The 55,777-nt window shown below is 58.7% G+C and overlaps 6 protein-coding genes across 8 annotated transcripts; 5 read left to right on the forward strand and 1 right to left on the reverse strand.

Annotated features, from left to right (window-relative positions):
- The first annotated feature begins 10,253 nt into the window (after positions 1-10,253).
- On the forward strand, positions 10,254-14,577 carry THY1 (Thy-1 cell surface antigen). Its single transcript, XM_042892200.1, has 4 exons — positions 10,254-10,316; positions 12,254-12,338; positions 12,422-12,757; positions 13,087-14,577. Exons 2-4 carry the CDS (start codon positions 12,302-12,304, stop codon positions 13,197-13,199), a joined length of 486 nt encoding a protein of 161 aa, XP_042748134.1. The 5' UTR covers positions 10,254-10,316; positions 12,254-12,301; the 3' UTR covers positions 13,200-14,577.
- A 959-nt stretch (positions 14,578-15,536) lies between these two features.
- On the forward strand, positions 15,537-25,772 carry USP2 (ubiquitin specific peptidase 2). 3 transcript variants are annotated; one of them, XM_042892203.1, is made up of 14 exons: positions 15,537-15,767; positions 16,870-16,944; positions 18,396-19,045; positions 23,533-23,583; positions 23,799-23,922; positions 24,012-24,123; positions 24,217-24,327; positions 24,413-24,477; positions 24,557-24,660; positions 24,747-24,827; positions 24,906-24,984; positions 25,089-25,196; positions 25,272-25,392; positions 25,476-25,772. In XM_042892203.1, the coding sequence occupies exons 3-14, from the start codon at positions 18,437-18,439 to the stop codon at positions 25,561-25,563; spliced, it is 1,653 nt and encodes a 550-aa protein (XP_042748137.1). In that variant the 5' UTR covers positions 15,537-15,767; positions 16,870-16,944; positions 18,396-18,436; the 3' UTR covers positions 25,564-25,772. The 3 variants fall into 3 exon arrangements, with proteins under 3 accessions (XP_042748137.1, XP_042748139.1, XP_042748140.1); XM_042892205.1 differs by lacking the exon at positions 16,870-16,944; XM_042892206.1 differs by lacking the exons at positions 15,537-15,767; positions 16,870-16,944; positions 18,396-19,045 and adding an exon at positions 21,830-22,028.
- Positions 25,773-27,070: 1,298 nt separating this feature from the next.
- On the forward strand, positions 27,071-30,756 carry LOC122191803 (membrane frizzled-related protein). Its single transcript, XM_042892199.1, has 12 exons — positions 27,071-27,540; positions 27,657-27,849; positions 27,947-28,105; positions 28,184-28,403; positions 28,485-28,615; positions 28,869-28,994; positions 29,109-29,185; positions 29,303-29,451; positions 29,573-29,703; positions 29,890-30,024; positions 30,141-30,268; positions 30,333-30,756. The coding sequence occupies exons 1-12, from the start codon at positions 27,277-27,279 to the stop codon at positions 30,555-30,557; spliced, it is 1,938 nt and encodes a 645-aa protein (XP_042748133.1). The 5' UTR covers positions 27,071-27,276; the 3' UTR covers positions 30,558-30,756.
- A 1,065-nt stretch (positions 30,757-31,821) lies between these two features.
- C1QTNF5 (C1q and TNF related 5) lies at positions 31,822-34,211 on the forward strand. Its single transcript, XM_042892201.1, has 3 exons — positions 31,822-31,921; positions 32,582-32,814; positions 33,256-34,211. The coding sequence occupies exons 2-3, from the start codon at positions 32,601-32,603 to the stop codon at positions 33,771-33,773; spliced, it is 732 nt and encodes a 243-aa protein (XP_042748135.1). The 5' UTR covers positions 31,822-31,921; positions 32,582-32,600; the 3' UTR covers positions 33,774-34,211.
- Positions 34,212-37,997: 3,786 nt separating this feature from the next.
- On the reverse strand, positions 37,998-41,204 carry RNF26 (ring finger protein 26). Its single transcript, XM_042892202.1, has one exon. The coding sequence runs from the start codon at positions 41,177-41,179 to the stop codon at positions 39,770-39,772; it is 1,410 nt and encodes a 469-aa protein (XP_042748136.1). The 5' UTR covers positions 41,180-41,204; the 3' UTR covers positions 37,998-39,769.
- A 6,128-nt stretch (positions 41,205-47,332) lies between these two features.
- MCAM (melanoma cell adhesion molecule) lies at positions 47,333-55,648 on the forward strand. Its single transcript, XM_042892207.1, has 15 exons — positions 47,333-47,426; positions 50,669-50,796; positions 50,866-51,085; positions 51,159-51,229; positions 51,313-51,400; positions 51,490-51,669; positions 51,758-51,885; positions 51,972-52,134; positions 52,223-52,344; positions 52,452-52,590; positions 52,681-52,802; positions 52,891-53,026; positions 53,711-53,852; positions 54,182-54,299; positions 54,941-55,648. Exons 1-15 carry the CDS (start codon positions 47,333-47,335, stop codon positions 54,968-54,970), a joined length of 1,881 nt encoding a protein of 626 aa, XP_042748141.1. The 3' UTR covers positions 54,971-55,648.
- Positions 55,649-55,777: the final 129 nt, after the last annotated feature.

Below are 55,777 nucleotides of genomic sequence, written 5' to 3' on the forward strand. Positions count from 1 at the left end.
AGAATTAAAATATAAATAAAATAAAAATAAGAAGTAAAAAAAAAGTAAAAAAATTAAAAAGCAAAAAAAGAAAATAAAAAATAAAATAGAAAAATGAAAGTAACAAATAAGATGATAAAAAATAAGTAAAAAGGTAAAATAAAATAAAATAAAAAATAAGGTAAAATAATAAAAAGTAAAAAATTAAAAATAATAAAAAATAAAAATAAAAAATGAAAGTAAAAAACAAAAATAATAAAAATAAGTGAAAAATATAAAAATATAAAATAATATAAAAATATAAAATGAAAAATAATATAAAATGAAAAATAATAAAAAATAAAATAAAAATGAAAAGTAAAAAAGTAAAAGAATAAAAAATAAAAAGTGAAAAAGTAAAAAGTAAAAAAGTAGAAAGAAATAAAACGAAGTGAAAAATGAAATAATAATGGATAAAAATGAAAGAGTAGAAAACAAAAAATTAAAAGTAAAAAATAATAAAAAATTCAAAGTAAAAAGGGTAAAATAAAAAATAAAAATGAGAAGTGAAACATAAAAAAAAATGAAAAGTAAAAGAATAAAAGAATAAAGAAAAGCAAAAATAAAATAAAAATAAAAAGTGAAAAAATGAAATAAAAAATGAAAAGCAATAAAATAAAATTTAAAAAAATAAAAAATGAAAAGTAAAAAAATAAAATAAAATAAATAAAACAAAAAAAAATTAAAAATAACATAAAAAAAATAATAAAAAAAAATACAAATAAAAATACAGTCTGCCCCAGGCTGAGCCGTGCAGTAGCTGCTCCACACACAGCTGTGCAGATGCAGGTTTTCTCCCCCCCGCTCCCACAGAGCCCTCAGTTCTGCTGTAAATCCATCCATGTCCTCAGTTCCAAACGATCACAGAACCATGGAATCACTGCGGCACAGAGGCAGTGGAGGCAGCTCCCCCCAGAGCTGCCATGCAGGGAAAGGACGGCTGGGAGCTCAGCCTCCATTTCATCCCCATTGACCCAACTTCACCTGAACGGGATTTTCTGTTACGATTTCCAATGGATCTCCAGGAAATTACCCACAGCCTTGCAGCCGAGGATTGCTGCATTAAGAGGAGGTGGTTCAGTTCCCAGCCTTCACTCGCTGTAGAGAACAGCAGCTTACGTTGTGATGCTCAATAAATGCCCTTTTTGTTAAGTGCAGGTTTACATGTAAGTGGAGCTTTCCCCTGCGTGTGCACAATTAGAGCTGCACTGCTTTCTGCTGACAGCACGTTTTCCATCCAACTCTTCGAAGCCAACACATAGAATCACATCATAGCATCATAGAATGGCCTGGGTTGAAAAGGAGCACAACTCTCACCCAGCTCCAACCCCTGCTGTGTGCAGGTCACCAACCAGCAGCCCAGGCTGCCCAGAGCCACATCCAGCCTGGCCTTGAATGCCTGCAGGGATGGGGCATCCACAGCCTCCTTGGGCAACCTGTGCCAGTGCATCACCACCTTCTGAATGAAAAACTTCCTCCTGATATCCAACCTCCACCTCCCCTGGCTCGCAGCAATTTCTTTCATTTTGCTATGGACTCACGGCCTACAGGAGCATCCCAGGATTTGGGGTGTTTCACAAGGCTCCATCTTAGCAACGTAAGAGAATATCACAGCAAAATCAGATTTGTGTGCCCAGGAATTTCAAAGCACAAATTTCAAAGAACAAATCCCACTGCAGGAAGAGGAAGGAGATGTGAGAAGTAGAGGTAGAAGATAGCAGTCATCTTTTTTCTTTTCCTCCCATATTTCTTCCTAGCACTGCATAGGAAAGATAGAGAAGCCTTCCTTACTCAGTTGCTTTGCAGACCACTGCAAAACAGCACTGACTTTGTGCTTATGGGTTGGTGGTTGGAATGGCTGATCCCAGTGGCCTTTCCCAGCCTGGATGATTCTCCAATACAACTGCAACACTTTTCCATGCAACAGGTGTAAAATATTTCACTCAGAATGCACTCCCAGGATGGCATGAATGCAAAAGTTAATGGATTCACTCCATAAATCAGGCTGGGCTGCACCTGTGCCCTGTTAATTGCTCCCTGGTGCTACCTGTGAGGTCTCCCACCCCCAATGCCAGCAGATGGGGCACCTGCCAACAGCTTCCCAGCACCTGGGTGACTCCTGCTCATGCTGTAGGCTGGTTTGGGAGAGATGAGAGGTGCTTAAATCACCCCCTGAGCGTTCAGGATTAAAGCTTTAGATAGAGCTCAGTGTTTGGCTGCGTGTTGGCATTTTAAGAAGTAGTGAAGAGTCTTGAAATATCTCCCAGTCTTACAGAATTCATAAACGAGGCTTTGTTTTCCTTCTGTAACTCCTTGGGGTGGGGAAAGTGTCACTAAGGCTTTCCAGCCCTGAGCAGGGAGGTGAGCTGCAGGGCTTTGATCACAGGAAAATGTCCTTTTGCCATAAACACAGACAGCTTCTGTCCAGGTGGAAATAGAAGACCTATAAAAGGCTTAAAATGCATAGGGAATGTTCTTATTTTCTCAGCTTTATAGCTCTGTGTGACCTCATTCCAGTGCAAAACAGCACACTCCCTTTGGAGCCCTCGCTGGCAAAGCAGCAGCACGAATGTGGAAAAGATTAAGCAGGATGCTTTCATGTTAAAAGAAAGAAAATGTCCATCTGAAGTGAGTGCTGTGTGATCGAAAAGTTGGGGAAATCACATTGGAGTGCTGAATTTTCCATTGGAAATGGGGTGGAGGCACAGGGCAGAGCCTAGGGAGCTGCTGCAGAGGGTGTTGTGGAGTTTTAGTGCAGTATGTATGTACATATGTTTATATGTAAGCACCTCATTGGCAATAAGCCATGATGGCGTGCCTTGTGTTGCATTCTGATATCGTTTAGAGAGAGAAAGAGAGAAGAGAGATGGGGAGAGGGACAGAGAGGTTGGATAGGCAGGGGAGGAAGTTCTGGATTCCCATTACAGGAGCTGGTCTGGTCATATTCAGGTGGTGGATGCACAGCTGGCTGTTGAGTTGTGGTCATTTTTGTTCATTGCAAGAAGGGAATGCGTCACATATGTTGGCATGTGAGATGGAAGTAGGTTGGATTTGGCATTTGCACATGCATGAAGGGGGAAGGATAGCATCAGCCCTTTCCTCCAGTAGAGATAGGGGTTGCAGAGACACTGTCCCTTATCACATTGGTCACAGAGCATCTCTTATGACAGAGGGGTTTGGCCATGCCTGCGCAGTGGGATGGCCATTCCTCTGCCCATTCCTCTGTCCATTATGAGGATTGCAATATTTGTAATCCTTACAATTATGCCTTCTGACACCATCTGCAGCTGAGAATGTTCTGTTTTTGTCCCAGGTGCTCTTCAGTGGAATCTCAGGGGTCTTGAGGTGGTTTCCAGACAGGAGTTTGATGCAGTACTATGAGGGAGATCTTACTATAGGAGACTGGGACAGCTTGTGGGTGTCTTGGGATGGCTTACAAGAATGGATAGTGATAGGACAAGGGGGAATGGTTTTAAAGTAAGACAGGGGGGTTTAGTTTAGATGTTAGGAGGAAGTTTTTCACACAAAGGTGGTGATGCACTGGCACAGGTTGCCCAAGGAGGCTGTGGATGCCCCATCCCTGCAGGCATTCAAGGCCAGGCTGGATGTGGCTCTGGGCAGCCTGGGCTGCTGGTTGGTGACCTGCACACAGCAGGGGTTGGAGCTGGGTGAGAGTTGTGCTCCTTTTCAACCCAGGCCATTCAATGATTGTATGGTTGGGTCCCTTCCTGCCATAGAAGCCCCCTGCATTTGGGGCTGTCTGGCCTGGAAGTGGAGCTCCCCAAGGGGCAGTTCGTGCACCAGCTGTCGCAGGCAATTTGTACAGACTGTGGGATGGAGCCATTGCTTCCATTCCCAATTAATAATTAAATAACAAAAATAAGGCTCCTGGATGCGTGCACAGTGAATATCACAGCCCATTTCTGAGTGCATCGGTTACAGAAAAAATACGAAGCTATGCATAAAACATAGAGAGTATTGTTAAGCCATTAGAAGCAATACACAGATTAATAAACCAATTAAATTATCTTAAAAGAATAGGAGAGGTAGTTAATTGTAATCAAGTGCTGGCTGGCAGGATCCCAAGTTCCATTAGGAATCAATGCTCAGCCAAGTGTGGTGGAGCTTCTGATGCTGAACAGGAGCAGCTGAGTACCTGAAGAGTCACGGAGAGATTTCTTCTGGTAAACACAGACATTTGGGAGCATTTATCTTTTCCAGTCAAGGGTTTTTTAAAAATTACAGGGATTTAATCTTCATTCGTTGCATCACTTGTTTTAGTGATGGCACAGAAGTGCATAGCATGTGGCTGCACCGTTTGTCAGCTGTCAGTAGCAGGGAAAACAGGCTCTGAAAAGAGCAGCAAAGCTTGCCCCAGTATCCACGTCCCTGCTTAGCCCATTAAAATATGAAGGGTTTGGAATAAACCCACTGTTTCATGAGTGACAGCTTTGATGGGAAACTCCTGGTGAGGGGATTTGCTGTCATTTAAGCAAGTAGATTGATGTCTCTTGCAATGCTTAAGTGGGATCTTGCAAACAGCACTGCCTGGCTGTGGTACCTACAGTTCCTTTCTTCGTGGGGCCTTGCCCATCACTTTCTTGTTTTGAGGTGTTCTGTTTTGGTGCTGGTGGTTATAGGGCAGGAAGTGATTATGAGCCGTGCTAGATGAAGTTTTCCAAGTGAGAAGAGTGCCTGAGGTTCCTTTTTATGATAGCTCAGTGGTCACTGCTGGCTGTGCTGTCTCCATCAGCGATGTCTCCTAGACCCATTTTTCAAATCAGAGGGTTGGCCTGGACAAAAAAAAAAATAAAAGAAGCAATTTCTTCAGGATGTGTTTCTCTGCAGTGACCCACTTAACTTCTCTGGAGAGAACTGGAAGAGATGGGGACAGGAGACTCCAGCTTGCTAGCTGTGCCTGGAGCACAGGAACACAAAGCTTTCCAGCCTGGTAGCAAGCAGAAGCAGACAACAATGGGTAAACAGCTGCCTGGGAAGTGCTTGAAAATTGCCCTCTTCTCCAAACAATTTGTCATTATGGACTGGGGAGAATTGCTAAGTGCAACTGCAGTCTGGCTGCCTGGATAGCTGTGGTTCCATAGGGGTGATGGTGATGGGAGAGGGGGTAACCTGTGCCTTGGAGGAAAATCCATAGTGCTGTAGGTAGGCAATGCTGTGCCCACAACGTGGGTGTCCCTGGGGCCTGGGGGGGGGGGGGGGGGCCCAGGCAGGGCAGACCCACTGTCTGCCATCAGCTGGAAGGAGGGCAGGGGGATCTCCTTGCCCAGCCCTGATACACACTGCCATTGTCCCTGCTAACAATGGGGGAGATGTGCGAGCGCTGGAGCTGATGACACAAACCCAAGTGCAGGGAGCAGCTGGTTGGCTGCTAAACAGGAGCACTGTGTGTACTGTAGCAACAGCCCCTGTCCATCTACTGCTGCCAGGGTGAGATCCAGGGCCGAGCATCCTTCTCCCACCAGTCCCCAGCCCCAGGGTAAAACTGAGTTCTGTTCTGTGCTAGACCTTCCTGCCCATCTTTAACCCACCTCTTAGAGCCAGGAGCTTTGCAGCTGGCCCGGATCACGGGGGTACCCTGCAGCCCTGCAGGCATCTGCTTCCAGTTGGCTGCTCTTCTCTGGGAGCCTGCATGCTAGGAGTTAACCATCCTGTCCTGATGGTTTCTTCATAAATAAGCAGTGCTCATAAACATTTTCCATTCCTGAAGGCCCAGCAGGTAGGAGGAGAAAATGCAGGGAAGCTATTTCCATTTTCTGTAGCTTGCATTATTCATCTCTTCTGAGACATAGAGCAGAAAGCCTGGCTGAGAATGGAAGGCAGAAGCAGTGCTGTGCTCTGAGAGCCTTTATCTGTTCAGCAGCTTCCTCTTTTCCGGCTAAATTCCCCCATAACAGAGCAGTGTAAAGTAGCTCTGAGCATCAGCTGACTGCCCAGGTCCTGTAATGTCACATAACCTGGCACCATCCTGTGTGTGCTCCCCTCAAATCCCATCTTAATGAGGGATAGTAACTGGGTTCAGCAGGTGTAGCAGGGAAGCTCCCCCCTCCGAAACAGCACTTTTTCCCAGTTCAAGCTCTCTGTCCACATCAAATCAGTGATGAAGAGATGTGGCAGCCTTGCAGTGAGTTTGAAGACAAGCCCTCCAGCCTCACCCTGCAGGCACCAGCCCCAGATCTGCAAAGTGAGCTAGCAGCTATCTGCCACGCCAGCCAGGTCCATTTGACAGAGACATCCCTCCTTCCCCGAGGATGAATCTCCCTGTAAGCTCAGCACAGAGCAGGTTTGCTCAGTACAGAGAGCAGCTCTGGAAGCCAGCAGCTGTGCGGGAAAAACCCAACCCCTGCCAAGCACCAGCAGGATGCATCACACGCTGCAATGGGAGGCAGCGAGGAGGAGGCGGCTGACGCAGGCAGTGCAGCTCCGCTCCTGCTGAGGCTGGGGAGCAGATGGAGTGAGCATAGAGCTCCATGCCTTCACCAGCCCCCTCTTCCAGGCTCCTGTTATCCTGGCTGGCTTCCACAAGGATTTCTGAGCCTCCTGCAGGAAGATTTTCATAGCTGTAGGCAGGAAAGCTTGAGGTGGTCTGCAAGGAGGGCTGCTGTGCTCTGGCAGGGCAGGAGCACTGCATGTAGGACAGGGATTGTGCCTTGTAGGTTCCCAGATCCCAGGGGGGTGGGATGGCAGCAGTGCCAGATGAAGCAAGCATCCGCTGTGTGCGATCTGATGCTGCCATCAACGCTCGTTGGTAGAGGCCTTCCTTCGAGGAGGTATCACCCAATATGTGGGGACAGAGGGGTTCTTTTAGGGATCCTTGGTAGTGAGGACAGTCCATAGAGCTGTGGTTATAATTAGAGTTTTACTATTGCATACAAATGTTGGCATTCTGAGTAGATTACTGTTATCTACAGTCAGTATAGCTTACAGTCACACAGAATTTTTAGTAATCAACATGTTGTTAGCTAGAATTGTTATGGATCGGATCAAATTGTTAATTATCAGCTCTCCATACAGTAATCATCATCTCGGGCTCAGAGTTCAGCTAAAAGCCACTGACTCCTCAGGGATGGATGGTGGCATTGGCCCTCACCACTGGGGATTGCAGCTTTTGCTGCCCAGCAGCAGTTCCCATCCAAGTCCCACCAAGGACTTGCAGCTGCTTCATTTCAGAGACAATATCTCACATGCTGCTCCACAGTGCATGTCACCACATCCCAGCCAGCCAGTGCCACAGGCAAATCTTCCTATAGCAAACCTCCCTGCTAAAGCTGGGGCTTTGCATGAGGCATCCCTCCCCTTCCCTGGGCTCACAGGGCTGCTCAGAGTGCAGCATCCCCAGCAGTGCTGCAGCAGGAGCCCTGCCCACCCTGTTTCTGTGGCTGTGCTGCACGCAGTGCTGTCCCCTCCACCCCTGCTCTGTACAGGGGTGTCACAAAGCCCAAGGGCTTCTTATCTGGGCCGTGCTCCACATAGCATCCGTGGGGCTCCCAAGGGCTGCTCTGTCTCTCCAATCAAGGGCAAAGCTTTTCTGCAGCCTCCCTTCCTCATCTACTGAAAGCGGCAATGGAAGGGCCTGGGTCGTGCAGTAAGCACAAATCCTTCACAGCCCTGTGCTGCCTGGCAGGTGGGCATTTCCATCCTTGAAGCCACAGCTAAATGGATCACAGTCGTTCTCAGATGCCCTCTCTTGCTCTTCCTTCCTGTATCTCTGGCTCTAAAAGCCTTGTGGAGGAGGCCAAGGACCTCTCCTTGGGAGATGATGGCCAGGCCCTCCTGCCTCCCATTCCCAGCAATAACAGTGGGCAGTTACTGGTAGGGAGAGGCTGCGGTGTGGGCAGGCTTTCAGTCAGACACACAGCATTCAGCTGTGCAGTGATTCACGAGCAGGAGGGAGAGATGCTCTCTCTCCATGCCTTGGAAAAGGATGAGAGCAGGGGAGAGGTGTTCTTCCTGAGAAGGATGTGCATCCAGCCTTCTCCTGGAAGGGCAATGTGCTGCAGCAGACGTGCTTTGGGGCAAGGCCAGGTTTTAATTGCTGCAGCAGCACCAGACACCCGAGGCATGGTCCTCCTCTGTGCCTCTGCTCCCAGCCTTGTGCCGCAGCTGCTGGGCATATCCTGGTGCTGCAGGAGCAGTACTGCCCCTGATGTACCTCAGCACAGCAGGAGGACTCCCCACTTTCCCCACCAGTTGGATTTCACTGCAGAACTGGGGGCAGTTTGGCTGATCTGAGCTCGCAGGAGGGCTGGCTGTGCCTTGTCCCACCGCATCGATCCGTGCCTGCTGGTATCTGCCTGCACTGCTGCTCTCTATTCAGCCGCCTACCTGCCTTGCTTGTGCTTGTCTGTCTGTCTGTCACTGCCTGACATTTGCCACTGCACACACTGCCTTTCCCCCTCTCTGTCTGCCTGTCATTAGATTTTCTCATCCCCACCCTCATTTTTCCTTTTGCCCCTGCGTTATGTATGACTTGGGGTCTGATTTTTGGGTCTGATTTTCTCTGGTTTATGGATGGCATCCAGACTGCAGTCTGCAGTGAAAGGAGCATCCAGCTGGAGAACCTCTGCAAGGAGCCTTCTGCAAATCACTTATGCAGGATGCTTGCTGCCAGCACTGCCCAAAAACTGCAAAATCATGCTTGTCTCCACAGCACTAGCAACCAGAAATTTAAAGGGAGCTGACATCACTTGCAATGGTACTTGGGCATCAGCTTGTCTCCAAAACTGCCCTTTGAGTGTGAATTCTCTGCTTGCCTATGTTTGCATGACTAGGGGGGAAGTGGAAGAGACAGCCTGTGAAAATGTGGGACTAAATGGAAAAGAACCCACTAGCATGCATGCTGTTACATGCGCTGCCCCACATCACAGCCCTGTCTGGATGCAAGCCCTGGGCTTCTGGGTTTTTTTTGCACCATGACATCGTAGCAACATGCAGGCAGTGTTTCTGTGAATTTGCATGGCATCAATCTGTTTTCAGTCTTGCTAATGTTGGCTTTCTGTGCCAGTCTGCCATGCCTTTGCTCCCTTGCTCAGCACTGTCAGTCTGTACCACCTCAGCTTGCTCTTACCGTGTTGATGCAATGCACACAGCTGGGTGCAGTCCTTGGCCAGCCTGGGTGTCAGACCCCATTTTGGGCAGCATGCCCTGCAGCCCACTCAGCGAGCCAGCAGCCCCAGTCTAGATTTTGTGCAATTAGCAAAACTCCCATGCACAGCCAGTTTGCAAAACCTCAGCACTTGAATGTCACCTGGGATCAGGTTTTGCTGGAGCACAATATGGCTTTCCATATCGTCTTTCACCAAGCCAGCCCTTTTTGCAGAGCCCAGCCAGGGATGGGAGGAGGTGAGGACCAAGCAGGACCCCTGCATGCCTGTGCTCCTTCCTGGGATGCCTTAGGATCCAAACCTGAGGGTGAGCAGCTCCCCGATGCTTCCATCTCTTTGTCCAAGAGCAGGGAAGATGTCTTTTGTCTGGCTGCCTTCAGACTTCAAAGACATTTTGCCTGTGCAGAAGCAGCTCTGCTTAGACCCTTCCCATCGTAGCGATGGGAGGCAGAAGGGAACTCTTGGCTTTTGGTTGTGTCCTTTCTACCACCAACCCTGGGGCTAAACCAGAAGGCTTGTGGCCTGTGGCATCACAGTGCCAGTGTCCCCACTGGTCCTACTACCACCTCCTAAACAAAGGCAAGCATTGGGTTCTCGAGTGAATTGGTGCAAGCAGCACTGGTGAGGACTCTGACTTCTATGCATTTGGGGAAGGGGAATCTCTTCCCCAGCAGAGCCAAGCCCAAGCTCTACTTCCCACCTCCATACCACCCTCATTTCCCAGCAAAACAACCCCACATTGCCAGGGAAGGCTGCGGGCTGGCATGCAAAATGCCACGTTCCCATGGCAATGGGGATCCACCACCCCTTCCAGCCTGCACAAAGATGGAGAAGGGTGGCGGGGGTCTGCGGGGGGGGGGATGCCAAACAAGACCCCCCACCCATACCCAACCGTGCTGAGGGGCTGCTTCGGGGCTCCAGCACCGCGCAACACTCGGGGCCCTGGGGTCGGGGGGGTGCAGAAGCAAAGCTGCAGGAACAGCCCCCCTCCAAGCACCGCAGGGCTGGGGGCTGAGCCTGCGTGACGCCTCCCGGTCCTGATTTGCTGGGACCGCCCGATCGGCCCTTCCCAAACTGCGGGAGCTCCGCGCCTCCCACACCCCGCCGGGAGCCGCGGGCAGCAGCGGGCGGCAGCGCCGGGAGCATCGAGCAGAGGCGGGCGGCACCGCGCCGCAGGTAGGCAGAGCATCGGGACACCGCGGGGGATGCAGAGCGGAGAGCCGGGGGGAGCCGTCCCCCACCCCGGCCTGGGGGTCCTCGGGTTTGCCGCGGCGAGGCTTTGCACCGCGCACCGAGCGGGGAGGGGGTTCTGGAGCTGAGAGGTGGGGAGGTGGCGGTGATGGAGGAAGATGCTCTCGATTTTTCGCATTGCTGCTCCCTCTCCTTCGTCTCCTCTATTTCCCGATGGTCGGGATTGCGGCGCTGCTCCACGGGCGCGCCCGCGCGCACACGCATCCACCTGCATCCCTGCAAGGGCAGATGCCCGAGCTCTGCTCCTTGCACGGACGCACGCAGACCCCCGCGCAGCCCCTTTTGCTGCCCCTCCTGCACTGGGTCTCGGTGTCTCACACCCCTGATGTCCTCATATGTGCCGTACCCCCGCCGGCGATCCCCTGCTTGGCACGTTGCTGGGCACAGAGGTGCACTGTGGCGTGGCACAGAGCATGGTGCAAAGCTTTGCTCCGCAGGGCTGGATGGAGTCCTTCGGATGCCCGCGTCCTTGTGAGTCCCGTCCCCTCGCACACCCCCTGGGGTCACACAGGAGAGGGTGACACCTGGCTCTGCTCCTGCCGCAGAGTAAAGGGACCAAAGGGCTGGGGGACAAGAAGCTGAGAAAATCAGAGTGCTTTTGTGCATCAATGGGAGGAGATCACCCTCTTCAAGAGCACATCTTGAACTGATGTGGCTGTGACCTAGGCAGTGTCCCAGGGTGTTCAAGGAGGAGCGGGTCAGAGCTGGGGGACAACAAAGCAAAGGGCGAGAGCCAGCTTGGAGGAATGTGAAGGAGACTCAGTCTCCTCTGTTGTGCCTCTGTATCCTTTTGTAACTTCTTGATTATCAATACCAAAGAGAAGGGAATTTTTTGTGCTTCATCAGGGTTTGAGGTTGTGAAATAGAGACCTTTCACAGCTTCAGAGTGAGTGAATGGTTTTGGTATTTCCTCTTTGAATGTTATATGAAAGACCCAAAAAATGCTGGAAAGAAAAATCCAGCTGGCTGAGGTACAGGCAGTTCCCAGTTCTTCCCTGGATGCTTTGTCAGGTCCAGGCTGGGCTCTGCTCTCCCCTCTGCCAGACTGGGATCCAATGGGTGTTAATTCAGTACCCTTCTTGGATGTCCCCCAGTCCCCTCTAGGAGGACTGACTGCAGAGCATCCTTCAGCCCTGTTCCTGCTCTGCTGCTCCCCCACTCCTTCCCTGTGCTCTGCATGTCTGTGGCTGGATTCCCCATGCAATTGCTTGGCTGGGCTGCAAACTTATAATTGATTCCTCTCGGTTGGATCGGATCATCAGCAGGGCTGGGGTTTGGATGGCACTTCCCAAGCTCCAAGCCCACGCAAACCACAAGCAACCCGCAGAGGGCTGAGTTGCAGGGATAAGGATCCAACAGGACGCCAAAACCCTTCCACCCAGCAGCCAGACTCAGCCTGTGGAGTCTGGATGCCATCCTTCAGCATCTCAGTTCTGTGTCCAGCTGCCGTGTCCCTCCTTCCTGCTGCTCTTGGCCCCTTTCCCTCACTGCATCGCAATGAGTCATCTCTGCTGAGCTCACCCGCTGGGGAGGGGGGGGGAGGCAGTCTGGATCCCTCACCTGGCACCACGCTGCGCAGGCACCAGGAGCATCCATTCTCCTGCCCGGTCCTTGGGAGGCACCCAGGCCGACACAGGCACAGGGTGAGCACTGCATGAGGGTCTGTGCTATGCTTCATGCCTGCTATGGGGGACGCATGCGGGGAAAAGAGCATGGCTGGCATCCCTAAGGATACCAGGATGTAAAGCATCATTGGTACAAGATGCAGCAGCCTCCAGCCCACAATGTGCCTGCCCACGTCAGTGCAGCACAGCTGTGTGCCACAGCACTGCCTGGCTCACCGCATCTCTCCCCCCACCCAGGATCATCTCTCGCTGGCAGCCACCTCTGGGCAACTCGTCTTCGGAAAGATGAACCCCACCGTCAGCTTTGCTGTCATCCTGACAGGTAAGGCTCTGCAGGGTCTGACTTGGGGGGCTGCTCAGGTGTCCCCAGTGCTCACATTTCCCCTTTCTGCTTGCCTGTCCCAGTGCTGCAGGCTGCGCACTGCCAGATGATCCGGGACCTGAGCGCCTGCCTGCTGGGCCAGAGCCTGCGTGTGGACTGCCGCTATGAGAACAAGACCAGCAACCCCCTGACCTATGAATTCAGCCTCACCAAGGACAACAGGAAGCACATCATCCAAAGCACCATCAACGTTGCCGAGAACGTCTACAGGAACCGAGCTAACGTCACCGTGCACAAGAACCTGGTGTGCCTCTACCTGCACAGCTTCACCACCAGCGATGAGGGGGTCTACGTGTGCGAGCTGAGGGCCACTAACGACTACACTGGCAATCAGATAAAGAACATCACTGTCATCAAAGGTGAGGGGGCAGCAAGGCCTGGCCTCCAGTTCCTCCTTCCTACCTGCCATGGGCTCTGCAGGGCCAACAAAACAAAACACATCCCACTGTGGGTGTTCCCAAAGCAGGCACAGGCAGGGTTTGGTGTTCCCCAGGGTCTTTGCCCCTAGAATCTCTCCTGTTCCTTGAAGTGAAAGGGGAAATGGGCAGCGGGGCAGGGTGGGGCTGGCTGCATTTGTATGGCAAAGATGAGGTGAGCAGCAGGGTCCCAGCACCCCGTAGCACCTAATCCTAACCTCATCCCTGTGAGATCTCATTTTTCTCTCCCTCCTCACTCCCCATCCTCGCAGACAAACTGGAGAAGTGTGCCGGCTTCAGCCTCTTGATCCAGAACACTTCGTGGCTCCTGCTGCTCCTCCTCTCCCTGCCTCTCCTGCAAGCTGTGGACTTCGTGTCCCTGTGAAAGAAAATGACCCCCTGCACCCTCACGGAGCACCCCAGCCAACCCTCCTCCCCTGCCAGAGCACAGCCCTTGGAAAGAGAAGATTTGGAACACACGAAACCTCTCTCTATGTTATCTCTATATAGCCGTGTATCTAACGCTAACCACCGTCCTGTGCTCAGCCCTGCCATCACGCCCTGCTCTGCTGCATGGTGGCTCTGCTAGGCAGCATCGCTGCTCCCATCGTGCCCTCCCTGCACTCAGGCTGGTGCTGGGGGATCCGTGCTTCTCCCACCCCTTAGCTTTTGGGGTTCTGTTTGGCCTGGGGAAATACAGCTGGATGAGCAGGTAAGGGAGGTGGTGGGAGAGCGTGGGGAGGGGTCCCGGTGCTGTGGCTGCAGCACCAGGTGACCCAGTGACTTCTGTCCATTGCAGCCAAGCTGGAGCCAAGGGGGGACCAGCCCATAGCTGTGACGAGAGCAGTGCTGCCAGCCCCACAGCGAGGCCTGCGGAGCCTCTCTGAGCTAGGCACAGCACCGTGCCCCCAGGGGAGTGAGCCTGCTTGGGGAGGGGGCTCCTCTGCAGCACCCCTCGGTTTTATTTGGGGAACATCTGGGGAACATCTGGGCTCCCCATCCTTCCCCATGGCACGCATCCCTGTTCTCCAACCCCATCGGACCGCTGGGAGGAGCCCGTGTGCCCCCTCCTGCCTCCCGGCTCCCTTTCAGCATCTCCCTGTCTCTGTTTAGGGGTAGAAAAAGGTGGTTAAGGCCATCCTCGGTCAAGCTAAGATGTTTCCCAGTGGTCAGCGAGAGTGGGGAGAGGGACCCCAAGCACAGCCCCAGCCTGTCCCCATGTGCCACGGGACCCCAGGAGACAGTGGACCCAGAATGAGCAGAGAGCTCTCCCAGGAAAGGGCACAGGGTAGGAGGAAGTGCTGGCAAGAGCATCAGCTCTGAGAAGCAAACCCCACACTGATCTCCTTGTGCAGCGCCTGACAGCTGAGAGCGATTCCCAGCAGCTGGTCCCCACTCTTTGCTTTTCTCCGGCCACCAAAAGCTGCCTCCCACCCCACTGCCTCCCACCCCAATGCCTGTCCCTGCCCTTTCCTGCCTGCTTGCTTGCTGTCTAGTGCTGCCCAGGCTGTGTGTGGCCAGGGCAGGGCAGAGCCCGGCCGATCGCGCGGACGCGTCTCCAAATCTCATTTTTTGGTGAACATTTGTAGTTGTTTCCACAGCTTGTCGTCAAAGAAATTCTGTTCAAGGAGAAAAAGAAAAAGAGAAAAAAAAAAAAAGAAAAAGAAAAGCCAACCTTACAAAAAGCAACAACAACAACAATACACCTATCCTCCGGGAGTTTTCCTCTGTCTGCACAATAAAACCTTAGGTTGTGTGTTGGAGCCGTGGCCACCTGTGTGTGCGGCGAGGGGCTGCGGGGGGGGGGGGAGGGGGCACGGTTTGCCCTGCTGGGGGGTGATCCCCTCCTGCACCCATTTACGCCTCCATTCCATACCAGAGAACCCTTCTTCTCAGCTCATTGTGAGCTCAGGTTTGGGGCAACCTGTGACATGGGGAGAGGGGCAGAGTGGGGTAGGTACCAGCGGCTATCCCTGGGTACATGGGCAAGGGATCCCTTGGCACCCCATCTCCATCCTTCCCTGCCTGCAGCGTGAAGGCAGCCCTGGCATCCTGCGAGCAGGGAGCATATTGGGAGTGGGGTTGGGCACACAGCGCATCCCAGAGCCACGGGATGTGCGCCACGGGGTGCACTCACCCCTATTGGTGACCCCATAGAAGTCTCTGGGAGTCACACCCAGGCGCAGACGCGTGGCCCTCCCTGTTTCGGGGTTGGAGCTGGGCAGCAGGGAGGAAGATGCCACCATAATTGCATCCCGCCTAATTATCATCAGCAGGTGCTGGCTGAGTCACTGCCACCGCGGTGCCGGCTCACTGGGGTGGGTCAGGCGTCTGGGAGAGGTGCCCAGGGTTGTGCCATGATGTCCCCCCGTGTCACCATGGGGCCGTAGGGGTGGGTGCACCTGGCCCCCACCCAGCATGTTCTTCTCCCTGTGATTTTTCCCAGGACACAAAACCCAGACCACCTCCCCTCTCCCCACTTACTCCTTCTCCATCCTTTCCCTCCTGGTCCCCCATCTCCATCCCTCTGCCCACATTCACCCTTTACCATTCCTACAACCCCCTGTGCCCCCTTAGCCCTCACCACCTTACCATAGGCCACCTCGGGCTCACGTCCCCTTTAAGCCTCCCCGAAGCTGGAATGCGAGAGGAGCATTTCGGCGCCCTGCGAGGTCAGATAAAGACGCTATATTTATCTAGCTGGTAACCTGAGCCCTGAATTTCTGCCGTGTGGTTTTGACGCGGCCCCGCAACCCTCCGGCACGGCCCCTCCGGACCATTCTCAACCAAGCCCCGGGGTGATCAGACCCTGCCACCAACTCCCCCCCACGCCTCTGCTCTGCTTCAGCCCCAGGAAGCACCCCGAGGAGGGAGGACCGACACGAGGCAGCCCCATGAACCACCACTCACCCCACACCGTGCCAACCTTGAGCCCCTGAGTGCACACCCACTGGTGAGTGCAGGGAGCACAGGGGGATGCCGGCGCTAGGGAGGGGGCTGTGGGATGCCAGTGGGACCCTTAACTGCCCTCTTTTCCCTTTGTTTGGGGTGAACCCATGGGCGAGATGTTTTTCTGTTTCCATAGAGGGTGTTAACACAGGACAGCCCAGCACCATGCCCAACGCCTGGCCCCTGGGTGGGCAAAGCCATGTCTTGTGCACTTCCTCCCAGGCTCCCTGTTTTTTTTTCCACCTGCAGACTTCAAAGCAATAACTTTGGGGCCTCCATCAGGGTTCCTCTGTGGGTTTGGGATTTTGCTGCCTAGGGGTGGCCCTGGAACAGTGAGCAGCCAGGTGGGGATGTGTCAGCACGGTGACGCCTGGCCAGCACACATGCACTGAGTTGGGAGCATTCTCAGGCTGTGACTGCGTGGGGAAAGCTCCCCCACCTCAGCTCCCTTCCAGCACCCTCGGCCCTAAACCAGATTGGAGCAGGCAGGGTGCTCCACGCGGGATTCCCCCCCATTGCCTCCTCTGTGGCAGCATGCTGGGAGCTCTGCAGTAACCTCCAGGCTGGGACATTGCGTCTCAGGGCACAGGCACAAGGCTCACAGCCTGCGTAAGTGAGAAGCAGCTGAGCCATAACACCTCGGCCAGAGCCAGGGCTGTGTAAGCTGAGCTTACCCTGAGGCTCCACAGCCACCGAGGGGGAAAGCTGCCACCGGGGCCACCAGTGCGAGGCCTCCAGCAGAATGTCAGCCTCCTCAATGCCTAGGAGACCCATGGGGATTCTATTGGGGATGCTAGTTGGAGCAGGATGTGCTCCCCAACATGAGCATCCCCGTGGTGCTCAGACTGCTGGGTCCCCTTGGTGCTCATGGCCACGTGGCCACAGACCGGACATTCCCGTGCCTCAGTTTCCCCAGGGAGGATGATGAGGGCGCAGGAGGCCTGACTCAGCCATGCAAGCCCCGGGGCTTTGCTACGCATCAGGAAAGCTCAGCATTATTATTGGGCAGGGAGGGGCCAGGCAGGTCAGGAAGCGATGGGAGGAACCGGGGTTTTCTCACACCCCCTCAGCTGCTCGGGTTCATGGCACGCTCTGCTCTCCCGCAGCCCTGGGGTCCACAGCGATGTGACATGGGGACAGCACGGTGCAGATCATCCTAGCAGCCACAGCAGCCCTACATGGTAAGACCTCTCCTCCCATGATACCAGTGGGTTCACCACTGTGTCTGGGGCGAGTTCCCCTTCTGAGCCCCACATCCCCGCACATCAGCTCCCCACATCCCCAGGGCAAACAGTGTCCTGTAGGGACTAATCCCATGAACTGAAAGCCCCTGTTGGAGCCACAGATCTCCAGCACCCTCATCCTAGTGCCCATGGGAGTGCTGGTCCTTGGCTGGGTCCCACATCCCCCAGCAAAACCCCACAGTGTGCATTGGATCCTGGCTGGTGGGGCAGCTCTCCATTGGCACCCTCTGAGCCGGTGCTGGCATGGATGTGCTGAGGAGAGCCGGGTGTTGGTGGTGTGTTTGCCTGCAAGGGGATTATTCACCCCTTGGCCTCAGTTCCCAAACAGGTCTGTGCGCTCTGGCTTGCTCTCGCTTGTAAATAGTTTCCTCTTGCTGCTCCCTCAGCAATAGCAGCTGGGACACAGCCCAGGGCTGAGGAGGGAGGATCCCATGGTGATTGCACTCAGTGACCGTCCCCAGGCCCAACTCTGCCCTGCATGGCAAAGTCAGGGCCAGGCTCCATCCCATCACCTCCACACTGCCTTGGAGTGGGGCCAATGCCCGCCCCAGCGGGGCTGGGAAAAACCTCTGAGCTGGGGTCATCTCCTGGGTGACAGGGGACTCTCAGAGCCACACGAGCCACTGTCCAGCCAGGGAAGGGACACGAGGCAGCACAGCTCTGGGACAGGTAGGGGACCTGCTGTCAGCACAGAAGAGAGCTGTCTTCCCTGTTTTCTTGAAGCTGGGGAGGTTTCTTGCTTTTCTGTCTTTGACTCTGTGCTTGTTCTTCATTTGTTTTGGGTGCCTCCATCCCCCTCCTGTCCCATGCATGGCTCTCCATGTGGCAGAAGCCACCACTCCCCATGGGACCCAGTGCTTGGCTGTCGCCCTGCCCTGCAGGCTGTCTGTGCCTGGAGACAGGGACACGGTGGCCACCTCCATTGCTGAATTATTGATGGCAGGCAGGGTACTGGTGTGGCAGGGAGACAGGTGGTGTGTGCTGCAAGAGGGTGACCCCTGGCTGTCCCCACTGTCCCCAGTGCCCCCTGATGGGTGGTGGCTGCAGCTTGGCCCCAGGCACCATGCAGGGAGGAGGGATGGATGATGAGGACTCCTGTGCTAACAGCTGGGGGACAGCATGGCAGCAGTGCTGAGGCAGAGGCATCGACTGACCACAGGTGCCCATTGCAATGCCCAGTGCAGCCCTACTCCAGGGCCCAAAGGCACACAGGTGGCACCGCTGGTGTCTCCCTGCTGCCCCAAGGAGGGCCGGTAGGCATTCTGTCCCCTGTGTCTCTGCAACCTCCTGCTCACCCCTCACAGGGTCTCCAGGTAGGGGTCCTGGGGTGGGTGCTGTCTGATGTCGGCCGTAGTCCAAGCAGCTGAGCCCAGGCCTTTCTCTTGCAGCCGATGCCTCCAGCCGAGCCCACTGAGCCCCAGCCTCCAGCATGTCCCAGCTCTCCTCCACACTGAAACGGTACGTTGACTCGTCCCGCTATGCAGAGAACACCTACAGCAAGATGCCCAGCGGCTACAGCTCCTACACCTCCTACGGCTCCACCTACGCCTATGCAGACAGAGACAAAATCGGCTTCAAATCCAGCTACCTGCCCTCCCCTCGGTACCACCACAGCAGACTGTCCCCGACCAGTGGCTATGACAGCGGCCGCCTGCCCCTGTACCCCGACTCCAGCATCCGCCTGAGCCCTGCTTACATCCGCACACAGCCGCCGGGCGGGGGGCTGAGCGGGGGCTCGTGCTACTCCTTCACCGGGACCCCCGGCAGCCCCTCTGGCTACGTGTCCACCTCCACACTTCTCAGCCGTCGCAGAGCCATCAGCCACTCGGACCTGGCGCAGGAGTTTTCGGGGCTGCACACATCCGATAGCGCCTACGCATCCAGCCCCAGTGCTCTGTACCAGGCCGCCACGCGCTCTGACTACGTCCGTGATTACCTGGAGAAGAGCAGCCACTGCAGCCTGCCCTCCAGCCCCTCCAGCAGCCAGCTCTGTGAAAGGGATGATGGTTATGGCAGCACGCATGGCCCCGACCCCATGGTATGTGGCACGCGGTGGGATGGCGACACGATGATGCTGGTAGGGTGCGTGGTCCGAGTGGGCTTCTGGGGGGAGACTGCGTGGGATCAGTGTGGTGCAGGGATGGTGCCATGCAGGGATGTTGCTGGAGTCAGTCTGTCAATGAGTGCAAACCCAGTGGGTGCACAGGGGAATGCTTCTCTGCAGTGCTGGCTGAGCCGTGCTGCAGCACGCACGGTGGCATGGCATAAGGCATGGCAGCACAGCGTCACACGTGGTGGCACAGCATCACGCCTGGTGACAGGCACTCGGGGCTCCAATAGGCACTGTGCCATCCCCAGAGCTGTGGCCCAGGGCATGTGCAGCTATCGTGCACTCAGCCCAGCTCTGGCGTGCACAGCAGCGCTGGTAACTTTCCACTTGGGTCCCCTTCCAAGATCCCATTGGCTCTGCCCATGCTGTCTCTCACTCTCAGTCCACACCATGGTGGAGGTCGGTCCCCCTCAGCGCAGGGCCTGACCGCCAGCTCCGTCCCGATGCTGTACACCCAGCAGGGAGGATAAGGGCTGGGGGTGTCACTTGTGCATTCCCAAGAGCAGGACGAGAGGCTCTCTTCCTTCAAGCCCCACATCCCCCCTGTGCCCGCACACCTGGGAGAAGTGCTGTGGGAGCATTCTGGAGGTGCTGTGGGACAGCAGGCAAGCAGGGAGCTGGATCGCTGACACCAGCTGAGGTTTCCTTGGCCTTTAATGTGCACACCTGCTATTTTCCATTCCTATGCATTTTTCCCCCCATTCCCAAGCATGGAGGTGAACGAACCGATCGTAAAACAAACTGCAGGTGCCTGCGGTCACGTCAGGTGCCGGAAACATGTGCACCCCCTGCTACCATTGGTTCTGCCCCATTACACAGCCTCAGGGGCAGCATCGCAGCCGGGGCAAAGACGGGGCTGTCCCCATGCCTGCTCCCATCCCCTCACCCAGTGCCTTGGCACCACATGGAATGGAGGGGCCTGGCACCTCCATTTGTCATCCTGTGGGGCGCAGGGAGGTTTGTGCAGCTGCAGCGAGCAGAGAATTCATGGTGCCAGGAAAGGAAGGAGCAGTGCTGTGCCACCCCATTAGCCGCCTTGTGGGGACATAGGGTCAGGAGGCCAAAGCCAGCCACAGAATCACTGGCAGCTCTGCACAGCCCCATCCTGAGCAGCTGATGGCTCTGGCTCTCGGCCAGTCCTGCCATTGCAGTGCCAGCTCATGGCAGAAGGTCACTGCTGCCAAGGGGACAACTAGGACAGGTTGCCGGCTCCTTCACTTTCTGTCTGCAGCCTTGCCCCAGGAGCCTGCATCCTTCTCCAGCTATAGGAGCAACCAAAGTCACTGAGGAATGAGGTTGATCGTGAGATGGGGCCACTTCTGCCATCCAGCATCCTGGGAAGTGCTGCACCAGCACCCACAGAGCACAGCAGGCTCAGTCCTGACCCCAACCCCACGTGCTGTGCTGCAGGGCAGGGTGCTGTGCCTCAGCCCTAGGGTGCAGCCGTGCCCCACGTGAGTGGGATCATATTGTGGGGCACACACTGATCCCAGCGGGGTGTGCACCCCCGTGTGCACACCATGTCCCCGTGTGTGTACAGTGTACACAGCACAGGCTGTGTATATATATATACATGAGTGCAGATTACGACAGGGCTCCTCTTGTGATGCAAAAAGCGCTGGCCCTGCAGATGAATAACGCTGCAAGATGCCTCCTCAGATATTTTTGCTGGTGCCAAAAATAGTCTCCTTCCCTGCTCCCACCCCCCTCCATCCCCATCATCCCCTCCAGTGGCTGTGCACCGCGGGCAGGGCAGGCTGCAGCTGCACCACAAGGGGTCCAAACAGCACTGCTGATGCGGGCTGGGGGCATGCTGGGGGCTGGCAGGGGGCAAAGCAGCCTCACTCCATGCCCGCTACATGACAGCCCATGGAAATTTCCCTGTGCAGGTGGCCAGGACACCTGGGCGTGGATGGTCAGAGGGGGGAAGCGGAGGGACGCAGGATGGGGAAGCAGGATGGGGACGCAGTTTGGGGATGCAGGTTGAGGATGCAGGACAGAGAGCTGGGCTTGCTGCCAGGCTCCTCACCTGCCCTTGCTGCAGGGGCAGAGCTGGATCTCTGCCTGCTCGGTGCCTCAGTTTCTCCAGTGCTCGGAGGGGAGTGACTGGGGGGGTCCCTGCTCCATGCCTTGGCGAAACAAACAAGTCTGAGAAACACCCTCTGAGCCCAGTGCTAATGCAACCCCCTCCCCCCCTGCCCTGCAAAGGGGTGCAGCTCCCTGCCTGCCTCTCTCCCCGCACTCTCTCCCTAACACTGTCCCGTGAGCTCCGCATCCCATTCGGATACCCTACAGCCCCATTCCATGGCTTGGGGGCAACTTTCCATCCTCTGGGAGCCCCGGGGAAGGAAGGGGCCGTGCCGGTAGTGCTCCCCACATTATGCCGTGGCGAGACGGAGCCCGGGAGCTCGGTGGACATCGCACGCGTCCTCCCCGAGGTGCCGCGCCCCCCAGCTCGGCAGTGGCTGCGGGCACGGCCGCCCCTCGCGGGCCCCCCTGGCTCAGGGCTGCCTGTACCACGCGGTGCGGCGGGGGCCGGCCGTCACGGAGCCCTGCTGCTGCCTCTCCACCCATTTGATGTCAGAGCTGCTCAGGTGCCGTCAGCCCCAAAGAGCCGGCATCGGCTCCGGCACCGCAACCGCCCGGCCACGGCGGTGCTCCGGCCCGGCCTGACCCCATACCCTTGCCCTCGGCCGGCCCGAGGAGAGGGGACCCTCTTGCCCACCCCCCCTCGGCCCCTCGCCATCTCGCTTTGCTCGCGGGGGGCACCATGCGGGACTCGTACACGGTGACGCTGCCCGAGGAGCCCCCTGCGCTCCCCGACCTTCACAAGGAGTTGCGGCCCCGCACCTCCATGCCAGGCTCCCTGCTGGTTTCCACTTTCGTCGGGCTCGTCCTCAACAAGACCAAGGTACGAGCAGCCCGGAGGATGGGGGCCGAAGAGGGGACCATGGGGAGGGGGAATCCGCTGTGTGCTTTGGGGAGCGCGGGGCTCCCCGCTGCCTCTCGCGGTGCACATTGCTGCACGATGGGGTGCGTGGTACTGGGTGCCCATCGATGCCACCGGCGCTGGGGGACGGCACCTCCCAGGCAGGGAGCAGAAAGGGAGGTGAAAGCACGTGGCTGTGCACCAGGGTCCCTTGGCCAGCGCTGCCTCGGCCGTGACCTTGGCCCCATCCCATGCCCCCGTGGCAAGGAGGAGGCGGTGGCCGTAGGGCGTGGTGGTGGCGTCACCGGGACAAGAGAGAGCAGTATCTGGAGTGGGGATCCTCAAGGCGGGCGCAGCAGGGCCGTGGAGGTCAGGGTCTGGGCACTTAGCTAAGTTGGGTTTCTCCAGCGCTTTGCTGGTACGCGGGTGGAGCAGGGCGGCCCGCATCCCGTCCCCATCCCCTCGCCTTGTCCCCTGTCCCCCTCCCGCAGTGCAGCCTCAGGGACTCCCCAGCCACCGCCGCTGCCGCGTGAGCCAGCTCTGCTCCGCCGCCTGTGAGCCGCGCCGTGTCCTAGATAAAGCCCCGGCCGGGCGAGGGGGATTAGCTGGAGTTGAGTCACCCAGGGAAGGGAAAACGTGGGGGGGAAATACGACCTTGGTGTAGCCACGGCTATGGCACGGGGGTTCTTGTGCATCCCTGCCCCGTGGAAAGGGGCGGGGGCTGTGGGGCTATTGGGCCAGCTCCCTGCTACAGGCACTGACCCGCATGCAGAGCGCCCGAGCTGCCCGGCAGTGCCACGTGTGCCCGGCACGGGGCACCTGGGTGCCCGCCGGTGCTGTGCCCCTGCGGCGGGTGATGCCTGCACCATCGCTATGGCACACGTGTAACTGTATCTGGGTTATTTTGGGCTGCTGTCAGGGCTGGGTGCTCAGCACCTCCCACACGCGCACCAGCTGCTGCTATTTTGGAGCTGACGGCCCCCTCCTCTCCTCCTCCTCCCCCTCCTCACGCCTGGGGGAGGACCGGGAGCTGCGGCCGTGATGGGTGCAGGTTGGGGAGGCTCACCCTGTCACCGCCCTCTCTGGACTTTATCCCACAAAGCAGCCATGCCGTGAAGGGTGGCACTTTGCACCAGGTGGGGTGTCCTGGAGGGATGGGCAGTAGTGGTACACCCGCTTCAGCCATAGGGCAGGCATTGAGCACGGCCACCCACAGCTTCCCAGGGTGTAGAGTTGGCAGGGGGAGGCAGGGGGTGGCCAGCCTGGCCCGCAGGGCATAGGGCAGCAAGAAGGACTTTGAGCCCTGGGAGTCATCCCAGGCCAGGCACCGGGGTGAGCAATGGGTCCTCAGGCTTCTCCTACACGTGGCAGTGCCAAGGCAGCCCGCAATGCCCCTGCGTGGCCATGTGGGACGGCCCCACAGGGGTGCCGGTGGCTCCACAGGTTACTCACAGGCAGCCTGTCTCAGCCTTTCTCCTCTCTGCAGAGCTCCAAGGTGGTACAGGGGCTGACTGGACTTCGGAACCTCGGCAATACGGTGAGTGCTTGTCCTCATCTGTGGGCACAGCCCCAGCCCCACACGCTGCCATTCTGTGGGCACATTAGGGACCCCGGCATCCACGCCCCCAGGGGTGGACAAATGCCTTCCCTGCTCCATCCCCATCCCCTGCCCGCCCGCCCCAAGGTGCCCCCCTGCCACCACCCGCCTCCCTCCCTCTGCCTTACGTTGCCATGGTTTTCTGCCTCCCCCAGTGCTTCATGAACTCCATCCTGCAGTGCCTGAGTAACACCAAGGAGCTGCGGGATTACTGCCTGCAGAACCAGTACCTGCGGGACCTCAACAACAACAGCCGCATGCGCACCGCGCTCATGTCAGGTATCCGGGGGGGGGGGGGACAGGATGAGGACAGCTATGGGGCACGTCCGCCCCCTCCTCATATTGCTGAGCTTCCTCTCTGCACGCAGAGTTCGCAAAGCTGATCCAGCTGCTCTGGACCTCATCCCCCAACGACAGCGTGAGCCCCTCCGAGTTCAAGACGCAGATCCAGAGATACGCCCCACGCTTTGTTGGATACAAGTAGGGACTGGCGGTGTGGGGCTGGCGGTGTGGGGCTGGCGGTGGGTGCAGAGCCCTGGGGGTCTCTCACAGCCGTGCCCCTTTGCCTTGCAGCCAGCAGGATGCACAGGAGTTCCTGCGCTTCCTCCTGGATGGGCTGCACAGTGAGGTGAACCGCGTGCTGGTGCGGCCGCGGGCCAATGCTGACACCCTGGACCACCTCCCGTAAGCGTGGGGTGGGCAGTGGGGTGGGGGCTGGATGCCCGTGGGATCCAGCATGGCTCAGCAGCTCTGTCCCTCTGTGTTGCAGTGATGATGAGAAGAGCCGCCAGATGTGGCGGAGGTACCAGGAGCGGGAGGACAGCCGTGTTAGTGGTGAGCATACAGGCAGGGGTGGGGGCAGGCAGGGGGCTGGGGCCTGGAGGATCACCCTTCTCCATCCCCTCGCCTCCAGATCTCTTCGTTGGGCAGCTGAAGAGCTCGCTGACCTGCAGTGAGTGCGGCTACTGTTCCACAGCCTTTGACCCCTTCTGGGACCTTTCCCTGCCCATCCCCAAGGTGAGGTGTCCCCGCTCTTCCCTGTCCCCCTGCCCCACACAGTGTGTCCCATAAACTGTGCTCCTGACTGTGCCTTCCTCCCACAGAAAGGCTACGGGGAAGTCACCCTGATGGACTGCCTGCGGCTCTTCACCAAAGAGGACATTCTGGATGGGGATGAGAAACCGGTATGGGACGTGGGGTGGGGGCACAGGGAGTTGCATGGGTGCAGGATGGGTCCTCACTGTACTGCTCACTGCCTGCAGACGTGTTGTCGCTGCAAAGCCAGGACGCGGTGCACGAAGAAATTCAGCATCCAGAAGTTCCCCAAGATCCTGGTGCTCCGTATCCTTTGTAGTGATAAATGGGGTTGGTGGGGCTGGTGCGGGGTGGCAGCTCTTTGCAGGCTTCCCTTTGCTCCCCATCTCCTTGACGTGCCCCAACTTCAGACCTGAAACGCTTCTCAGAGGCCAGGATACGAGCCAGCAAGCTCACCACCTTCGTCAACTTCCCACTGAAGGACCTGGACCTGAGGGAGTTCGCCTCGCAGAGCTGCAGTAAGTGCTTGGGCTGGGGGGGCAGAGCTCAGAGCTCACATGTGGGTACCACTGATGCTCACCCTGTCCCCCCAGACCACGCCGTTTACAACCTCTACGCCGTCTCCAACCACTCGGGCACCACCATGGGAGGACACTACACTGCCTACTGCAAGAGCCCCATCTCCAGCGAGTGGCACAGCTTCAATGATTCCCGGTGAGGCTGCGCGTGTGGCACAGGGAGGGAGACCTCATGTGGGCACCCCATGGCTCATAGTGCATCTCCCCACGTCTCTGCAGCGTCACCCCGATGTCCTCCAGCCATGTACGCAGCAGCGATGCCTACCTGCTCTTCTACGAGCTGGCCAGCCCATCCTCACGCATGTAGCCGGCCCCTGGGCACCCCTCAGATCCTCCTACCTGGATTTTGGCACCCCAAGAACAGTAGAAAGCCCCGAAGGCAGAAACCAGGTAGCCCTGGTGCCCCCAGGCCTCTGGTGTTTGCTTTTTACCCTGGGGTAGGTTTTTCTTTTTTCTTTCTGATGTGTAATAAAAATACTGAGCAAGGGGCCTGGGGCTGCCTGCTCCCACCAAGGACCTTGGGGACACCAGGAGTTGGGTTCCCTTCTGGCATCTTCGTACCCCTCTGCCATCTCCGAGGATCCACATGCCTCCTCCCAGCTCCTCCAAACCTCCTGATGAAGGATTACAGCTCTTTGGTCACCTCCATCTGCTTTCTGATCGGCCCAGGACTCACGGCCGGGAGGGAAGACGATGTTTCATGGAGTTTCTATTTATCACAGACTTCTCTCAGCCCGGAGCATCCTTCCTGGCTGCCCAGGGACTCACACCGGGGGGGCTGACCCACCTCCTTATACGACGGTGCCTTAAACCATTTCGGGGCGCAGGAGGCCCTTGGGGTGCACAGGGATGTCCGTCCTACAGGGGGGGTGAGGAGGGGTGGGGGGGTGGGCAGCACCTTTCCAGTACTGGGGCTTTCTTCCCCTCTTCACCAAGAGCCCCATGGGGTGCCTAGAGATGCTCACCTAGCCCCACTGCTCCATCCTGCAGCTAGCAAACGCCAGTGGCCTTTTTAGCCTTTTCTCTAATTTATTCTCCTCCCCATCCCGCCCTGCCTGAGGTGCAATGGGGGGGGACACGTAACTGACCCAGCACAACCCCAGCCCCAGTCCAATCCAGCACCCATCCTGCTTTGGGCGTGGGCTGAGCCCCCCTGCCCCGAACACATCCCCTAGGGGCATCCCGGCAGGGCTGGGGGGCAAAGGTGGGTCCCGGGCTGGGGCAGTGCTACAGCTCGGCAGGTGGCTTGTTTACTGTGTAAGCAAGATGGGCAGGATGTGTCTCGTACAAGGGAGACTCGTGTAGGAATAAATTTTAGCTGGAACAGAGCGCTGTGTGCGTGTGTGCTTGGCTCAGGGCTCCAGCAGCAGGAGGGAAACTGAGTCAGGATTCAATCTAGAAGGAACCGTGACATGGGGCTCGCCTGCAGCAAGTGGATGTGGTTGTGGTGTGTCCATGGGGCACAGGGAGCCTCTCCTCCTCCTACTGTGCCCATGTTCTGCCCCCAAAGCCCTGAACAAAAGCCTCTTTCTGCCCAGCTCAGGCACAGTCCTGTGGCATTAAAAGGCAGCAGGAACGCAGGCAGCAGCGCTCAGACATCAGCAAGGGGGGACAAGAGGGAAGGAGGGGTGCACACCCAACACAGCCCCTCCAGGGCTGCCCCACTCCCACCAGCACCTGGAAAGCCATGTCCCCAGCCTCTGGGGCAATCTTCCAGCTCTGGTGCGAGCACACTTTCCCCTTTAAGATGTGGGATCTCCGTGCCAGGGCCTGACCTCGGCATCCTCAGCTGAGCTGGATTAACGGGGCAGAGGGAAGGGGCCCACCGAGGGGAGCAGGGCTTCCCAGGGCTCCCCACACAGCCATAGGGCTCTGTGGGGCTGAGCACACGTGGGCACAGCCAGCACTGGATGCGATGGGAGCATCCAGAGAGCAGTGGATGGAGGGATATGCAACTATGCTGCGGAGCAGAGCACTTTGGGGGGGCTTTTAAGTGCTCTGTACCAGGAGTGCTGCTACCATGAAGGACTTCACCGAAATCACGCTTTGCCCCGAGGCTCTGGAGCGCAGCAAGGTAGGGCTGGGGCAGGGGTGCCACCCGATGGGTCTCCACAGTGCAGTCCCCACAGTGCCACGCACCATTGCTTTTGTTCAGACTGAGTTCTGCAACCCCGTCTTTGAGGGAGAGGAGCCCCTGGCAGTGCCTCCAGCTGAGCAGCCAACGGACGAGGATGGGCTGGGAGCCACATCACCCCAGGATGCCCTCGGTACCTGCATGGAGTTTGTACATGCGCCCGTGTCCATGGGGTCACTGGGAGCCCAGCCATGGGGTGCTCTCTGTGGGGGTGTGGGGATGCATGGGGAGTCATTGGCATTCTGGGGACGAGAGGCTGAGCTCAGTGGGTGGCACAGGGCTGGGGACACGGCAGCACCTCGCTCTGCCCTCTCTCCTCGCCCTCCCCAGGCCGGCAGCTCTGGGTGCAGGCGGGCTGGCAGTACCGTGCTGACTGCAGGTTCACCTGGCTCTGCGTGGCTCTGATGAGTGCTGTTCTCCTCTTCCTCATCGCCCTCCTGCTGGGCATCGTCATCCACCGTGAGTGCTGTGAGCAGGGAGAGTTGGGGGAACGTGCCGTGACTGGGTGTGCTTTCAGAGCTCCCTCCCCACACTACATCCATCCCCCTTGGTGCAGAGCTGACATCCCCGCCACCACCTCACTCCCCGGCTGCAGCCCTGCCCGCCCGCAGCACCGCCACCACCACTGTGGCACCCAGCCAGAGAGACCCCCAGGACCCCAAACCCTCTCCCCCAACCCATGGCCGACCACCTGCAGCCAGCACTCCGGCACCAGGTAAGTCCCCACGCGGGGGACACACCATGGAGGCCATGTCCCCATGTCCCTTAACCCAAACCCATTTGTAATATGCAGCGTGCGGTGGGACCCTGCGTGGCCCCGAGGGCTCCTTCAGCTCCCCCAACCACCCCGACCCCTACCCACCCCATGCTCTCTGCATATGGCACATTGAGGTGGCAGCTGGCATGGCCATCCAGCTGACGGTGGATGTGTTCAGCGTGGAGGGCACCGCCTCCTGTCTCTTCGACCGGCTGGAACTCTATGAGGAGCAGGGGACCCGGGGGGGCACTGCCAGGTAGGGCTGTATGTGCCCAAGGAGGGGGTGGCATACCCAGGGCTGGTGCAAGCAGCGCTGCTACCCCCACTGTGCTCCCAGGTTCTGTGGCAGCGTGGTCCCCCCAACCTTCAACAGCATCTCCAACCACCTGCGTGTCACCTTTGTCTCCGATGGCAGTGTGGGGGCACCAGGCTTCAGTGCTCGGTACCGTGCTGTGGCCCCCAGTGAGAGTGAGTACATCATGTGGGTTGGCCTCAAAATACCCAGGGGTATGGATGTGGGTATGGGTATGGGTATGGATGTGGGTATGGATGTGGATTTGGATATGGATGTGGGTATGGGTATGGACGTGGATTTGGGTATGGATGTGGGTATAGGTATGGATTTGGGTATGGGTATGGATGTGGATGTGGGTATGGATGTGGATGTGGGTATGGATGTGGGTATGGGTGACCAGCCCAGACACCTGCACTCACTCTGCAGAGAGCTGTGCATGGGATGAGCACTTTTGTGACCAGGGGCTCTGCATCCACCTGGGCTTTGTCTGTGATGGGTTCCACGACTGCGAGGACCGGAGCGATGAGGCCAACTGCAGCGTGAAGCACAAAGGTGGGATGGCAGCGTGTGACACCCCCCCTCCTCTCCCCCCAGCCCCAGGGAGGTGATGGTAGAGGGAAAAGGGGGCACAGCTGCCATGTGTGTGAGTGCTGTGTGTGTCTCCAGAGTGTGGGGGGCCGCTGACTGCTCTGGAGGGGCACTTCTCCACCCCGAGCCACCCCCAGCCATACCCACACCAGCAGGTGAGAGAAGGGATGTTGGGAGGAGGAGGAGGAGGGCAGGAGGAAGGAAGGCCTCCTCCTGTCAGGGAGATCCCGTGCCCCTGCCCGGCTTCACAGCTCTCACGGCTGTCCCCATAGCTGTGCCTCTGGCAGATCTCCGTGCCCCTGGGTCACATCATAGACCTGCACTTCCACAACTTCAGCCTGGAGTCACACGAGGACTGCAGCTTTGACTTCGTGGAGGTTCACGACAGCGCAGGCACCGGGACTGCCAGCCTCATGGGCAGGTGTGGGTCCTGTGGCTCAGATGGGGAAACTGAGGCACGGAGCAGGATGCTGAAGTGAGCCAGAAGATGAGGTTTAGGGTTCTGCACACCCAATGCCATCTCTTGCCCCATCTCCCTGCAGGTTCTGTGGCCACCAGCTGCCACCTAACCTGACCTCATCACGCCACGTCATGACAGTCCTCTTTGTGGCAGATGAAGGAGTAGCAGACACTGGATTCTTTGCCACCTACCAAGCCCGCAATGCCACAGAAAGTACGTAGGCAGGCAGGGAGCAGAGTGCCAGGGGGGGCTGTGTGGTCTCCATCCTTGTGGGTTTCCAAGGCCAGGCTCAAGGAAGCCCGGGTTTTCCCCCACGTCTGACCCTTCTTGGAGCAGGAGCTTGGGCTTGAGGTCCCCCAGCTCTGTGCCCGTGCCCATCCCCATACCCTGCTCTGGCAGAGACCTGCAGCCCCACAGAGTTTTCCTGTGGCAACGGTGAGTGCCGGGCGCTGGAGTCCGTGTGCGACGGCTGGCACGACTGCCCCGATGGCACCGATGAGCTGAACTGTACTGGTGTCTCCTACCCTGCATTTGGTGAGTGCCCACGGCTGGGGGACGCCCCCCCACAGCCATTGGACCTGGAGGCCATCGGATACTTTGTGATATATAACCCCTAACTCAACCCTAACCCTGCACCTCACCCTGTGCAGGCTCCATCTGCGAGCCAGTGGAGGTGGAGATGTGCCTAGGGCTGGGCTACAATGCCACCTCCTTCCCCAACATCTGGCTGGCCATCCCAGACCAGGCCGGAGCTGCCGAGGTGCTGCAAGACTACCAGGTGAGCTGCTGGGCTGCAGCTGGGTGCTCTGCACCACACTGTGCTCACTGCTTCTCTCCTGCAGACGCTGATGGAGCTCGCCTGCTACCAGCACCTCCGCCTGCTCATCTGCAGCCTCTTTGTGCCCAAGTGCACACCAGATGGGGGTGTCCTGCAGCCCTGCCGTGCTGTCTGCCTGGCTGCTGAGCTGCGCTGCCAGCACTCCCTGGGTCTCCTCGGCATCCTCTGGCCCATCAACTGCAACATCCTGCCCGACTCCAACGACCCCGTGGAGTGCTTCCAGCCCTGAGATGGCGAGGAAAGAGGAGTGGAGGCCCAGTTCAGTGCCCAGATGCCACGGGCTTTTTGCAGGACTGAGTTCCCAGAGAGGGAATCTGAGCCCTCAGCAGCAGAGCTGTTAACGCTCCGTGAATGGAGCAGGGCTGGGCCAGGGTGAGCTGGGCTACAGGCTGTCCCCCAGCCCCAGAGACAGCAAAATAAAAAGCATGAGCAGCTGATGGAGCAGGAGGTGTGTTTGGAGAGGGTCTGCCAGATTATACTGCAGAAATGGAGGCGTGGGCTAAGAGAGGAAAGCCAGGAGCGTGGGCAGGAATAATAGGACACAGGACTGTCCCAGTTGCAGGGAGGACATGGGCTGGTTGTTGTGCCCTCAATGGGATGGGGGGACCCCAGGGAGATGGATGGCTCTTGGAGAGTGTCATGCAGGCATCTCCATGGTGCAGGGAGCAGAACTCACTCCAGCCAGGGCTCTGTCCTTGCTGGCCATGCTGGCACCAAGCCACCCCACTGGCCACAGCCTGGCAACACTCTGTGGCCACAAACCAGCTGTCAGCTGGCCAAAACCAACAGCCCCTTCACACCTAGGGGAGAGCAGCCAGGTCCCATGCAAGCACCCAGCTTTTGGGTATGTGGGCCAGGAAGGCTCAGCCAGCAGTATCACCCTCACCACTGCACCCTGCAGCATCCCTTGGATGCACTCAGTGCTGGAACAGATTCAAGGAGACCTGGGAGTGCCTTGTAAAGCCCAGCACCATCCCAGCTTCGTCGCATGCCCGCAGTCTCCCTGCCTGCTGCCTGCACCTGCAGTCTGCCACATCCCTGAACCATGCAGCACCACGCCTGCACCCTCTGCAGCCCCCACAGGTGCTCCTAGTACTGGCACTGCCACACTGTGCGTGCCTCACTGCCCCTCTTGCCTTATCCCTTCTGCCAGGGACAAAGCGCCAGCCAGGGCATCACACACCTCTGGGACTCCTGCTCCCTTCTCCAACTCTGTCTCTCTGCTTTCCCTCTGTTTTCTCTCATATTCCCCATTCCATCATGCTGTGCTGCTGCCCAGATGCCTTCAGCACTGATGATTCTCATCCCACGCCTCCCCTCGCCCTGCTGGGCTGTTTGTCTGGCTCTCCCTTCCCCCTGCTTACAGCGCTTCCGACACCGCGGGATTATTTTTCTTTTTCCCCTTGTCTTGTAGTTTTTGGCTCCCGGGGCCCGTGATTTCCTTTGGAGTTTGGGAGGAGAGACGTGGGGAGGAGGGGGGGGGTGGAGAGGCAGCCTCTCCTCGGGCCTTCGTCAGAGCAAAGCGGTCAGGAAGAGCCGCAGCCATCCCAGCGGAGCAGAGCGGGGCTTGGGGACAGGAGCAGGGGGACTGCGGTGAGTGGGGAGGCATGGACACAATGGGGTCCCAGCTCTGGCACTGGGACAGAAAAGAGCCACATTTCTCCTCCTTTTCCTCTTTGCTGCAGCCATCACGTCCAGGAGAGGAGAGAGAGAAACTTCATTAGGGCAAGGCCATAGGGAAAGGGATGGGGGCTGCGCCGGGGATGGGAGGGCTGTTGGGAGGTCCCAGCACCAGGGTGGTCCCAGCACGTCCCAGTGCGATGCTGCAGCCCCGGATGGCTGTATGCAAGGAGCTGGGTGGCTCGGAGCAGGGAGCCGGCCGTGGGGATGCTGCCAAGGGCAGGGCCACGATGCAGCTGCAGCTCCCGAGCTGCCGCCCCGCCACGCACTGCTGTCTACCAAAACCACAGCCCATGCACGGTGTCACCCGTGGGCATCCTGCCAGCAGTGCCCATCCAGCACCCAGAACCCTGTGTTGGCACGTGTGCACTGTTATTGCATCCCCTGCCTGGTCCCCTGCCTGTTTCTGGCACCAGCATCACCACGGTTTGGGTGGGCAATGGGGATGTTGCAGCAGGTGCAGGAAGCGCCTGCCAAAAAGGCAACTGGGAGAGAACTGAAGGCAGCTGCAGGGTGCCAACCTTCTGAACGGTGCCCACAGGAGTGTAACCTGTGTCCTGTGCCCATTCCCAGCCCCTGCACGGCAGACGAGATGAAGCAGCTCTTCCTCCTCTTCCTCCTCGGGCTCATCAGCAGCTCCATGCAGATTGAAGACAACAAGATCCCCAGGCAGTGCTCAGGGCAGCCGGGCATCCCAGGCACCCCAGGCTTGCACGGGGGCCAGGGTCTGCCAGGCAGAGACGGACGAGATGGCCGGGATGGGGCGATGGGGATGCCAGGAGAGAAGGGCGAGATGGGCCCACCAGGTAAGTAAGGAATCATGTCAGTAGGGGATCCTTGCCATGGGAATGAGCTCGTGTCTGAACGCTGGCATTGCCCTATATTGCCAAGCTGGGAGGAAATCCCACAAAAATGCCCCTTTTGTGCTGCCACCACCCTTCTTCTGCATGGATGACTCTCCAAGAGTCAGCTGCTTGCCGCCACCAGCACCACTGTGTTTCTCCCTTCCTTCCACCTCCTGCTTCAGGAACCCCAGTGTGGGTACAACACCCATTCCTTGGCTCCTGGGAGTTGATCTCCTGCCCTTGTGGGGTATGTTGCACCCCCAGATAGAGTGACAGCACCTATGGGATGCTGAACCCCGCTGGGATGGATCTAGGCAGCTGAGGTGGGGGAGCTCGGATGGCAGGGGTTGCGCTGGGGACAGCAGCTTCAAGGTTACACTGTCCCCTCTGTGATCCCTCCAGGAGCTCCCGGACCCCGTGGGGAGATGGGCAGCCCCGGCATGGATGGCATGCATGGCGAGAAGGGGGCACAGGGTGAATGTGCAGTGGCCCCCCGCTCCGCCTTCAGCGCCAAGCGTTCTGAGTCCCGCAGCCCACCACTGGCCGACCAGCCCATCCGCTTTGACGTGGTCCTGATCAATGAGCAGGGCCACTACGACCCCAACACTGGCAAGTTCACCTGCGAGGTGCCCGGCCTCTACTACTTTGCAGTCCATGCCACTGTCTACCGCTCCAGCCTGCAGTTTGACATCATGAAGAACGGACACTCCATCGCCTCCTTCTTCCAGTACTACGGGAACTGGCCCAAGCCCACCTCCCTCTCTGGGGGGGCTCTGGTTCGCCTGGAGCCCGAGGATGAGGTGTGGGTGCAGGTGGGAGTCGGGGACTACATCGGCTTCTACTCCAGCGTGAAGACAGACAGCACCTTCACTGGCTTCCTCGTCTACTCCTACTGGCAGAACTCCGCCGTCTTCGCCTGAGCGTGAGGCTGGGGATGGGGACCCCATGGGCATCCCTTGGGGATGGGATCTGGCCATCTGGAAGCCAGGATGCTCAGCATCCTCCCCTTGCTCTGCTGCGACTTCATAGCCTCGTGCCAGGCAGGGGCATGCTCTCCCTGCCACCCTATGAAGCTCTGTGCCAGAGCTAAGCGTGATTGTGGGCACCCAGCTTTGGGGCTCTATGCTCATGCCGGGGAGCTGCAGTGACCTGATGGCCACGTTGCCCCTGTGCACGCAGCATCCCCCCGGCCAGCTTCTCCCTGCGGGCTGCCTGGCCGCTGGCACGGCGAGGGGCCCGTCCTGCCAACCCCTGCCATATCCCACAGTGAGCCCGTGTCACCGGTGTCCCCGTCCTTGCCCCTGTCCTCCAGCCGCCCCTCTCCTCCTTCACCCGCAATAAAAGGGTCTTCATCTCTGCTCCTGCTGCTTTTCGGCCCTTTCTAGGGGTCGGAGGGGAGGCTGGCACCACTCGGGGGGCTGCACGGAGGGATGCCGGCTCGCAGCGCGGGGGACTGGACGCCAGCAGGCAGCACAGCCAGCGGGAGGCCGCTAGATGGAAGCATCGGCATCCCTTTGCCTCCTCCCTCCTTGCGAGCCTTCCCCTAAATCATCGAGCGGAGGGAGGGGTTGGGGAGGGACTCCCCGCCCAGACCCCCGATCTCGGCTCCCTGCAGTGCACAGCGTTGTGTTCGGGGGTCGCGTCCCCGCAGGGACAGGCTGGGGGCCCCGATACCTGGCTGGGGACACGGAGGTCGGGGCAGGGGGAATTGTTGCCTCCCACCGTGTCCAGGATTTCGGGAGTTCGCCAGCCCTCTCCCATCCCGGGATACAGTGTGAGAGCAGTGATCCACATGGGAGAAAGATCCCTATTTTTAGCCGTGGAACGAAGAGCTTCCTCATTCCTGCCCAAAATAGGTCCTGCGGGGATAGGGGACGAGCAGGGAGGGGGCTTTTGGCCGGGGGCCGAACTCCTTCACTCGGCAGCCGTGCTGCCCATCAGGCCGGGGACAGCGGGACGAGCAACCCCGCAGCGCAAGGAGCGAACCCTGCAGACCTTGGGACCGCGCAGGGGCCCGGAGCCAAGGGAACATCGCTGCATCACGGCTGGGCACACAGAGCACAGCAGTGCTTGTGGGACCACACATAGCCCCACAGGGACTTGCAGAAGCTATGGGGGGCCAGGCGTGAGGGCTCGCTCCCCACGGGAGCCCTGCAGCTCCCTCCCAGCCCCAGCCGCAGGGTCGCGTTGCAGCGGAAGCGGCTGTTTGGGTTGAAGATGGCTTTTTCTGTAAGCAGAGCCGCTGAGGGATAAACAACGCGGCAGAGCAGATCGATGGTCGGAACTGTCTATTCTGGGAGGAGGATAATGACTTTTGTTGGGATGAGGCCAGGGGAGGTACGTGGGGGCTGGGAGCATCCTCCAGGCCCTGTCATGATGCGGGGAGCAGCGCTTGGTGCAGCAGCTCTGGGCTCTGCTCTCCTTGAGATGCTCTTTTTGGCCAGGGTGCTTTGTATGGGGTCAGTGGGGGACTGCTGGGACCCCCCCCCCCCAAGCAACATAGAGATGCCCACAGCTGCCTAGGGAGGAGGACAGGGAGGGGATAGGGTTAAGAGGAGCCACAAAAGGCTTTAGTTTTTCTCAATACCTAGCAGCCCCTAACGAGCTCCAGCAGCTGCCCCTGAGGAAGGAGTGGCCACAGCCCCTATTCCACCTGCACCCAGGTTGGGGAAGGACCACCACCCCTTTGGCCAGAAGGAGGGTGAAGCTGCTATAAGAGGAGGGTGAGCAGATAGGTTTTGTTGTGCAGCTGACAGAGGTGGCAGCTGGAACAGAAATGTTTATTTAATTAGAAACAAAAAATAAAAAAGAAGAAGTGCTGGCAGCCCTTCCTGGAGCAGCACACTGCTCCTTGGCCACAGTAAGGTCACAGTCTTCAGCTGGAGGCTTGGACCCAGCAGGACTGGGGCTGCAGCGAGAGTCTGGGGTTGCCGTGTGCAGCATGCAAGAGGTGTTGGCTGTGTGTGTGCCCTGAAGCTGCAGAGGAGGTGAAGATGCCAAGTGGACCGATCGTCTCCACCAGGAGCCCAAACCTTCAACTGCAGGAGCAGAGTATGGAAATGGCTGTTCTGGTGACTCCTGGCTGACCTGGTAAGGAGAAGTTCAACCTGAGGGAGGGGATGGGGGCTGTCCTCAATCAGGGGAGGATGAGGTGGGCAAGCAAAAGGCTCAATGTGCAACCAAGGGGTCTATCCAGTGCATGCACACCAGCAATGCCCACACCAGCACTGTGCATCAGCTCTCCTGGCTATGCTAGGAAATTGGCCCCTGTTGGAGTATCCAAAGTGCCTATACAGCAGCGTGAGGACAAACAGGAGGGTCCTGTGGGCTCTGTGCGCTGGTCCTTGTGGGAATAGGAACCACCTCGATATCTGGCAACAGCTCACAGCAGCAGGTGGCTGAGGAGCAAAGGTGGGTGTGCTCCTACAAACCAGAGGAGCTGAAAGAAGGGGACAAGACCAAAGGAGGACCCAGCTGGGGGCTTCAGGAGAGCAGACACTGGCTTCTTCAGGGATCTGCATGTCCTGGTGAGTAGAGTGGGACCAGCAGGACCAGGGATCATCTCCAAGCTCAAGTGCTGTTTCCATCTGCACCCCAATGAGATGGAAACCCTGGGGAGGCAGCAGGGAGTTTCCATTCATGATGATACCCACAGCCCAGCTGAGCACAGCCCCATGCAGCATGCTCTGAGCCACTAATGAGGGAGCAAAGCTGGTGCCTGGGAACAGCCCAAAGGCCCCTCATGGTTCTGCTGCTGATCATCACCTGCTCCCTCCTCATCGGCTGGGGGCTGAGCTGTTCTGCAGTGTGCATCTGTCATGCCAGCTCCCTGCTGTCACAAAGGCAATGGCAGCTCATTAGGGCTGGGATGCTGCAGCCGGGCAGACAAAGGGATGCCAGGGATTTTCCCAAGGCCTGGGGCAGGTTTCAGTTCAGCAAGCTGTCAACATCCCCCCCACCTCAGTGCTTTTACGTGGGGGTAACCCAGCAGCATCACACTGCTCCCATCCTAGCAGAAGGGAATGCAGCCAGGACCTCAGTCCTTACGCCCGTGACCGGTCTGTGAGCATCACTGCAGCCCCACACCAGCTCCATGGTGTTGGAGAAGTATCAGGACACTGCGGGCTGCCATCAGCCAGGGGATGGTTGCATTTTCCTCTTGTAATTGCTTGCTGCATGTGAGCCAAGTGCGTGCAGGACAGCTCCCGGGGGAAGGCTGTGTCCTTTACATCCTGTTCTCACTTGACCACAGGGGGATGAGGTGGCTGCATGCATCTCTGCATCCTCTGCTTGGATATCTGCTGCACAGGGCATCATCCCTGCCATCCCCCAGCCCACCTCAGCTTTCTGAAGGCTGTGCCTCAGTTTCTCCTGGTGCAGCCGGTCCCCTGCAGGGCTTGGCAGCCCCATGCTGGCACTGTGCCTGGCTGAGCTGCACTCCTGCAGCCTGCCTGCAATCCCCCTGTGCGACTTTCAGCCAGGACATGAGAGTTTCCTCGTTAAAATTAGTTTGTTTGCTGCCATAGCCCTGCCAAGGCAGGTGAGTTCAGGGCAGGGTGAGCCAAAACTCCTGAGGTCTCTGCCCGTCGGGGTCCTGAACGATATTTTCCAAACAGTTTGCAAGGATTCTGGAGAAGCCAAGGGTGCTTAAAAGCACACAGTAGCCTGCCAAGAGCTCAGATCTGGGCCAAATGCATCTGCTCACAAGTACTTCAGCCTGTCCTGGCCTTTTTGTGAGGCAAAGTTGCCCCTGTGCTGCCTCCGTCCCTAAGGATACTGGGCTGGCCAACAGCCTCTGTCACAGGCAGCAGGATGTGGAGGCACCAAGGACACATGAGAGCTGGGATTATGCATCCTCAGGCTTTGTTCTGCCAGCCTGGAAAGTCTCAGCCCTTCTGCTCTGGGCTGCTCCAGCTCTGGAGAAGCCAAACACAAATTGCTTTGGTCCAGCAGAGAGAAGCACACGCTTCTTTCCAGGAGCAGCTCAAGACCTTTTGCAAAGCAGACTGCTTTCTCTCTTCCTCACTGAGCAGCCCATAGTGACACCAGCCCAGAATCCAATTCTGTGTCAGTGATGGAGCCCAGGGGTGAGCAGAGAGGAGATCCTAAGGGAAGCCCACCCCAAGAAAGAGGCAGCAGGCAGCTTCTGGTAGAGGAAACTTTAATTTGCTTGTTTGTAGTGCAAAGAGTTAAACTTAAGGCAAAGCTTTCTCTCTTTTTTTTATAAACAGGCAAAAAACAAACGGGCCCCTAAAACAGTGACTGCTACAATAATAAAAAAAAAGATTTGTAGGGAGAAATTGCAGTCTGGAGAAGATGTCCTTCGTCCCCTGAAACCCACATAGGAAACATTGCACCCCAAGATCGCTAGCTGGCCCCAACCAGGGGTGAGTCCATCTGAGCTGCAGGAGAAACGGCTTGGAGGTGAGGATGAAGAGACTCCAGCACACAGCAGTCGCTGCAGAGCTGCTCTCACACACCACCAGACCTCGACACAGCACAAGTTTGCAGGGCAGTCGTCTCCCAGCATGGCCTGGCCTCTCCGCTGCCTCCGTTTTGGCTTAAATTACTGATCAATTATTTGTTAGCAGGAGAATGGAGAAAGCCACGCCAGCCGCCCCCAGGCTCTTGGCTTGCAGTCGAGGAGTCAAGGCTCCTTCCAATCTGGCTCCAGCCAAAATTGGCTCTGATGCATGGCTGACCCCAGACAAGCAGCTGAAAAAGGGAAAGCTTTTTAGCACGTGGCTCTCTTGCAGCCCAGCAGTTTCTTGGAATCGTGCTGGGATGAGGCACCTCAGCCCTCCCCAGCTAGGAATGGATGGCCTCGTCACACTTTGGGGGACACTTACATTAAACAAAATGTATTTCACATCGCAGCCAAAACAGAAGTGTAACCCTGCCCTAAACAAACGTAGCTGTGGTCCTGGTACTGCTCCGTGCACAAGTTTGCAGGTCCATTGCACTTGTGCCTGGAGCTGGAATGTCTCAGTGGGCTTCAAGGAGGATTGGGGTGTCCCCTTGACTCCCAAAGAGCCGCCCCTTCCTGCCAGCTCAGCCTGGGAAGTGGGAAATGCTCTCCAGCCTCGGGGAGCCTAAGGGCTGCTCAGGTTCTCCAGGCAACAGGTATCAAACTCCCTTCAAGCCCCTCCATGCAAGTAACACAGGATGTGCTTGCTGGTCTTGCATAGGTGTGGAAGCAGCAGCGGCACTGAGCTCTGCAGTCAGCTGTCCTGCAGGGAGATCGTGCTCATCGTGGCTCCTACTGGCAAGGGAAAATTCAGACTCCAAAGCCATAACAGCTGGGACGTTAAGGAGCCTCAGAAGCCCTGCTGTCCTCCAGCTGAGAGCTGGGCTCAGCCCTTTGGTAGAAAAGCCTAAAAAGCTCAAGTGTGCTTTGCTAGAGCCTGCAAAAGGGGCGGGCGAATCCCTTCCCTGGGAGCTGCCCCACTTAAATGGCAGGAGGAAAAAAGAGTGCAAATGCAGTCCACCAGGTAGATTTTTGGCCAAGCCTTGGTAGAAAAACACTCCTTTGCCTCGCACCAGTTCCAGTAATTTCCAAGATGGCACAGCTTTTATCCTGTCATCAGCTCTGTGCTTTGTTTCAGATCACAGGCTCAAGGCAACAGGCCTTGAAACAGAAGTTGTCAAATACAACAACAAAAACAACAACAAAAAAACAACCTTTCAGCCTGCTGCACAGATCAGCTACCATGCCTGCTAGCAGGATCTACAGCCTAGTTGTGCACTGAACGTAGCTGAAAGACACCTCTGACAGCTTCTTGGTCCTTCAGCACCATCCTTAGTTCTTTGGAAACAACTCGGGGCAGCCCAGGAAAGAGCCATCGTGCGTTCCAGCATGAGGCAAGGGTTGTGTTCAATCACCTGGAAAAACAACCCAAACCACCCACCCCGCAGTTCACAGGTACACGTTGAGCGTCTGGAGGATCATCTGGCGGCACAGCGGGCAGTTGCGTTGGTAGATAGCCTGCTGCAGGAGGACTTCTGTGCACTCCTGGCACAGGCACAGGTGCCTGCAGGGCAGAAGCAGCACTGTCTTGGTTTGATCTTGACAGATGACGCATTTCTTACGTTCCTCTTGTTCTTTCAGAAGCATCCAGGGGTCGTCGTCCGGAGCGCCCGCTCCATCCCCAGTCGCTGCGTTCAGCTGCTCTCTCCTTGGAGCTTTCCCCCAGGAGGTGCTCGCCTCGTCCCTGGATGCCTGCAGACGCTGCCCAGACGCAGTGCTTCGACTCGCCCCTGGATGTGCCTGCGGGACCTGCTCTGCATGTGGCTGCTCCTCCTGCTGAGCTGCAGCATGGTCGTCCCCTGCCAGCATCAGCCTGCCCAGGGCCTGGGCTGCCCCTCGCTGCTCACTCTCCTGGTTCATCGTTCTGCCCCCTCGGCTCCAGTTGGTCACCTGCAAGCTCCAGTCCACCAACCTGCGCCAGGTCTGTGAGGTCATGGCCATGCCCAGCATCAGGATGGCCATTTGGTAAAGCCTCCACACCTCTTGCTGCAGGCGGGGATATGCAGGCAGCGTGTGAAAGTAGCCCAGCACGTGGCCCAGAAGCGTGAGGAGCAGCCCGGGGTTGAAGATGACAGCGCTGACGACAATGATGGCAAGGAGCAAAGCCAGCCCATACACGTTGACAAAGAAGATGCCAATGAGCAGCTCGGCGGTGGAGACCAGCAGCTCGAAGGCCAGCTGGCAGGGCGACCAGAGCAGGATGGAGACAGCAATGGCGCTGCTGGAGACATGTGCCAGGAAGGCGGCCAGCAGGTCGGCAACGCGCAGCACTGGGCTGACCACCGAATCCCAGAGAGCCAGCAGCAGGGTGAAGAAGTTCTGCGTGCCCAGCAGGCACAAATTAACCATGCTGTTGACCAGGTAGGCCAGCAGGCTCACCCCGATGGCCAGCCCCTCGCCTGCCTCCCTCAGCACGGCCTGCCCCAAGCCCAGCACGCTCCAGAGCCCACGCTGCAGCAGCTCCCTGCCCCGCAGCCCCAGGTGGGTCAGCAGGTGGCCCAGCACCTTCAGGCCCTCCAGGGCTGAGCAGCAGCCCCTCAGCAGGCCGCCCAGCCCCTGCACGGCCCCCAGCGCCAGCCCGCAGGCCGCTTCGGCCAGGCCGCACAGCCCGCCCAGCAGCCCGTTCCAGCAGGCCCACATCCCGGCCGTGGCAGCACCGGGGAGGCTGGCGGCGGTGGTGAGGAGCCATAGCAGCGCGGTCACCAGCGAGGACACCAGGAAGAAGTTGAGATCGAGCAGGAGGAGCAGCAGGTCCAGCGCCAGGCGCAGGCCGCGCAGCAGCAGCAGCACCAGCTCCATGGCGGGGCCGGGCCCGGCCGCAGCCCTCAGCCGAGGCCCAAGCGGGGCCCCCCCGCTATGGGCGCCGCCATCTTGTCGTGGGCGGGAACGCGGCGCTGGCCAATCGGAGGAGGGGGACACGACGAGACTCTCTTTCCATTGGGCGGTTCGGAGGACGCGGCGGGGGGGAGGCGCCTCTGATTGGTTGTTTGCGCTATGTTGGATTTAAAGGGCCAGCGGCGGCGAGTTTAGCCCTGCGAGCGGTCCCCACCCGGGGCAGGCTGCGGGGTCAAGCGTGTGATGAGTCGTGCCGGCCTCAGCGCTGGCAGCCGGCAGGTTTCCGGCAGGTTGTGACGCTTCAGCACAGGGTCAGCCAGGGCAGTGCTGCTCGCACCACATCAAGCGGTTTCCTGCACAGGTCTCAGAATAATTCCAAGGCCAGGACCAGCCCAAGGTTTGGCTAGGGAGTAGGTCTCACAGCAGGTCCTGCTTCCTGCTGAGTAGTTCCTGCCAGCTTCCAGGCTGGGCATCCCCAGGAGACAGCCTGGCCCCACTGCCTGGACGGTGACGCCAGGCAGAGGAACACCCAGCATCGTACCCAAGGCTTTTTAAGGAAGGGGAGAGCAAGTGGAACAGATGACCCATGAGAAAGACATTCAAGGCCCTGGGCAGTGCGTGGATACGGGGGGAGCCCCTGAGAATAGGGTGCCTGGGTGCCCCACCTGCAACCCCCTTCCACTGCACAGCAAAGCCATGTGTCTGTCAGTCTGTCTGTCCTGCTGGCTGCTTTCAGGTCCGTTCCCTCCCTGCCTGTCTGGTTTCAGGGTTTTGGCTGTGTGTTCTCCCCTGGTAGGGTGTGTGCCGGTGTCCACGTGACAGAGCCAAGATGCTTTGAGCATTTATGGTAATGTTTGGATTTCTTATTGCTTTACCAGGAGGCAGAAAAAAACCAAAAGGGGGTGGAGGGGGGGCAGAGCAGAAGAGCCAGGCGTGCTGTGCTCCATTCATTCCTCACTCCTTGCTATGGGGAGGGGCCCTGTGAACCCCATGCACCTGCGTCCCCTTCCCTGCTGCCTGGGGGGCACAGAGAAGGGCCAAGAGTTGCAAAGGTTCTCCTTCCTTGCTCCTTTCTCCTGCAGGGATGTGCAAAGACCTGGAGGAAGAAGCACCCTGAGAGGGGCACAAGGGGCTGCAAACACCCGGGGGGGGGGTGTCACTGAAACCTGTGGGGTGCTTGGCAGCCTGCCACCCCCTTGGCAGGCTCCCCCCAGCTGTCCTCACACTTGCTGGAGGTGTGGGCATGATGCCACCGCCTTGCCAGCTGTGCATGGCAGCTGCCTGGAGCAGGGCAGGCTCCTGCTGCTCAGACCTCATTCCACTCATTGAGTCAGGGCTGCGCTGTACCTTTGGGGTGTAAGAATTGGAGTGTGGGTGCATCATGCCCGGGGCTGTGCTGGCACCCAGCCCTGCTGTGAGGCTGCATCACTGTCTTCCTAGCTCTGAGCTCACTGCAGCGTGTCAGGAAGCAGCAGCAGTCAGCCTGGGCTGTTCTAGAGCTAAAAGCAAAGAGATGAAGCATCCCAGTGCTGGAGGAGCTCTCTGATTGTCCTGGCTCTGGGGGGTGCATAACACTGTGGGGCCCAGCGTGCGGCTGTGGGGGTGGAAGAGGAATGGGAAAAACAGAGAGACAAAGGGTTGGCAGCCCAGCCTGCAGCTGCACAGGGGGGAAATGATGCTGAGGAGGGGGGAAACGGCGCCGGGGGCCACCACGGCTCCCACCTACGCTGCCTTGCAGGAGGACACAGCTTCCCCAGCCCCAGCATCTCCTCCCAGTGCTGCCTAGGGGCAGGAAGGGTGGTACTGGGGTGTGGGTCCTGCTGGCATCTTGCCCCAGCTCTCAGCTCTGGCTGGGCCCATGGAACTTTCCCCAGGGTGCTGACCCCATACAGGAGCAGGCTGGCTAGCACAGCACGGTGACACGCACACAGCCCAGCTGAGGCTGCTCTCAAGGTGCCCAGCTGAATGCCCCAGCACAGCCCCGTGCTCCAGGTCAGGCTCATTTCAGCACATCCACTCCAGGAATGTCCCCGTCCCCATCTCCAGTTGGGCTCTGCTCCAAAGCGACGTGCCTCGCTCTTCCCCCAGCCTCCACCTCTGGGTAGAAAGGAGCCGTGTCCCCCAGCATCCCCACTGCAGGCAACCACCATCCATGGGCTGTGGCAATGGGGAGCCCGAGAGCTGTAGGAAAAGGAGCTGGGATCTCTCAGTCCTGTTGGAGCCCAGCCAGGCAGCCCTGGGAAAAGCAAGTCCTCAAGCATGGGAAAGTCCTGTGAGGAGAAATCCCTGCCTGGCCCCACAGCTCCCATGGGTGCAAGTGGCCTGGCGTGTCCCCAGCGTGGCGGGTGCAGGCAGGGGGGTGGCATGTGGACAGAGCCCTGCTCGCCGCCCTCGCCCTCTTTTGAGCAGCCCCAAACCCTGCACAGCATTGAATCCCCCCCCCCCCCAAATCTGGTGACGCTCTGATTTTTTGGCTTTTCCTTCCTACTCAGTGACACGAGCTGGGGAAGCCCGGTGACGTGGAGAGCTGAGACCTCGGGTGCCCATTCCACTGGGAGCTGCAGTGTTAGCAGGGGGCAAGGATGGAGCGTGGCCGGGTCCCTGCCTGTCCCTGCACCGTGGGACCCCCAGCCGTCCAGCCCCATAATCCACCCCATTGTGCAGGCGGGTGCCCGGCCCCGGCCCATCTGGCGCCAAGACAATGGGGCCTTTTTCCATCCGGCAATAGCCGGGGGGAGATGAACTCAGCATCTTCCGAAGGAAAAGGCCTGTTTATAAATAGCTGTCCCTGCTCTGCCGGCTTCCCCCAGCCCCAAAGCCTTCCCTTCGCAACTGTGGGACGCTCAGGGCTGAGAGAGGATCCTTGGGCACAAACGTGATGGTCGTCCCAGTTTGGCTGTGCGTGTGCAAGTGAGAGGGCAGTACGTGGCCGTCTGCACAGCATGCAGGGCTGCACCTGCTCTGGGCTGCAGGGAGCCCGCATCCATGATATGGGGTGAGCATCCAGCCCTGGATGTAGGGCTCCTTCCCCCATGCCTTGGTGGTGGCCCCCAGCCGGGTAAGGTTTCCCCTTCATTCCCCAGCTGTCCTTGTCTGTCTGTGCTGCATGTTCTCAGAGCAGGTTTGCATGCCCCAAAGCCCTTCCCCACCGTCACCGGGGCAAGAGTGGGGCAGGGTTTCCCCTTTGCCATTTCAGCTCCTTTTTTGGTGCTTTGCCACTACTCGGCATCTGCAAAGCTGCCTTCCGTCCCCAGGTGCACAAATCCAGATGTCATCTTCCTTCCTCCCTCTGCCTGCTCCCAGCCCCTGCTAAACAAAGCCCCGTAGCCATGGTTGGTAACCCCTGTAGAAGGGAGAGCAGAGGCATAAAGGAGCACTGAGAGCCCAGCCGAGCAAGGGAGCTTTCTACTGAGCCATGGGATATCGCATAGGGCTCTGGTGGTGGTGCAGGTTGTCTGTGTGCTCCTGGCACAGCTGATGCTCATCCCTCACCCTCCACTCAGGATCACAACCTCACAATTCAGCCCAGGCTGCGATCGATCCGTGCATCCATGAGCCCTACAGCTGAAACGCAGCCCCAGGGGTTTCTCCCCGGAGGCAGTGAGCCTCCTATGGCTGAGTGCTGGCCCCACTCCCAGCCCTTCCCTCAGGAGGGGCCCCTTTCACCCCAACGGTGTTGTGTGAAGCGGCGCAGGCCTGGGCGGATATGGCAGCCGCCTTCCATCCTCCTTTCATCCACTCTGAGCGCAGGAAGCCGTGCCAGCAGCACTGCATCACCCAGCACCCATCATCAGCCTTCATCACCTATCATCATCAGGGCGAACGCTCAGCTCCACGCGTGGCCCTTCCTGCAGCTACCGCTCCCCAGCAGCAGCGCAGAGCCAGATGCAGGAGGAGCAAATGCAACAACAACCCGCCTGCAGCTGGGGATGCTGAGTGAGACAGCCCTGCTGCGGGCACGCTGCCTGTGGGGCTGCCCCACACCTCGAGCAGAGCAGGGATCCGTGCCACTGACCTCCCCACTCTGCCTGTGTGTGCGGGACAGCGGCCCCAAGCACGGCGCATGCTGTTTGTTTGCATAGCAGAGAGCGGGGGCCGAAGCCAAATCCATTAAGCAAGCAAATAAATAAGAAGGCGTGAGATAAAGCAGCTGAAGGCAGCCCGCCTGCTGTGCTCCCTGCTGAGCCTGCACCCATTGGGTGCCAGGTGATTTCACGCCTCACCCGGCTCCCAAACCCATTTTCCCCAGAACCATGAGGTTGGTTGGGAAACAACAAAACCATAGGGAAAAATTCTCTTCAAAGCAAAGCGCCCCGAAAAGCAGAAGGCACATGGAAGCTGCTGTAGGCTGGCACCCACAGCCAGGCTGTTTTCTCATGGGAGTGGCATCGTCCTTTCCCAAGGGCTGGGAATTTTTGTTTTGCTTTATTTTTAACGGCGAATAAAAGCTCGCAGTGGAACAGAATGCGGAGCAGCGTAGCAGCCAGGCTCTCCCACTTGTTTGCTTGCAGCGTTGGGTTCTTTCTCTGCCCTCACCGGGTGGCACTGCTAGGGTTCATTCATGCTGCTTCATACAAAACGAGCAGAGCACGGGGCTGTGATGCAGCATTGGGTGAGAGGAAAGCATCCAGGGACCCCCAGCCCTGGGCAGCCCGTGGCTATGTGAGCATCTCCACCATGCACCCATAGGGGAGCGAGTGAGGCTCTGCTCCATGCACTTGTTCCTGGAGGGCCGCCCCTCCACACAGCAGCGCCGGTCCAGGAGCCTTATCATTGCCCAGCACTGCCATTTTAAGTAACTAATCTCGCCGGGAAAGAATTTAATCATTTCCGATGAATCATCGAGTCCATTTGGCTGGGGAAAGGTTTTTGGGGGGTGGCTGCTTCGGCACGCAGCCAAAGGCAGGAGGGGGGCATGGAAAGAGCCGATGGCATTGCTGGGGTTGGGGGGGGTGAGAATGGGGATGCTGGGGGGACTGATGGCGTGGAGAGAGGCTGGGGGCAGCCTGGGTGGGGTGGGCAGAGGTGTGCAGTCCCCCAGGACCTGCACTGCAGGAGCAAAGAGCAGAGGTGCAGAGCTGGAGGAGGGCACTCTGCAGCAGGATACGGGTCAGAGAGCTTTGGGTGCAGATGGGGGGAGGGTGGGAGGCAGAGGAGGGCTTCAAGGGAGCAGGGAGCTCTGGTGCTTTGTCCCCCAGCACAGATTCTGGTGGAGAATGGGGACAGCGAGGCATGCAGCAGTGCGGGGGACAGGAGCTGGGGAGGGTGGAGGGGGGGAAGTTGCTCTGCTCCCTGGGCTTGCACTGGGAATGGGTCTCAGTGGGGTTGTGTTGGGGACGGGTGATTTCCCCTGGATAATAGCAGCCTTGTCCGCCCCACCGCCCCCGGGCCGGCCCCCAGCCAGCCCTCTGCCCCGGCCGTGCAAACCGCGGCTCTTCCACAGCCGCCCCATTCAGCAGCTGCGCGGGGGTTGGGGGGCAGCAGTGCGCCGTGGGGGCCCTCCGTGGGGCTCTGCTATAGGGACGGGCATCTGTTATAGAGCGAGCATCCCGGCAGGGAGAGCAGGGTTTAGGGGCAAAGCCACAAAGAAGGGGGTCTTCATGGGGTGTCCCCTCCGCCCCACAGCCCAAACAATGACAAAAGGCGTTTTGTCGTCCCACTGTTCCCGAGCCCCCCTCCGTGGCTTCAAGGTGAGCCGCCGCTTTGGGGGTTGCTCCGCTCGACGGGGAATTGTGCCCCTATCTGCTATTCCCGAAGAACGGCACCCCAACCCCCAACCCCCGAGGGGTTCCCACCTCCAGCGCCTGCCTGTCTGCTCCCGACAACCTGAGCAAGCCTGGGCAGGGCGGGCGGGGAGGCAGGAATGAGCCGCAGAGGGACCCGGCGCCGGAACCGAACCGAACCGGGGTGGTGACGGTGGGAGGGGAGAAGAGGGGAGAGCAGCTCGGCGCCGCGCGACCGCTGGGGGGGGATCAGGGGCTGCGGGCGGGGGGCAGCAGCAGCGCGCCTTCCTCCTCCCCGCCTTCTCCTCCTCCTCCTCCTCCTCCTCCTCCTCCTCCTGACGTCAGCCCGCGGGTCCCGTTCAGTCGCTGGCGGGCGGCGGCGGCGGCAGCGGGCATGGCTGGGGGGCGGCGGGCGGCCCCGCGCTGCGGTTGGGGCTGGGGGGGCGGCTGGAGCTGCTGCCCCCTCCTGTGCCTCCTGCTGTGCTGCGGTGAGTGGGGCAGGGGTCGGTGGGTGGGTTGGGGGGGGGTCTGGGAGCACCTGAGGCGGTGCGAGGCTGTTTGCGGGGTGTGGCACCGGGAGCACCTGGGGGAGAGGGGGGGAAGCAGAGAACGTCTGTTTTTTGGGGGATGCAGCCCGACTGGAGTGGAGCGAAGGGTGCTTTGCTGTTGGGATGCGGTTGGTTTGTAGGGTGTCTGCGGGATGGGAGAGCGCGGGGTGTGGCTGCTCTTGGGGTGCTTTTGGGGTGGGACGCGGCGTGCAGCCGCTTTTGGGGTGCAGCTGCTTGTGCAGCAGGGCACGGAGGGGCGTCTGTTTTGGGGTGCAGCGTGGAACGCGTCTGCTTTTGGATGCCGACTGCTTTTGGGGCGTGCTACGGGGTGCGGTCCCCTGTGAGATGGGAGATCGCAGGTTGCAGTTGCTTCAGTGCTGGGAAATGTTGCTCTGCTTTCGGGGTGTGAGGCATAGGTGTCCCCCCATGAATAGGACGCCCCTTCCCCACCGTGCCTGGGATGTGACCAGGCGCTGCTCCTGCAGTTGGGCTGCGTGAGGCTGGGTGCTGTGCTGCAACCCCTCCTCAAATGGAGCCGAAGAGCCCCGCGGGCCGTTCCCCATTCCCGGGCTGAATGCAGACGGCCGGGGGAGCTGACGCCCTTCGGGCACCGCCTGGCCAGAGTCCAGGAATGCTAAAACCGTGGTGCGGGGGAGCGGGGTGGGAGCAGCCCCCCCCCCCCCCCCCCCCCCCCCCCCTTGTCCCCGCCCTGCACGTCCCCAGGCTCCGCTTCAGGAGTGGATCTGTGTGTGCAGAGCTGGGAGTGCCCCGTGCTGTCCCTGTTGCCGCTTTGCAGCCCCCTACAGCAGCACAGGACGAGGGATGCTCTCTGCATCCCCGGTGGCCTTGGGCAGGTGGCTGGTGGCAGCCCCACTCCTGTGGCTGTTCTCCGTGGGGCAGAGGTGAGGGCAGCGTGCCTGCACGTGTGTCCAGTGTGCAGCAGGGTGCATCGGTCTAGCTGTTAGGAAGCATCCACCCCTTTCCTTCTAAGGAGTTTTTCCCCGAGCGCCGTGTTTCTCTTGGCTTTTTACACTTTCTTTTTTTATCTTCTTTCCAGTCCGTTTTCCCTTGGTTTATGGGCTGTGCTTCCTGCTCTGCACCGTGCCCTCCCCATACCGGGGGTCCTCACGCTTTGCCCTCTGCCAGCCTGCAGCACAGCACGGGGTAACCCTGCCCTGACCGAGGCCTGGGTGCTGCTGCGGGAGAGCTGAGAGCTGAGCTCCCACCCCCGACCCGTGCTGGGATCCCCTTCCTCGCGGCACACGTGCTGAGCAGAGCACCCATTGGTTGGCAGCACAGTGGTGTTGGCGAGCAGAGCCTCGGCGAAGGGCTTGATGCTTTCCAGAAGCACGAGGGGCTGCGGCCAAAGCCTTTCCCAGACAGGCTGGGGGGTTGCTGTGTACCCCCAAGTGGGGGTTTATGCAGCGGGGCTGTTGGCATCACACTGCTGGAGAGGGGATGGGGTTGGAGAAGGTGTGAGGTTGGCCATTCCTGTTGCACACAGCTGGGGGAGTTTGCTGGGACGGCAGCAGGGCATTGCCTCCGTCACCATCCCCGGCACAGCACGGAGCTGGCAGCAGCTTCTCCCCGCCCCGAGAAGGAAGCAGAGCCCCTCTGCAGCCCCCCACCGTGCCCTTCTGCTCCGTGCACTGCCCGCACACCTCGGCTCTGCAGAAAGCTGCTGGAGGGGCCGTGCTTCTCCCCACCCCCTTCCTCTGCTCTAAAAGCAAATCTTTGTTCTTGCGGAGCGCTGGCTGCCGGCCGGCTGTCCGCCAGCCAGATGGAAAGGCACGGGGGCTCTCCTCCCTTCCCGGCTCGCTTGCTGCAGGCGGCCCCTCCGCATCTCGAGGTCTCCCGTTGGAGCTGTGCCAGGCACTCAGAGCTCACTGTTATGGGCTGGAGCTCAGCTCTGCAGCCTGTGAGTGGCTGCTAGTTTTCCAGCCCTGCCCCGGTGCCCGCTGCTGGGTTGAGGGGGTGTTCTTGTGTCCCCATCTAGCGGTGCCTGCGATGTCGTCACCAGGTTCTCCCTGCAGCCCGGTGCCTGGCTGAGCCCTTCGCCCCGGGTATCCAGCCTGTCGTGGAGGAGGTGGGGAGCAGGGAGAGGTGGGGAGGGGGCTGCAGTCTCCCTGTTCGTCTCTTCAAGGGCAGCGAATGAGCAGGAGGGGTGCCTTCTGCCAGCCCCGGATGCCAGCCATTCCCCAGCTCTGAGTTCATGGTTTCGGCTGCTTGGCGGCCAGGACGGGGGCTGTCATGCTGAGCTGGTGAGCTCTGAGAGCTGCAGCTTTCCTGCCACAGCACTGCCTCTGCCGGGGGCTGGGGAGCAGAGCCTGGCATGCCCAGGTCTGCGGGTGCCCAGCTGTGCCAGGTCAGGGCCAGGTGCCTCCGGTTATGCATTCAGCTCGGTTTCCTAACCCCAATGAATGCTTTATCTCTGGGGCTTTCAACTGTTTTTCCAACTCCTCCTTTCCTGCACGCTGTTTTGCTTGTCCCTCTGCTTCGTGCCAGCTGTGCTGCCCCTATGGAAGGGCTGAGGGCAGGAATGGGCTGCTGCAGTGTCCTGGCTGTGCTGGTGGTGTGAGCCAGTGCCTTGGCTGTGGCAGAAAGGGCTCCTGGCTGCATTTTGGGGCCATGCCACCACGTGCCCACTTCACACAGAGAGCGTTCTATGGGCACGGTGTTACCCTTTGAAGCTGCTGCCCGTGTGAGGCTGTCACCAAGCAGTGCTATCAGGTGGCTGTTGACACAGCTGCCTTCCTGCAGCCCTCTTATCTCCCGTTCTCATACGTGGGCTGGGCAGGGGGTGCTGCACTGCTGGATGAATTCCTGGGCTCCTCATTGCCATCCCAGCCTGGGGGAACTGCATGGGGCATGCACACCTCATTGCTTTATTGGTGTGCCAGCCATGCTGTGCCACAGCTCTGCTCTGTGCTGTGTCTGCCTGGAGCTGCTCAGCCCTCAGCCCCAGTGCAGGGCAGCTCCGTTTCAGGCCCTGGATCGATAGCCATTACCTTGGAGCATGGCCGGGTGCTCCATTAGTGCTGCAGGGATATAAGAAGGAGCTCACCTTGGGTGTGTTGGAGAGAGGGTGCTGGGGCTGCTGGCTCTGTGGGTGGAGATCTGCAGTCCTGGGGTAAGCCTCTCTGTGCTGGGGATGTGGTGTGAGGGTGCTGTCCCTCCCCCAGGTGCAGCTGGCAGGCTGGAGGTCTACATGCCAGCAGTGCTGGAAGTGGAGATCGGGAGCACGGCCAGGCTGGAATGCAGCTTCTCCATCCCTGGAAACGTCTCCTTCACCTCTGTCGAGTGGTTCTATGTGAGTGCTGTGGGGTTGGGTGGCCGACGTGGGGCTGTGTCCAGGGCTCTACATCACGTTCGTCCCCAGGTCAACCACGGTCACTCCAATCGGATGAGGCTGTGTGTCATCACTGCCAGTGGGGCACGGATAGATGAGACAGAGTACAGCGAGAGGCTGTCGGTGGGGGAGGACAAGGCCCTGTCCATCAGCAAGGTGACGAGGCAAGACAACGCCAGGACCTTCATCTGTCGGGTTGGGGCAGACGGCCAGGGCGTGGGGGAGAACCACACCGAGCTCAGCACCTACAGTGAGTGGTGTGGGGGTGGGGATCCTGTCCTGTTCCTATGCATCATCCTAACGCGTGGAGTGGCTTCTTGCAGAGATCCCCGCGCCCCCCGAGATCGCGCCCAACTCTGCCGGCATCCCTGCGCAGAGCAATGACATGTCAAAGGTGAGGAGAGGTCCCCAGTTCCCCATCCCCATAGGGGCACCCCCTGGGCTGTGCCATGCCCACGGTGCTCCCTGCTGCTGCAGATTGCTCAGTGCACGAGCGAGAACAGCTTCCCGTCCCCCAACATCACCTGGTACAAGAACGGGGAGCCGCTGCTGCAGGAGGAGGACAGTGAGTTGGGGTGGGGACGGGGTTGGAGAGGGACGGGATGATACCCCTCCCTGCTTGCGGGCTGGGAATAGCGGCTGCATCTCCTGCAGAGACAAAGATCCTGACCACGTTGGTCCGCCAGTCAAATGGGCTGTACACGGTGGTCAGCACGCTCTTCAGCAAGGTGACACGGGAGGACCGCAACTCCCTCTTCCACTGCACTGTGCACTACTGGCTGCGGGGACAGATGCGCACGAAGGACTCTCCGCGGGTGAACATCACCGTGTTCTGTGAGCTGGGGCTGGAGGCTGTTCCCGGTGCTGTTGGGAGTTGGGGGTGAGACCCACATCCACTCTGCCCTTCTTCCTCCTTCCACAGACCCCACAGAGCATGTGGAGCTGCGCGTGGTGACCGGGTCGGGGATGGTGAAGGAAGGGGATGATGTGAAGTTGGTCTGTGATGCTGATGGCAATCCGGCGCCTGTCTTCACCTTCTACAAAAGAGAGGTGAGGGGGGGTTCTGGCCCCTCTCCCTCAGCGTCTCCTGTCCCAGGATGGAGGGGCTGAGGGCTGTGCTGTCCCCGTGCCTGCAGCTGGAGGACAACTGGCAGGATGTGACCTCGCTGGCAGACACCAACAGTGGGGTGCTGATGCTGCACGATGTCAACAAGAGCAGCAGCGGTCTGTACAGGTGCCAGACACTGGACTTGGATGATATGACACAGCGTGAAGGGGATGTGGAGCTGATGGTGAACTGTAAGGCTGGGGGACAGGACACTGTGCACCCTGTGGGTGGTACCCCTTCCCTCTGCTCATGCTGCCCTGCTCCCCATCCTTCTCCTAGACATTGAAGGGGTCCAGGTGAAGATGGAGCCGTCCTCACCCCTTCGCGAAGGGGACAGCGTGAGGCTGAGCTGCAGTGCCCACAGCCCTGTTGCCCTGGACTACCAATGGAGGGATGCAAGGGTGAGCGATGCTCGGGTACTGCTATCCTGGGGTGCCCCATGGTGCCCATTCCTGCCATGGAACATGGGAGGTGCTGAGCCCCAGCCTTGGGTTTCCCCCTCCAACAGGGCAGGAAGGTGGCAGAAGGCAACCAGCTCCTCTTGAGCAACCTCACCTTCGAGACCTCCAGCAACTTCAGCTGCAAAGTGCAGGCACGCAGCGTGCCGGGGCTGGAGCAGAGCAAGCAGGTGGCCGTGGCTGTGCAGGGTAAGGATGGGCACGGGGGGTGAGCTCCTTGCTGCTTCTATCAACCCCGTCCCAGGGAGAGAAGCAGGCGCTCACTGTCTCTCCCTGCAGGGAAGCCGCGCATCGTGGCCATCAGCTCCCCGCTGTACGTGCGGCAGGACGAAGTGATCAACCTGACCTGCAAGGCCATCGCCTTCCCCCGGCCCTCCGTCCAGTGGAGCATCAACGGGACGGTGAGGGCTGGGCGGGGGCCGGGGGGTGGCTTTCAGGATAAGGGCTGTATTTGGGTGCTGAGCTCTGTGCTTTCCCGTATCCCTACAGACCCATGAGTACGTGGAGAACCAGCACATCGCCAGCAACCTGACGGTGCGCGTGAGCCACGACCTGCTGCGGGCAGGAGCCATGTGCCGGGTGTCCAACGCGCTGGGGGTCAGCGAGAAGCACATCCAGCTGCTGGGTGAGCCCTGTCTGCCCCCATTTCTCCTCTGTCTGCTCTGTGCCACTAAGAGTCATGCTGCTTTCTTGCCTGGGGAGGGAGCCTCCTGCATCTGCTGCTCCTCTCCCTGTTCAGATAGGGGATGAGGCTCTGACTCCACCTGCAGGGGTGGAAAAGCTGCTGCTTGGTCTCATCCTACTGCCCAGCAAGGGCAGCAAGCTTTCTGCAGGACAGGGGAACAAAGGGATGGCTTGCAGGAAACACTGTGAGCCACTGTCCTGCAGCATGACTGGGAGCTGGGAGCAGAATGCAACGTGTGGCTGTGTGGGTACTGCTCTATAAGAACATATTTGGGTTGGATATGTTGGGTATTAGGAAAGATTTCTTCTCAGGAAGAGCAGTCAGGTGCTGACTCAGGCTGCCCAGGGAGGTGGTGGAGTCACCATCCCCAGAGTTCATCAAGAACTGTGGAGATGCGGCACTTGGAGACGTGGTTGGGGATGGGTTGGGGCTGGATTTGGTGATGTTAGAGGTCTTTTCCTCTGTTCCTCTATATATGGCCATTCTATGATTTCTGCGCTGACATCTGCATCCTACAGACAGCAGGGAGGCCTGTGATGCTGTGCTGGGGCAGGAGCTCCTTTTCTTACCCCTAGGAGCACGGGAGGTTTGATGCACGTTCACCTCCTCTCCTCTCGCATCTAGATCAAAAGACCTCGGAGAGCAAAGGCATCATCATCGTGGCCATCATCGTCTGCATCCTCGTGGTGGCCGTGCTGGGCTCCATCATTTACTTCCTTCACAAGAAAGGCAAGATCTCATGTGGCCGCAGCGGCAAACAGGACATGTAAGCACCGCCGCCCTCGGGGCAGAGCCGCTTTGCCATCACCGCCGCTTCCCATCCCATCCCACCTCACCCTGCCCAGCACGGCAGTCTGGGCCGCTTCCAGCTTCCAGCGGTGAGGAAAGAGCAGAGCTTTAGAGCAGCCAAACATCCCCAGGGAAGGGCCATACAGCCCAGGGCTTTCCCCCAGCTGGAGCTTTGTCCCCAGCTGTCCCCTGCCCCACGGCGTCCCCCGAGGCGGAGCCCGGGGGCTCGGTTGGCCTCTCTTCCCCCCGGCCACGTGCCCTTGGCTATGGCAAAGATGTCTCAAAATTGTCACCTCCCTCCCCTAGCACAAAGCCAGAGGCACGTAAAGACAAGAATGTAGTTGAAGTTAAGTCAGATAAACTTTCCGAAGAGGCGGGGCTCCTGCAGGGTGCCAACGGCGAGAAGAGGTCGGCTGCTGACCAGGTAGGACCGAGCATCGTGCGCTGGGGCCAGGGTTGTGCTGCAGCTGGGCAGCAGCCAGAGGTGCTCCAGGTAACGCTTTCCTCCTCTCGCAGCTCTCCCCACCCTGCATGGGCCTCCATCATCCATCAGCAGCGCACGAGGAGGGGCTGGGAGGGAGGGGAAGGGATGGATGTGCTGCTGCGAGGATATGCAGGGCAGCTCTGCTCTGCGCCAAGCTTGGCACCTCGGGGAGCAGCTGCTTGGCTGTGTTCCGTGCTGGCTTCTCCTGGGGTTGCCCCAGGAGCATTGGGGGGAAGCAGCTGCACCATCAGCCCTGGCAGAACTCAGCCCAGTGCAGGCTGAGATGGCAATCCTAGGGCTGAGAGCCACCCGGGGGGCTGCAGGAGCTGTTCTGAGTGCCTGTGCCAGGCAGTCACCGTCACCAGGGCCAGGCTCTGTGTGCTCATCCCATGGGATGCAGCACTGAGCGGGCTGCCTTAGATTAGAATGGCCCCAGCCCCCCCTCCTGCTGCCAGCACAGCTCACTGCTCCCTGCCCCGTGCCCTGGCATGGTGCACACTCCCGTTCTTACCCCCCGCCTGTTCTGTTTTGTTAACTAACTGCTTTTCTCTCCCTGCTTTTCTCTTTCTGTTGGCCTGAAGAGCGAGAAATACATCGATCTGAGAAACTAAGAGAGGGCGATCTCCGAAGTGCTTTCTTCCTTCGATCCTTTCCTGCTCTTGGACGGCCTTATCCCACCCTGCCCCACACCTGGGGGGCACAGCCAGAGGCAGCGACCCCCCCGACAGCTCACAGCGGGCTGGCAGGTTGTCGGCTCAGCAGCAGCCTTCGCTTACTGCTACAGAGAAGCCAACAGCAATACTCACACCCCACTCGGCTACCTACCTGATGGAAGGGTTGGAGGCTTTTCTTGTTTCTTTTTCTCGACGTTTTTGTTTTGTTTTGGTTTTGTTTTTAATGGAAACCTGTTCTGTACGTGTGTGAGGAGGTTTGGATGAGTTTTACCCCAGAACTTGGCTCAGAAAAGCTGAGGGGAGGTTGCTTTGCCAGCAGGATGCCCCAGGCAGCATAGAGGCACGGGGGTGTGCAGCTGGGAGGGGAAGGGCTCTGGTAGGGGATGGGGGAAGGCTGTGCGAGCCCTTAATGCAGGGCAGGGCTTTGCTCTCAGACAGGTGCCTGAGCTCTGAGCTTCCCAGGATCTGGGCTTCGCTGAGCAGGGGAGGGAGGTGGGATTGCTGCAGGATGCGGCTGCTGTCGGCACTGGGCTGAGTCTGGGTGTGAACCGAAGGAATGCGAGGTCAGCGCCAGGCAGCGACGGCTCAGGGTTGGATTTTTTGTCCTTTTTTTTTTCTTCATTTCATCATCTTTCCTTTTTCTTTTTTTCTCCCTCTCTTCTCCCCCTCTCCCCCTTTTTTTTCTATTTCCTCCCCCTCTCCCCCTGTTGGGCAGGGGAGGGAGGTGGGATTGCTGCAGGATGC

Source organism: Lagopus leucura, unplaced genomic scaffold, assembly GCF_019238085.1.
Source record: "Lagopus leucura isolate 7727_CA_CO unplaced genomic scaffold, USGS_WTPT01 142-11_obj-0_obj, whole genome shotgun sequence".
Taxonomy (NCBI): domain Eukaryota; kingdom Metazoa; phylum Chordata; class Aves; order Galliformes; family Phasianidae; genus Lagopus; species Lagopus leucura.

Coding starts and splice junctions, on each gene's coding strand:
- C1QTNF5 (XM_042892201.1), top strand. CDS start 32,601: ATGAAGCAGCTCTTCCTCCTCTTCCTCCTCGGGCTCATCAGCAGCTCC. Junction 32,815..33,255: donor GGGCGAGATGGGCCCACCAG/GTAAGTAAGGAA, acceptor TGATCCCTCCAG/GAGCTCCCGGACCCCGTGGG.
- THY1 (XM_042892200.1), top strand. CDS start 12,302: ATGAACCCCACCGTCAGCTTTGCTGTCATCCTGACAG. Junction 12,339..12,421: donor CTTTGCTGTCATCCTGACAG/GTAAGGCTCTGC, acceptor TGCCTGTCCCAG/TGCTGCAGGCTGCGCACTGC. Junction 12,758..13,086: donor GAACATCACTGTCATCAAAG/GTGAGGGGGCAG, acceptor CCATCCTCGCAG/ACAAACTGGAGAAGTGTGCC.
- MCAM (XM_042892207.1), top strand. CDS start 47,333: ATGGCTGGGGGGCGGCGGGCGGCCCCGCGCTGCGGTTGGGGCTGGGGG. Junction 47,427..50,668: donor GTGCCTCCTGCTGTGCTGCG/GTGAGTGGGGCA, acceptor TCCCTCCCCCAG/GTGCAGCTGGCAGGCTGGAG. Junction 51,401..51,489: donor GCTGCTGCAGGAGGAGGACA/GTGAGTTGGGGT, acceptor CATCTCCTGCAG/AGACAAAGATCCTGACCACG.
- USP2 (XM_042892203.1), top strand. CDS start 18,437: ATGTCCCAGCTCTCCTCCACACTGAAACGGTACGTTGACTCGTCCCGC. Junction 23,923..24,011: donor GCGCACCGCGCTCATGTCAG/GTATCCGGGGGG, acceptor CTCTGCACGCAG/AGTTCGCAAAGCTGATCCAG. Junction 24,985..25,088: donor CCCCAAGATCCTGGTGCTCC/GTATCCTTTGTA, acceptor CCCCAACTTCAG/ACCTGAAACGCTTCTCAGAG.
- RNF26 (XM_042892202.1), bottom strand. CDS start 41,179: ATGGAGCTGGTGCTGCTGCTGCTGCGCGGCCTGCGCCTGGCGCTGGAC.
- LOC122191803 (XM_042892199.1), top strand. CDS start 27,277: ATGAAGGACTTCACCGAAATCACGCTTTGCCCCGAGGCTCTGGAGCGC. Junction 28,616..28,868: donor TGCTGTGGCCCCCAGTGAGA/GTGAGTACATCA, acceptor CTCACTCTGCAG/AGAGCTGTGCATGGGATGAG. Junction 29,186..29,302: donor AGCCATACCCACACCAGCAG/GTGAGAGAAGGG, acceptor CTGTCCCCATAG/CTGTGCCTCTGGCAGATCTC.